General features: G+C 44.1%; 2 protein-coding genes across 5 annotated transcripts in view; both read right to left on the reverse strand.

Annotated features, from left to right (window-relative positions):
- Positions 1 to 566: 566 nt before the first annotated feature.
- Positions 567 to 35,158, reverse strand: AGK (acylglycerol kinase). Of its 3 annotated transcripts, none has more exons than XM_083462066.1 (16): positions 34,850 to 35,150; positions 32,585 to 32,762; positions 22,943 to 22,982; positions 19,319 to 19,398; positions 16,127 to 16,202; positions 14,147 to 14,239; positions 13,637 to 13,669; positions 10,670 to 10,764; positions 9,939 to 10,008; positions 9,154 to 9,233; positions 8,378 to 8,435; positions 6,675 to 6,822; positions 6,240 to 6,337; positions 4,535 to 4,605; positions 2,355 to 2,439; positions 567 to 936 (listed from the first exon to the last, which is right to left on the reverse strand). In XM_083462066.1, exons 2-16 carry the CDS (start codon positions 32,692 to 32,694, stop codon positions 802 to 804), a joined length of 1,272 nt encoding a protein of 423 aa, XP_083318192.1. In that variant the 5' UTR covers positions 32,695 to 32,762; positions 34,850 to 35,150; the 3' UTR covers positions 567 to 801. The 3 variants fall into 3 exon arrangements, with proteins under 3 accessions (XP_083318192.1, XP_083318193.1, XP_083318191.1); XM_083462067.1 differs by lacking the exon at positions 22,943 to 22,982 and adding an exon at positions 22,710 to 22,882 and having other exon boundaries at positions 34,850 to 35,092; XM_083462065.1 differs by lacking the exon at positions 22,943 to 22,982 and having other exon boundaries at positions 34,850 to 35,158.
- A 32,627-nt stretch (positions 35,159 to 67,785) lies between these two features.
- Positions 67,786 to 72,089, reverse strand: part of TMEM178B (transmembrane protein 178B) — a 272,947-nt gene continuing 268,643 nt past the window's right edge. For both annotated transcript variants that reach the window (XM_083462082.1, XM_083462083.1), the window contains one exon: positions 67,786 to 71,098. In XM_083462082.1, the coding sequence (XP_083318208.1) occupies positions 70,848 to 71,098 (251 nt within the window). In that variant the 3' untranslated portion in view covers positions 67,786 to 70,847. The remainder of the gene's footprint in view (positions 71,099 to 72,089) is intronic.

A 72,089-nucleotide genomic window follows, 5' to 3' on the forward strand; every position in this document is an offset into this window, starting at 1 on the left:
TCAACTTGGGTTAGACTTATCTGTGGAGGAATGATACTTCCAACAGCAATTCGCCATGAGGTCTGTGTTCTACCTGCATTATCGGAGGCATCTTAGTTTTATATTTAATTGTAGGAGTGGAAACCACCTCTGCTATAAGCTGGAGAGCTGCTACTCATCGTAACTTGGCATAATAGCACCGTGACCATAGGCAATGCATGTGGCCACACACACTCATTTTAGATGCATCTTTCCATCACTACAGCTTCTCTCTAAGAAAAGTGCATAGTCAACCTGGATTGTGTGCATTTTAAGTATTCAGACTAACCCCCCTCCCTCCCACACTTCATTTCCTTTGTTAAGTGTGTCACCTCCTTGGGGAAAAAAGATGTGCATAATGCCAAACACCCGAAACAGCGCTTCTGCTGAAAATAGCAATTCTGAGAGTAGGGGAAAGCCATTCTTCCCTTAAGAAATGGCCAAATGAGACCCAAATAAATATGTATGGATTTCTACCCTAACACTTCCAAGGCAGGGAATTTAGAACTCTGAGATCCTGCTACTTGCACACAAAGCACTGGTCAGTCTGCAAAAAAACAAACAGTCTTTCATTGTACTCGAGGAAAGGCATGCAAATTTTCCAGCTGCAGTTCTTTAAACTTAACCAATTTAACCCCCTTTTCAGAGACCCTTTCCATATGTGTCTTCTTTGGCACCTGACATGCCTGCAGGCCTTATCAGATGCAAACGCCAGCCTGCCAACCAGGAGCCAGAGAGCATCGTTTTGAAGTTCACACGGTTGGCTGGCGGCAGCAGCCTTTGCTAGGATGCGCCTTGAAGCATTTGCTCTTTTTTTCTGGCATCACAGAAAAAACGGAGTTTCCTGGGCAGCAGCTTCACTTCCACTGGCATCGCTTCGTACTCCTCACTGTCCACAGCCAAGAAGCCTTCCGTATCCTGCAGAGAAAGCAGGAAAGATGAAAGAGACATGCTGACAAAGGCTAGGTCTGAGCAGCTGGGGCTCTTTTCCTCCATGGTCACATAGCCAGACATACCAGAAAGAGCTGGTGTTCATCCTAGTTAGGGCTCCACTTCAAGTTGTTCTCTTTTGAAACACTTCACTGAGAAAGCACTGTTTATTTATTTTCTAAAATGGCTGTTATCACAGTTCGAGGGCGCATTCCAGACAGGTAAAGCTGTCAAGGCTATGCCCAGCAGAGGGGCATGGCCTAGGTGATGTCACATGACTGACAGGAGGGCTGCCTGGCTGGAGGGTGAGAGGCTAAATGGATTAGGGAACAGTCCTGGTCCCCCATGGCTGAGATTTCTCACCCCTGCTTCAACTATCTGCCAGACATGGTTGAGCCTCTCACTTAAGACAGCCTGCAAACTACCTCGCCTGCTTTCTGCCTGCTGACAATTCCAATTCCGTAAGCGTCAGGTCCAGCACAGGCAGAAGGCGTTTCCTCTATAGAGAAATTCATGCCTTCTCTTTATCTGTCAAATGCACCTCTCTGGCTACAGGGAAGATGTCCTGGTTCCACATTTCGGTACTTCTCAGTTTGCATAGCGACCACCCAAGGAGGCAGTTCCTGAAACTGCCACCTGAAAGTCTTCCCCCATTGGGTCCCTGCTATTAATGGTGGGCCTCCCATCACCACCTCCTAGAAATAGGTTGGACAGATTACTTCTGCTTAACCTCCTCTTCCCATTCCACCCCCTTGCTTTGTCCTAAGCTGCAGAACTGAAAGGTCCCTTTTCATCCATTAAAAGCTATAGTCAATTTTGGGATTCCAAACAACCTACCCATCAAATGTATAGCATGATTAGGGGGCAAAATCAATTTACAGGGTCTTGAATCTCCCCCTGCCCCCACTCCTTTTCTCTGTGTCCATCAAATGTGATTTTTAACTGGGGATTATGCTCGGACAGGTGGAATTTGCATCTTGGGAATTTCTATGAACCTGGCTTCCTACCCATAACTACAGGATTCTCTGAAAGCTGAAATATAGGCTGCTATTTTGGAAGGAACTGATTGCCCACAAAAACACTCCTCCTGTTGCCACACAGTGGCTTTGCCCTGGGAATAGAAAGGGACATTAAACTGGCCTACCTGAATGTAAAAGACACAAGAGGAGGTGAGGTGGGAATACAGCAAGGAAGACTGTCACATACGGATTTTTTAAATTAGGAAGGATGGGTGACGCTGGCTTTTGGGCATATCCCATCCCAATGAAGCAAGTTGGAATGTAATCATTCTGCCTTTATACAACAGAAGGAAACTTGCCTAATTCTAGGTGGGGGACAGGATCCTTCCACTACCTGTAAGGGAAAAATGAGGAAAGCATAGCTTTACTCTGTGTTTTATTTCTCACCTCTGGAAGCTGCAAGATACACCTGCTAGCCTGAAGGCACTGGCTTCCTTCTGGGCACAAGTGGGGATCCTCCATCTTTTGGCTTCTGTACAAAACAAAGGAAGAGAGCAACCAAGTCATCATTATAGCTATGCTTAAAGCACAAAGGGGCTGCAGAGAAGCCGGCAAGCAGATTGCCTTGCTAACCCGGAAAGGCACTGGACGACACAACTTCCTTCTTCTGCTATAGCCAAACAAACTAAATGAAACATTTTAAGAGACCAATGAACTTGTGTGGCAGAAGGAATTGATGGGGTAGCAGCAAGCCTCAACTAGGAAAAACCCTCCCCTTAAATGGGAATTGCGAGAAAAGCAATAGACATCTCTGAAAAACAAGTTACAAGCAGCATTAATTGAACCACCTGCTTTGAGCACATTATCTACAGTGGAGGTAGGGAATTTTGGGCTCCACAGGCCAGATCTTTATTATTATTGTTATTATTAAACATCTTTATCGAAAGTTCAAAAAGTACATATGTGCACCAGACATGGTGAGGCACAAACAAATGGGGGGGGGGGGGGGAGAAACAGAACCCATGCAGAAGGGAAAACAAAGGGGGGGGGAGCCCCAAACTGTATATTTTACAAAGTTGCTATTGTACTTCACCAGAAGAGTCTGATACACACATGTCCCTGAATCAGGAAGTGGTTTGCACGGAGTCCTGCCAAACTGAGCAGGATTTAACATCCTGCTGTTTGGGCTGCCTGTTGCTATTCACTGCTAGGAACATGAATGCCCCATCAGGGTTTATCACACCCACACACCCATCAGATTACATCACAAGTGGGTGGGTGGGTGGGCATGCTTTGGGGAAACCCCTCGCAAGCCAGCTCGAGACCACCTGGAGAGCCAAGATTTGCCCGCAAGATGGAGACCCTGCCCCCTGATTTACAGACCAGAGGAACTCCCGCAGGGTAATCCTCGCACAGCCCCCAAAAGAAGCCCAATCTCTGTTAAAGAAGAAAATACATTAAGATTAGACAAATCGGAAGAGAAAGCTATGGATCAAGTGCAGCAGTGAGGAACCATGGCTGATTCGGGGGCTCGCGAAGCCAACGGCCTTGTCAGGGAGCCTAAATTAAAATGGATTACAAATTCCTCGAGCTGCCTCATCCTTTTAATAGTAGGGACTGCAAACCTGAATAATTAATGCTTAGAAGTCAGTTCCATCAAGATCAATGCAACTTCCCTCCAAATCTATGCACCCAAGACTCAGAGTTCATCACCCTCAACCAGACTGCAAGGCGAAGGGATCCTCTCGTTTTACACACAGAGAAGAGAAGCGCAGGACAATGTTACTTGCTCAAAGCTACAAGCTCTTTGCTGTGCTCACTTTGAACCAAGGTTCAAGTCTAGTAAGGTGGGTCACTGCACCAGCTTGGATCGCCAGCTCCTTGAGTATAACCCCATGTGTGCATGCCAGGGTGAGGAATCAAGCTGGGGACCTATCAGAAGCAGATCTGCTTTAGTTTCAGAGAGGTGGCTGCATCATGAGCCTTTGGACAATGCCCTGCCTACTAGGTCATTGTGGCAACACCACACCATGTCCTGACAGTGCATACTGGGGTTTAGGATTCAAAGGAAGGATATGGATAGAAGCCTTCCCTCTTATTCATCCTCTTCACTGACTTAACAGTGTTCCCATCTGCTGCCCTTGTCTCGAGACTCTCCTAGTTTTTAGATATGCTTTTATGGTTTGCATTTTTATCGTTCAATTGCTTTGGGATGTTTTACGGAAAACCATTCACAAATGAAATAAATAGCGACAACAACAATGTAGGAAGTCGCCATGAGTCAACGCTGGAGCAATATGAAGAGATTCAAGGAAACAGGGAAAATGATCTGCAGCCTTGTAGTGGTCATGGAAACTATAAATTAGAGACTGTGATTTGCCACCAAGAACTATTGCTTTGGTGCCCTTGCTGACTGAAGCTGACACACAGCTGGGATCATTAGAAGGGTTTATTTATGCCAGGGGCACCAATTAGTTTTGTCTCCGCTCTAGATTTTAAGTCCATTCTCTCCAGTTTTGCCCTTAATGCACCTTACTATACAAACTACCAACTAGCCCAAAAGCACATTGATAAATATATTTTATGATAGCAATAAGGCATATCATTACAGGTTCTCTAGGACTCACCCTCTTTTAATGTATTCTCCTTTACTGATCGAATCTGGTTCAATGCAAATATTCATGAAGTCTTCTGTGCGCTAAAAGAAATGTTCAGAAATGGATGCGTTAAAACTAACAGCCACAGCATCTCATGTAAGCCCCACCATCTGCCTCTGAATGAATTCAGTAGCTTCTCCAATTCTCTGGGGGAAAACAGTATTTGGGAGCCAGGAGAATTCAAAGCAGAGTTACCTTTGTGAGCCATAGAAGGGCACTGCCAGGTCAAAAACTAGACAGAATGTGCATTAACATATTCTCATATTCTCTCTCTCTCTCTCTCTCTCTCTCTCACACACACACACACACACAGCTGCAATCTCCTACTCACTTACCTGAATGCAAGTCCCACTGAACTAAGTAGAGCTTACTCCTGAGTAGACATTTACAGTCTTGCAGTGCCAGGGCAACAAACTCACGTCTGCAGTTGAAGCAGAGTGTTCTTTGTAGAAGGAATAAAAATTAACCTCCAAACCTCCTCTTTTACATAATAGCACACAGAGTGACATCTTCTTACATCTTCATCCTTGAAGTTAAGGATTCTCAGATTGGCAAGTTCAGGTTCTGAACTTATTGTGGTGGCCTTGTAAGCAGGTTAGTAGGCAGGGTGGTACAGGTAAACCTATAGCTGAGTGCCCAGAGCTCAGAATGCACTCAGGAATTCCACCCAACCACAACGTCCTAAATAAAAAAGCAGTGCTCTGAGCCCAGAAGAGTCTCTTAGCAGCCCAGCTAGCTGCATCCTCGCTCCTTTGATCTACTACACACATACTGCCTAGCTGGCATTTCATTTAAAAACTGGGCATATCGGTAATTATCCTTCAATCTGTGGAGGGATGTTTAATTTAGCTCCTAGGTACTTGCTGTTATTCAGCACAAGGCATCTCAGTCTTTGCTCAGTAAAAAAATGGTACAGGGAAGACGTAAACAATAATCCTTACGCCTCTTGCTTTCAGGCTTATGTTCTGTGCTAAAGTCCTACAAGGGCGGTGCTGAACATACAAATAAATACAAGTCAAAAACTGAAAAGCTTGCGTAAACTATGCAAAGCAAGCACCCTTGAATGGTGCGCCTCAACTTGCATAATTATTTACCAGCCTTGCAAAATTATTCTATTTCTGTTAGTCATGAAGAAAAGATAAGAACTGCGTGGGGCCCTGGAGCCCAGCTAGCTTCCTGATCATGAGAAATTGTTACCTCCTTTGGCTTCAGAGATCCAGCAGGCTTTGTCCACACACTTTCAAGTCTATTTGTGAAGCAGTAAGGTCTAGGTGGTTTGTGACTCCTTAAAAGCAGAAAATCTCAAGAAATGGAATTCTGCACTAAACATTCCATGCTCCAAAGGACTTACTGCACGGGAAATGACACACACATTTTATGTGCAGAATGGCCACAGGTACTCATAAAGTACAAAAAGCATGTGTGTGTTTATGCTTCTCTCTCTCTCTCTCTTTGGCACGGCCCATTTTAAGAAGCGCACACACGGCCCACAGGGTGTGGGACTTAGAAAGAGGCACAGCAAAACAGATGCACACATCTCAGGTTGCCACCGTTTCGAATTCAGACCCGATATATTAGGCCTAAGCAGGCTGTTATCCCCTCAAGTTACAAAGCAACTACTTTTGTGAAGATGAAGGAAAGCTTAGCATTTTTTAATTTATTTCTCTACTCTTACTTTCAAGTCAAGATGTCTGTTCTGAGTAGTGACAGAGAATTCAATAGCGGACAGCTGCATTTCTCTCCAGGCCTCCGGGGTCACCTCCGTGGGGATTTCTGAAGTCCGAGAGGAAAGACACCATTAAACAGAAAGTTAGATAAGCGCTGTTGTATTAAGATCAGCAGAGGCCCAGATCCTTCTATTTCTTGTTACTTCACAAGGCCTTGTTCCATCTATATTTAATGCCGGCGGCTCAAAGGAACAACAGCCACAGAAAAGGAAGAAAGAAGTTCAGAGTTCACACAACAAAAAGAAAGCAACTCACTGGCATAATTGGAAAAGGTGACAGATCTCTCAAGGCCCTGCTGAAGGGCCACAGCAGGGAGAAAGGATTCTTCCAATGAACAGCTTTAATATAACTATCCATCTGAGAGAGAATGACTGACCGCTTACCTTTGGGGACAGGTGTCCAATAATGTGCCAGTCTCTTGTAAAGCCTGATGTATAAAGGAGGTCTAGGGGTCTTCTGCTCCGGCTCCTCAGGAGGCCTTGGAGTTGGGTCCAAATAGGAAAGGGAGGCTAGATGCTTCTGAGGCCACTCCTTGGAATTTCCAGAAAGAAAAAGCAAAATAACCATTTCTACCAGTGGTATGTGAGAGCTAGACCGACCATTCATTCAGCAGCAGGCAGACTTGGAATTATGGTTGCCACCAAACAGCCACAAGGCAGAAGAGGCAATCTAGGGGCTGCTTAACCCACCTGCTGCTTTCTCCTCCAGCCATTCTACTAGCCCATTTCCCTGTGATGAGGTGAACAAGTGTTTCTGTCAGTTGAGGGGGACGGGGTGGCTGGGGAAAGTGTGTGTGAGGAAAGAACTCTACTTCCCCCAAAGAAGGTTACTGTCCTGCCACAGAGAAGAAATTCTGGTCTAGCTGATCTAAATTGTGTCTTGCAAAGGCTGCACTCGACTGTCACACTAAACTGTGGTTTAACGTTATGTGGACGAGCTGCAGCAAGACAGAGCGAACTGTTGCACTCTTCCCTCCCATGTAGTCAGGAGAAGGAGGCCTTCTGAAGAGATTAACATCATGTTGAATAAACCCTGGCTTGTCCTGTTGAACCAACCAGGAATCCTGGTAAGGTTCAAAACAAGCCAAACCATTGTTATGAAGCTGCTTTATTTAATTTGTTCAAGAGTTCAAATCAACTCTGTTTCATTTGAACAGAGTTTGTTCAAAAACAGAATTCCTGGTTTATATAAAACAAATCACTCAGAAAGGTGGGGGGGGGGAAGAGGTGAGACTGACGCTTTTGTTTGGGCTCACTGCAGCTTGTCCACATACCACTAAACCATGGTTTAGTATTACGTGCAAACTCAGATAGTACATATGTTATGATGTGTCAGGGCATTTCACAGGAGAGTTATATGTTTATTATCTGCTAAGGAATCCAAAAAAGGGTGTGAACAGGGGGGAAATGCAGCTACTTTAATGTATGTCAAATCCTTCAGTACCTGAGAACTAGAGCAATTAACCTTTCTGCTCATTTTGCGACAGAAGGTAGGCTGAATGCAAGAGGCAGATTATCAACAGTCCTGTGGGCTCTATTTATAGGCACCACTTACGTCAATTGAATAAATCTCAGGGTGAATCATTAGCATAACAAAAACCATGAGAAAGGACTGCACTAGAGGAAGGCAGCCGAGCAACCTCAGCTGCATGAGAGGCTGTTTACCCTTCCATAATGCAGTTAATATTCCCTAGTAATTTCTAGCACTGCAGTATTATTTCAGCTGCATTCCACTAGTAGATTTTTAAAAAGCCAATTGTCTCTGCCACCCTTTTCTGTCAAAATATGAATAACCAAAGCTTGGTCGGTTTTGAGTTATGTTACAAAAAGTCAACACTGCCTTAAATATGACCTGTAAGCACTCCAAACTACGTTATATGCCACATACAGTAAGATCCCATGAAGCTGCCTCACACAGAGTCAGACCCTCTAGCTCACAGCTGTCTGGGTGTGACTCTCCAGCAAATTCTTTTGTTTTGGACTAAACCTGGGGACTTCATGCACTCAAAAATGTGATCCACCACTGTGTGCATCACAGATCTTCCCACCGTGATAGCCTTGTGTGACCCATATTGAAATCCCTTTACCTTCAATGTATTAAAGAAGTGGGCTGCTTTGATTTTCAGAGGCCCAAGATACCAGTACCTAGAAGAGAATAAAATGAACCGAAAAAGCAAAATAAAACTGGGGGAACGGGGAAAGCAGTCCTCTTTTCCAATGCAGTATCTACGAAAGCTGTTTCTTACAACCTAATCTTTGGACATTAGATGCCCAAGCAATGCACAGCAAAGTGTAGCTGGCACCTGGTTGTGTGCTAATGTACTCAGTGGGCTTCTCTAGATGACCTGTTTCTTCAGCATTCATCCTGTTTTGCTTATGCAAAGAGGTCAGACTATGCCTGGTATTTATTCAGCACTTGTTCCGATTTGTTTGCGGGGGGCAGTTCTACAAAACTGAGCATTCATCCCCGTTTGCTTGTGGGGTATTTCCTCATCTTCCTGTTAGTCATTTGTTCATCCCACACTTTCCTTGTCACTTTCCTCACTGCAAACAGTCAGGGTTTTTTTAATAGAAAAGTGGATTGATTGCACAAAGCACTTTAATCCATTTTAATTGCACAAACGTAAATTTCTGGTATGTGCTTCAATCTGTTGCGAAAAATAGTGACAGTTTAGAGGCATCCCATGTCTTTCTCTGGAACCTGGTCCAGGGATTCAGAGGCAATCAGCAGCTGTCTAACACTTCACAGCCTGATCTGGTCCCAGTGGGCTCCTTGCTTGCATATTGTTGGAGATAGTGGAGAAACTGTCTGGAAGTACAAGATAGGGGCAAAGAGAAAACAAAGCAATAGTGGTCAACATACTTGCTGACTTTTGCTCCCGCATCTCTGTAAGACCCCCATCTTAAACCAGTTACAGCAAAGACGGGCTGGTCTTTGTTCCCCTATAAAGGAAAAACAAACAATCACTAACAAAAGTCAAATGTTATAAATTGCAGTAATCTGTGGTGATCTTGCCAACAATGGATCAGTGGTCCGAGAACAAAAATACCAACCCCTATATTCGAGCAACACATAAAAGAAAGGAATTGCAAATTAATTCCTCAGTGTAGAGTGCTTGTCTGCAATGTTATTTTAGCCATGAGTCATTTAATTTTGTGGCTATCAGAAGACCAAAGCAAGAATGACAAGTAGTTATCATTTAAATGAAAGGGAAATCTTCACAAGATGATGGTGATGATTAATCTGCTGAATTTCAATCCCTTCATTGCTCTCAAGGAAGCCCAGGGCAGCAGACAACAAAGCGGTAAAAACAGCGCAATTAAATACAAAACGCATTTCACACATTTAAAAACAATTAAGAACATAAAAAATAGAATGGCTTAAAAACATTATAGGAGCAAATCCCCCTCTTCTCCTTCCCAGTTGCCTTCATACATAGCTCAGTTGATAGAGCATAAGGCTCTCAATGTCAGGGCCACGGGTTCAAGTCCCTGCCTTGCACTAGGTGCGCTGTTCTTTAAGGAATGATTTTATATTGTTGCATGCTCTTTAAAAACATAATGGGGTCAGAAAAGCACACGGCAAAAGACAGATGAAGAAAAATATCCCTCCCAGAAAGAGGAGGACCTAAGAAAAAAGATGGCTACCTTAATCTGCAAAACGTCAAGTGGAATAGTCTCTCCTTTCAGTATGGACAATGTGGCGTCAGTAATATGCCTGAAGAAGAAGTCAAAAGGAAGATGTTATTCAGTAGCAGAGGGCATGCTTCCCTTGCAGAGCATCCTAGGCTTGAGCTCAGGTAAGGACCATTAGGTCCAGTCGTGGCCGACTCTGGGGTTGCGGTGCTCATCTCGCTTTATTGGCTGAGGGAGCCGGCGTACAGCTTCCAGGTCATGTGGCCAGCATGACTAAGCCGCTTCTGGCGAACCAGAGCAGTGCACGGAAACGACGTTTACCTTCCTGCAGTATTATTATTATTATTATTATTATTATTATTATTATTATTATTAATTTGTGCCCCATCCATCTGGCTGGGTTTCCCCAGCCACTCTGGGCGGCTTCCAACAAAGATTAAAAATACACTAAAATGTCAGATCTATGGATGAAGGGCAGTATACAAATTAAATAAATAATAATAAGTCTGAACTTCTACAGAAAGTACCATTTTAGGTACATTAAGGTCATGATATAGATCTTTTCTCATTTTTGAAGGTGACCATGTATAACATAATCTTGAAGTGCCTAAAATGGTCCCTTTTGGGGGGACAGACGGACCAGATTTGCAGCCCTTCCTTCCTTCAATATACACCAGTCTCCTCCTCCTCCCTGCCATCCTTCTTTTCACACTGATTCTCGTATGATACACACACACACTTACTGGACTTGGTTTGCACTCTCAGGATAAAGCGTGTGACTTAAGGTGCTGGTCTTTCCAAGGGGAATGAATCCGATGGGAATCTTACTGAAAGCTGCCTGGGAACAAGGGCAAAACAAATTTGCATCAGCGCCAGCTGAATCCAGCTCCCTTTCTGTGCAGAAGACAGCTGCGCCCGATTTCACTCCCCACCCCCCACCCCAGGCAGGCTCTTCCTGAAAGGGAGGCAGTAATAGAGAATGACTCGTAACATCAGCCTCTCCGGACAGCCCCTCCGAATGCCAACTGGCTACAAAGCAGCCTTCTGTAGTCATTAGCCGCATTGTTACACACGCAGAGCCTGGCACGTCCTCTCCAAGCAATGTATAGATTCTGTCAGCAACCTGCCATCTCCTAAAAGACTGAAGGTGGCACCCGAAGCGTGGCTGCGCTCAGGCTGCATTCCATCTCCAAGCAAAGCGCGGCCGAGACAGGAAATTCGGTAATGCAGAGTGTCTTTCTCCGCGAAGGGGAATATTAAAATAAGGCGCCCTGGCAATCAAGTCGGGAGGTTATTATTACACACCAATCAAGCAGCCCTTTTCCAAACAGACAGATTGACAGTCTTTATCTTTGACTCTGCAAATTGGGGGAGCAGGCAACAGAATGAGGTGATCTGCTAATAAGGGAGGGTCACATGCTGGGTTGCGGCTCGGACGCGACTGGAAGGTCCAAACACAGCTCTGTCTCTAGACATGCTGCCTGGCTGGAAGTCACTGCCTGCATTGTTCTCCCAGGCAACGCCCGGCTGCTAAGGCCACGTTACTATAGAGTACACATGTATGTGCACACACATGAAAACCAAGAGCTATGCTCCTTCAAGTACGCCAGCAAATCAATGTTAATGACTGTGCAACCACGACACCTTGGCTCTCTGCAGAAGACTGCAGCTTGCAGCACAGTGATTCAGCAAATCCAACTCATTTTCTGAAGCGCTCCATCTGCTTCCATGCCTTTCTGTTGCAGCCTCTCTTACAACCAGTCTCCTTCCTCATCTCATTATCTCTTCTGTCCCCTTATACTTCAGAGCAGATGGCCCAGTGTCAAACGAACAGAGAGACACAGCGATTTTGCCTACAGTGCTAACCACAGCCCGCCAAGAGGTGTTAGCTACCTGGAGATTGCGGTGCTGGCGAGTGCCGGGCCTTTTTTGGGTCACAGACTTGCACCAGCAGAACAGGTGCACAATATTCAGGGAGTTTGGGGTTACTGTGAGCTATGACGGGGTGCACCGTTCTAGCGTGCAAAGTGAAAGGGGGATAAGAAAGAAAATTCAAGGGAAGTGTTTTGTCATGGGAGGTAGCAAAACTTCATTTCCCCCGAGCCAACATGCAATCTAGAAGCTGCATGGAAATGAAAGGGTGAGGTCAAGCATGCTGGAACTAGACAAAATCTTCAAACAAAAGCATAACTTGATCTCTACTGTCCTCTTAGTCTGAACTAGAACTGTACTACAATGAAACAGAGAAGCTGCTCTTTAGTTATGCGCCATCAATAGCTGGGAAGATGAACTTTTTTTAAAAAAAGAATATAACATTGCTCATGGCTTGGCTTGACGAATAACCTGGCCAATGGCTGTAGAGTGTGATCTCTGTTTGCTTGCCCATTATTCTCCCTAGCTGGTTAAGGGATCCAGTTATTATCTCTTGCCTGGGAAAGCAGGCTGGCGGAGGGGGCTGCCATCTCCTGAAACTCGCTCTGTCCAGTCGAGAGAATCAAGTTCATGGAGTTTATTGTGCGCTCCAACCGTTAGCTAAAAGGGTCCGTCACTGTACAGAGAGAGGAGGCATCTGATGACTACTGCCTCTGGGGCAACCATAAATGGACAGCAATAGGGAAAGACAGCAACCCTTCCTCACTGATAGGAAACAGAGACTGACATGAAAAGGCCAAGACTACACAGCACTGTAGCTCAGATCCACTGCTCCTTTACCCAGGAATTGCTCCGTTTCCAGGAGATGGGGGAGGAGAGGAATGGTCCTCCATTAAGCAGCAAAGCTGTCACAGCATATTATTACTTTTTCCTGGTTTCTTTTTTCAAGTGTAGAGATTTGAAAGCTTACAATTTCTCAAAGGAAGAAAGGTAATTCTTTGCACCGAAGCTGAAATATAAATTTTCTCTCTCCATAAGCAGGCAAAAGCTCTGTACAGCAGGCACAATTCTAGTTGCTAACAGCCTCCTGGGATCTCAGAGAGAATCATTAAATTGTACTTTCTGTCTTTCTCTTTTTTCCTTTTGGTCAGGTACTGATAAGACATTGTGGAATACAATTCTGTTAACAAGCAGCCTGATACGCTTTATGCAATGCACCCCTGCTGGTGTATGGATTTCACCCAAAGCTTGCTTCCAAAGGGAATGCAAACAGTCACTGGTTCCACTTTCACTTTACCTTACTACTGGCCCAGAGGAACACTTGTTTTGCAAATCTGGACAAATGCCTGTTCGAAAGTTTTGCATTCAAAATTACCCTGCTGTGCTTACCAGGAACTCCACAAAACTGGGGCAAGAAGCTACTTCCAAGACAAAGGCCTAATTAATTCTCAATAAGCCAACAAACCTGCAGCAAGGCTGTACCATTTCATATTGTATGTGGGGACTGCATGACTGATTGCTCTTGCTCCATATGAAACAAGTCTCTCTACACAGAAAGCCAGCATCTCGGTGAGAAGAATTTTGGGCCTAGCCTTCCTGTCAACATGCTACTATTCTAAAAATTGTTTTTTGTATGGAGGAGCGTTCCATCACACGAAGCCCCCACATGCATTCTGGGGTGCTACACCCCAGACACAGACTGACTTCCCTGGGCCCAAGACAGACAGATGAAACTGCAAGCCACAAGCAGGGTCAGCCTAACCAAAAAGACAAGACAATGAGACTATAGAATGCTTTGGATTTTCCTGTTAAAAAGGCAACAGAAGAAAACACCTTACCTCATCCATCCTTCGGAGAAGGCCAGTTATGACCTGAAAGAAAAAAACTTTTTTTAGCTACCATCGGTAAAATGAACCAGAACTTGCCTTCCTTCTTCAAATGAACAGATGACACACTACCAAACATTGATGTATCCTACAATTTTTGCTCCAGTTACCTACTTATTACATTTACATATCACCCTTTCCTCCAGGGCACTCAAGGGAAGTGTGCATGGTTCTCCCTGCTCACAATAACCCTGGGAGGTAGGTTAAGGCTGAGAGACAGTGACTGGCCCAAGGCCACCCAGTGAGCTTCCGGGCTGAATGGGGATTTGAATCCTGGGCTCCCAGGTCCCAGACTGACATTCTAACTGCTACACCACATGATGCTTCGAATGGTTTAGTGGGAATCAGGATGAGAGGAAGCTTGGGGGGGGGGGAGCTTGGAGTGCATGAAGGTGGAGGAAAAGCTTCTCCTATCGAGAATCCTCCCCCATGGGGAGAAATGTAGAAGAATTCTTGCAGTACCTCTTGCAATGTTCCATCCCCTCCTGCAACGATTATCATGTCCGTGTTTTCCATCAGCTCCAACAACTTCTTCGCTTGCCCTTCATAATCTGTCTGTGATAAATACAGAGAGGCCAGAAACATGTTGGGTGGTATTAATACTCAGATCGGACCCGGTGAAAAGCAAGGACTTGGGTCCACTAATTTCAGTGGGTCTCATGATTGTGACTAACATTGGGTATTGGCTGCCCAAAAAGAAAACCTTTCATCTCCATATGAACACGCGTACATCTAATACTCAGCACAACAGCACACATCTTCTCATTTATGAATTTCAAAGTTTTGCATCACCCTTCTTAAAGCCCCCCCCCCCAAATACAGGATGTAACACAGAGAAATCCCTACAATATATATGCTCAACTAAGATAAATATAACCCATGCTGTTTCTAAATTAGAAGTGCCAAGCTCAAAACATGTAATCACTTTTTCCGTTCAAAGAAGTTGGCTGTTTTTGCAGGACTAATTGATGGTTTTTGACGTCTCTTCAAATGGGTAGATTCTGAGAACCATGCCTTCTTATTCAGCCAACAATCTCTGCTAGATCATTTCTAAAAGCAAACAGCACCACCTATTGAACTAACCCACACTACATCCTGAGGCAATGGAGGGGGGGATTTGCAACCGTCTCCCATCCACGTATTGAGAGACAACATCCTACTTGACTCATGAACCCTTCCTATTTACAAGATAACCACATGGAATGATAAAATATTTTGTGATCCAATGGGGAGGGTCCCTAGCTCAATGGCTGAACATATGCTATGCACACACACACAAAACCCCACTCAGTAAAAGTGCAATGCATATTGATGGGATTAGATAAATCATCTCTAGCTACTTGCATACCAAAACAGGGGGGAAAGTTGCTGCTTGAAACTCTGGAGGGCTATTATCTGTTTGAGTAGACAGCCTTGAAATAGATGGACTAATGTGACTCAGTATAAGGGCAGCTTCAAATGCTCACTACTGAAATTCCTAGGAATGTGCCCATTAGCCCTGCCTACCTGATCCCAGGGTTAGGCATTTCCTGAGCAGAATGCCCTCTTGCCTCTGAGTGGAGAAAGGACATACTTCTGCTAGCACAATATAATCTCAAAACAGTTCAGTCTTCCCTTCCTTAGGAAGGCTCTCTTGTCTTTTTATGTTCTCATCAGAGATGCTGAGTTTTTTTTCTTATCCGAGAGGCCATTAAAGGTGTTTAAAAAAGGACTGCTCAATCTCAAGTGCCCTGTGGCAATTTTATGAGCTCTCGTGCATGAGAATGAACTTTTCTCAGGCAGAGTCATCAACTCTTCTCTTTGCCTACAGGCCTTGGTGGCTCTCTCGCCAAAATCTTGTATATATTCTCCATCGCCCTTGAGTCAATGAAATGAAAGCAAGATAACAACATTCCAAAAAAACCCAAACCAAAACACAAAACATGGCACTGGTTTTTGTTGTTGTTGTTTAGTCGTTTAGTCGTGTCCGACTCTTTGTGACCCCATGGACCAGAGCACGCCAGGCACTCCTGTCTTCCTCTGCCTCCCGCAGTTTGGCCAAACTCATGCTGGTAGCTTTGAGAACACTGTCCAACCATCTGCCGTCCCCTTCTCCTTGTTCCCTCCATCAGGGTCTTTTCCAGGGAGTCTTCTGTTCTCATGAGGTGGCCAAAGTATTGGAGCCTCAGCTTCAGGATCTGTCCTTCCAGTGAGCACTCAGGGCTGATTTCCTTAAGAATGGATAGCTTTGATCTTCTTGCAGTCCATGGGACTCTCAAGAGTCTCCTCCATCACCAGCACTGGTTTTAAAATAAGAAAAAATGCAACTCCTCCCCAACTTGAGCACTTAGACTCTTTATCTTTCATTTCACCTCTAGTGACAGATGGATTCTGGCCAATATATACCGGGAAGAGGAAATAGTCGCTAGGAGAAGAAAACACAAGTCCATTCTCTGCCTTTACCTTAACCACAGTCACATCCAGACCAGACAAGTGAAGAATTGGGGCTGCGTTCTTTTCAAAAAGACTCCTGGCTTTGCTAGAAAATTAAAAGAAGTGTGAGGTCACTTTATGGTAGTCCACCCCCACCCCCCCACGTAAAAAATACCCTCAATTGTTGACTAAAACCGAAATCATGTTCATAACAGCAACAGGCTATTCTGCAGATCCTTGGCAAAAAGCGGTCATGGGATGGGGGCACCTTTATTTCATCAGTATAAAGGTGGATATTTGACTGGAGTGAGGTTTTGTATGCAGAATGAGTCATTCATACACAGTTCTCAGTCGCAAGATACCTGGGAAACAATGATAACTGAATACGTGATGACAGAATCAAAGAGCAAATTAGTGGAAGTGAGGGGGTAGAAGGAGGAACACTGGGCAGTGCTGGAGTCAGATAAATCTATGCATTTTATTTATCACATGACATTATTATCCCACCCGTCTTCCAAGGACCGCTCCTAATTTAATTCAAGCAAACGCCCCTGTGAGATGAGAGGTAGGTAACACAGAGATGGCAACTGCCCCAAAATCATCCAGTGAGCTTCACGGATGAGCAGGGATTTGAACCCGGGTCTTCCAGGTCCTACTCCAACACGTCAACTGCTACCCCACAGTGATTCTCAATGGTTTTATGAGGCGATACAAGTCACTGCCCTGTGTTTGTAAGTGAATTTGTGAATTCACTGCTACTAGCTTGTGTTTCCAGGGACATTTTTAGGGGGCATCAGCATAGGACTTTCTCTTTTTCCAAAATAGAAGCTATTTACTAGCAAACAGTAAGTTCCGAAGAAAGTCCTTCTGAACTCTAGAATTATTCAAGGATGGAAAACCTGTGCCATCACCACACTTTACATTTTTGCTCCTCTTTTCCTCCAAGGTGCTCCCAAGCCCCTACTTCATCTCTGCAACAACTCTGTGAGGTAGACAAGTCTGAGAGATGGTGACAGGCCTAAGCTCAGCCAGTAAGCTTCATGGCTATGTCCCGTCATCCCAAGTCCAATGCTCATCTTGCCACTTTTCTATTATGGCTTTAGAAACTTTAAGTATTTCCTCCCAACAACCCTGCCTGCCACCCCAAATAATAAGCCCTCAAGCAATTAATGTATTATTACCCAACTAATGAGATATAGAATACTTGCCCTCGGTTGGTAAGATGCAAATTCTACTTTTAAAAGAGAAATATCACTTGCTTTTTTATTATTATTCAGCAACATTAATACAAAAACTTCACCTGACCTTGTTTTGGTAATGCTCTCGTGCATTTTAATGCCTGCTGATGCATAATAAATAACCATGGTATTAATTATGAATTATCCTGCAAAAATTATTTTGAGCACCCAGGGAAAAGAAAACAAGACTTTAAGTAAGGGACATCTTCCAAACAATGTGTCGTTTGTAAGACTTACCCCCTATCAAAAATAAGCCTAAGCTAGAATTTGCAGTTTAGGTCAATGAGACAATCTTTTTAAGCGGGGTGGCTTGGCCTCCTAAGCAAAAAATCCCTTCCTCGTCCTAAAATGAGTAACAGTGCCCTGAAAGGACTAGGTGAGCAGCCTGGGAGTCATTTTGGACTCTCAGTTGTCCGTGGAGGCGCAAATCAATTCTGTGTCCAAGGCAGCTATCTACCAGCTCCACCTGGTACGCCAGCTGAGATCCTACCTGCCCACCGACTGTCTTGCCAGAGTGGTGCATGCTCTGGTTATCTCCCGCTTGGACTACTGCAATGCGCTGTACATGGGGCTACCTTTGAAGGTGACTTGGAAACTGCAACTAATCCAGAATGCGGCAGCTAGACTGGTGACTGGGAGCGGCCGCCAGGACCATATAATACTGGTCCTGAAAGACCTACAATGACTCCCAGTTGGTTTCCAAGCACAATACAAAGTGTTGGTGCTGACCTTTAAAGCCCTAAATGGCCTTAGTCCAGTATACCTGAAGGAGCATCCCCACTCCCATTGTTCAACCCGGACACTGAGGTCCAGCTCCGAGGGCCTTCTGGCCATTTTCTCACTGCGAGACATGAAACTACAGGGAGGGCCTTCTTGGTACTGGTGCCTGTCCTGTGGATTGCCCTCCCATCAGATGTCAAACAGATAAACAACTATGGCTTTTAGAAGACATCTGAAGGATGCCCTGTACAGGGAAGCTTGTACTGCTTGAGGTTTTATTGTGTTCTTAATATTTTATTGGGAGCTGCCCAAAGTGGCTGGGGCAACCAAGTCAGATGGGCAACATATAAATAATAAAATGATGGTGAAGATGCCAGCCACCGGGAGCCACAGTCATTGACAAAAAAAGCCCCAATGTGTTTAAAACCAATACGCCTGCTAAATCTTTGACATTGAAATAGCTTTTGCACATGACGGCCATTTGCTACCGCTATACAAGAAAATAGGCACAGCGTGGCTTCAGGGGCACTAAATCAGCATGCACAACATCTGAGCATGCCCCTCTATTTGCGAACATCTTAATCTCATTCATAGAGTGGAAATGCTGATAACATTAATGCGGAATATGGAGTGGGATAGGGGAGTGAGAAGAACTATATGATTTGGGGTTTATGTTAACTTTAGCAAGCAGGCCCATTTTAACTGTGGTTTCTCAATCAGCTGAAGAAGTTCGATAACATTAGGTTCAGGGGAGGTTAGGAAGTAAGGCTTTGGTTCCCATGAATGACTTGCCCTGATGAAAGCAAAACCAAAGTACAGTGGTGCCCCGCAAGACGAATGCCTCGCAAGACGGAAAACTCGCTAGACGAAAGAGTTTACCGTTTTGGAGGTGCTTCGCAAAACGAATCTCCTATGGGCTTGCTTCGCAAGACGACAATGTCTTGCAAGTTCCTGCTGGTTTTTTTTTCCTTCCCCCCCCCTTTTCTAAGCCCCTAAGCCGCTTATCAGCTGATCCGATCAGCAGATAAGCCGCTAAAAGCAGCTAAAAGCTGCTAATAGCGCTAAGCTGCTTATCAGCTGATCCGATCAGCAGATAAGCAGCTAAAAGCCTCTAATAGCGCTAATCCGCTAATACTTCAATGGGCTTGCTTCGCAAGACGAAAAAAACCGCTAGACGAAGAGAATCACAGAACGGATTCTTTTCGTCTTGCGAGGCACCACTGTATATGAAAAGGTGCCAGGTGGCTGGGAAAGGGAATCTTACCCTTTGCAAGCTGCAGGGTTGAGAAACACGGTTGCTTTCTTGATCTGCATGCTGGAAGGAAGAATTTGGTTGCCAAACACCTAATAATGGAGAGAAAGCTTCTCGTTATTAAAGAATAAAAATCCATCTCTTTTTGGTGCTGAACAATTCTGGGTTATTTCAGGGATTACAGGGCCCCTCTCCCACCCCACACAAATGGCTTCAGTGAGGGGGGAGCAAAGACTGCTTTACTGAGCTCCGTCCCAGCCAGCAGCCAGCAAAAGGCCACCTAGATGCCTAATTTAGCCTTATGTTCTGCAAACTCTAGTCAGCTTACATTGACAACTTGCAAGGGAACGGCAAAGGTACATCTGCATGCAGTTAGTTCCACTGAAAACAATGTGAGCCCTATACACTGACAGCTTGCTCTGCCTCTTTGTCCCACTTTGATGCAAGCTGCGTGACAAGTATAGGCCCCAGGCAAATATCATAATAATAATAATCAATGAATTTATTCTCAACACTTTGGGTGAAGAGATATAAAGCGAGGCAGCTGAAGCAATTGTTTTAAGAGAGCTCTGTAGATTTTCAAAGAAGCAATTCATAGCAATTATCAGCATCACTGAGGCTATTAGAGTAGAGGATTAAAAAATTTGTTAGAATTTAATGCTCAACTCTGTTCTATTTATTTTACCGCGGTGGAAACGAGAAGGCAGAAGGCATGCGAGAAACAGTGATTCATGGGGGCAAAGGACAGAGGAAATCAAACTGGCATGTTATCTAAGGAACAGATGGGAAAAGTCAGTGATTAATTCTATTACTTTTGCATTCTTGGGGGAAATCATGGAAAAAGAGTGTCTGCATTCATAATTCTGAGGTCTGTTACAGCTGTTAGAAACATCTAATTATTTACTTGATGGGGGAGTGATATATTTGCTTGCTCTGAACAAACAACCTGTCTCTTCTACAAATTATACTGTTGGCAGACTTGCTTTTTATGCAGGCTCTGCTCTCATGCTTTCGAGTTTTAAAGAGGGAGACTAAAAAAACAAACCACTTCAAGACCCTTTGTAATCATTTACTAACCCAAAACACTGGCTGCAGGGTAGGCGCTTGTAAACTGATTTTATTTCCTGTTTGATCATTCCATCCTTCGCACTACTCCCCCCCTGCAACCCGGCCCACAAATACACTAAAACAACAATGCAGACAATAACTGAATATTCCCTAAACCTGTTTGATGCAAAGGTAAGTGAAATAACAGACACATTCGAACACCATGATAAGCCAGGGTTAAGCTTGGTTTCCCCGTGATGTCCACATCTGGGATCCTGGTTTATTAAGAAGCACGGATTCATAATCAAACATCAAACCATGGTTTAAGGCTGGCTGGCATGAAGAAAAACCCAGCTGGATCAGGCCAAGGGCTAATCGAGGCCAGCATCCTGTTCTCACAGTTGCCAACCAGATGCCAATGGGAAGCAGAACATCATCATCGCCATCATCATTTATTAAATCTGTATACCACCTTCCAACTAAATATCCCAAGGCAGAAAAATACAAAATAAGAATACAAAATGCAGCTCAAACTGTCTTGCCCTGGTAAGCAACCTGGCTGTCGAATTCTGCACCGAGTTTCTGAACCATCTTCAAAGGCAGCCCTACATATAATGCATTGCAGTAATGTAACCTAGAGGTTACCTGAGCAGAGACAACAGACGTTAGGCTATCCCTGTCCAGATAGGGGAGCAGCTAGGCCACCAGCCGAAGATGATGGAAGGCACTCCATAGCCACCAAGGCCACCTTAGCCTCAAGTGACAGCAAGGGATCTAGAAGTATCACCAAGCTGCGTATCTGCTCCTTCAGAGGAATCGTAACCCCATCAAGAGCAGGTAGTCTCCCATCCATCCGGACTAAGGAACCACCTACTTAGAATGCCTGAGTCTTATTTAGATTGAGCTTCAGTTTGTCAGTGCTCATTCAGTCCATTACCAGGGCAAGACAATGGTCCAGCACATCTATTGCCTCACCTGCAGATGTTAAGGAGAAGCAGAGTTAAGTGCAACAGTGCCCTCCCCATCTGTGACTGCCAGCAACTGGTATTCAGAGACACACTGGTTCTGACAATAGATATAGAACATAGCCACCATGGCTAGAACACAAGCGATCCCGGCTTGTGAGGGAGCAGAACAAGATTCCAGGTTTGGACACGGCAGGAAGTCAAGCTTCACTATGGCTTGGTGGTTTGTTTCTGTTGCTCAAGCCAGGGGAGAAGCAAAGTGGGAGCAATCAAGCAACGTGCACTCATTCCGACTAAGCCAGTGACCCTGGTTTATTGAGATCTGCAAGCACAGCCAGTATGACCGTGGTGCTACATCTGTGACGCCACCTTTCAAGTGTTATTCGCACGACTGCAACATCAAGCGTGGATTTGCATGCGCAAAGCAGGCCTCCGTTGCTCCTTGCCATAAAAACTATTTCACCCCTTTGAATTTCACATCCCAATAAACTCCCCCGAAGTATAAGTTTCATTTTCAGACCACAAAGAAGGGCAGTTTCCATGTTACAGTGCTGCAATATACTACTGGGAACATAATAAGGAGTATTTTAAAAGTTTTAAAAATAAGGAGTATTTTAAAAGTTTGTGTTTGCCAAAATGAATATGCACATCTATTTGGATGAGCATATCCAGTTCAGCAAAATACAAGAGACACAAATTTCAGACAGAATCCGAAGTATTTTATTTCCCAATGGCCAATGAGATGGCCATAAATCTTTGGCCAGAGAAACTACAAATAAAAAACGGGGGGAGGGTACTCCACATAAAAGGCACAATTGGGTGTTTATGAAAATTTATAACGAGGAGGGGAAAACATGATTTCAAGTATCTGTTTGCTTTTTCTTTTTTTAAAAAAAAACTGCACTTTTGCATAAATATCATAAGGCAGTAATAGATTAAGAACACAGTATTACAATAAAAGTATCAAATACATCACTAAGAGCTGGTTGGCAAAGAATCTTAGGTTTGAAAGGCCTGTCTAAATAATATAGTTTTTAGAAGACGTCTAAATGAGCAGGATGCTTCTGCCGAACCTCTGACATATTAAAGGCTTGTTCCCTCAGGGCCAGCCGAACTTCAAGAGCGTTTGGGACTACAAAGAGTGCCCTCCAATAATAATAAAATCAATTTGGTTTTTCCTGCTTCGTTGGAACGTTTTGGTCCTGCCTTTTTGTATAGGTACCAGAGTACCAGGTCCAATCAGAATAAGAAAAGCTACATGCTAGTTGCTCTCCATTCTGCCAGTTGATGAAATGCGATTTCAATCTCCAGAATTTTCAGTCCTGTCACTGCTGGCCCACAAGTTTACCTAACAAAAGCAATACAGGTAATCAAGTTTCCCAAACTCTTACTGAATATATTCCACTTTCGTGATGCTCATGAATAATTTGTGATGGCACTGAACTGAGGCGCAATTAGGTGCAAAGGGGGGAAGTGTCTTCTGGTATTTGAGCAGAAGAATACAGAGAGTCCCTTTGGCAGGCTAGTCACGTAGAGGAGACCTGCTGGGAGAATCTCCAGAATCCTGCACAAGAGAGATAAGGAGAGGATTTTAATCTAATTTGATCTTGTTAAATGGTATTACCTGGGCTTCTTGGCACGCAGCTCTCCTTAGCAGGTTATCGCTATCAGGAGGAGGAAGAAGAAAAAGAACAGTGTTTTAGATAGCACAAGTTGAGGGGAGGGATAAATAGATGGAAACACACATTTAAAAATACCTACTTCTACTGCTTTGGCACACAAAACACAGACCAAACTTTCCAAAGGGGCTACTTGTCAAAAACACATAACTATTTAAATGTCAACGTTTTGACGCCACCTTAGCTTTCGTCACTTCTTGGACCATGTCTTCATTACCAAAGAGCCAGATTCCACCCGCAATGAGATTATTTAATTGACCAAACTGAACCGCACCATTGTATAAACAGCAAGTTACTGACCAAAATTCCTCCAGTCTAACTTGTGAGTGGAATTAACCAACTGCCCAGCCTGCTAGCACATCAGTGGCCAAATTATTCCTTTTTCTGACAGAAGCACCATGTTAGCTGCAGCACTACCAATGAAGTGCATATAGTCATCAAATTACCAAGAACGTACACCTGCACTTGCCAATATCCTTCCCTCCCTGCTTGTCTCCCCATCCTGTTTGCTGTTTTCCCTCATTGTCTAAATTGTATGTTCCTTGCCTTGGTGGCAAGGACCTGACTATTTTTTGAGTTGCCATAATATAAAATGTGCCCACTCTGCAAGTCTCAGGAATAAGTGAAAAAAACACCTGACATGGCAAGATGGTGTCATGGCAGGGAATCAGTAAAGACCTCTGGCCCTGCCCACATGGGGTCCCCAGAAGGTTGCCTACAAGAGAATACAGTGGTACCTCAGGTTACGTACGCTTCAGGTTACATACGCTTCAGGTTACACACTCTGCTAACCCAGAAATAGAGCTTCAGGTTAAGAACTTTGCTTCAGGATAAGAACAGAAACATGCGCACAACCGCCCGAAGCATGGGGCGCCCTCCGGAGGGCTCCTCGTGCTTCAGGCTGCCGCCCCAAGCCTCGCGTGCTTGGTGGGACCTCCCGCCGGGCGCGCGAGGCTTGCGCACACCCGCCCGAAGCACGGAGCAGCCTCCGGAGGGCGCCCCGTGCTTCGGGCTGCAGGCTGCTGCCCGCAAGCTTTGTGAGCCCGCGGGACCTCCCGCCGGGCTTGCAAAGCTTGCGGATAGCTTCCTGAAGCCTGGAGAGCGAGAGGGGTCGGTGCGCACCGATGCCTCTCGCTCTCCAGGCTTCAGCGAAAGCCTGCATTCGCCCCATAGGACGCACACACACTTCCCCTTCATTTTTGGAGGGGGAAAAGTGCGTCCTATGGGGCAAAAAATACGGTAAACGTATTAAACAAATAAATGGAAACTCGCTGCTTCTCTTTGCTCCACTTAGCCATCTTTTCCAAAGATAACTCTCCGTGTAGTCATTAAAATGGGGCTTGAAGTGCTATGTAGTTCAAGGGTGAAGAACGACGATAGGAAAGTCAACTTTTGGAAGCACCTCTCTCTGTGGAAGTGGCATCCCTGTTCTGATTTGTGCAGCCTGAAGCGTTCTGGGTTTGCGGCTTTCATCTCTCAAGGATTAAGGGCCAAGCTGGTAAAAGCCCAAGAGGTGCCTGCCTGCCTGCCTGCAGCTCAGAGTGGCTGGGGTCAGGGAGGAGGAGGCCAGAGGGCAAATGGGCACTCACTTGGTTTACAGCAGGGCAGTGCTCTCCTTGGCTCCTGGTGCCAAAAGGGGCAGGCAGCACTCCTTTCAATTCCGCTCTGATGATATGCTGCACATTTTTGTTTAATACGCAGCAATTTACGGGGCTCATTCCAGCACAACTCGCTCGCAGACTCCCCCCCCTTTCTCTACTTATTCCACTTTTTAAAGCCATGTAACTCGTTCTGCCTTACCAGCATTTACTGCCACGGTAGCTTTTCTCACGTTACAGAAAATTGATTTTAGATGAAGAATCAATCTGGAGAAATTCAAACTAAGGAGCGAGAGAAACTCTGTCAATAGGAAACCTTTAGTGAAAATAATGGGACAAACAGAAATAAGCTTCCTAAGCGAGAGAACGCATAAATAATATATTACTCCAATTCATGCCTAATTGGAATATTTATCAAAGTTTTCCTTAGAGGCAGTAGCGCTCCCCTTAACATAATGTTTGCTCTTCACATTCAAAGGAATAAATCATGTGTGTTAAGCAACAGGAACATTTTTTCTTTCTTTTTTTACAAGAATGGCAGGCTATTGACTAATTGCAGTAATTTTTACTAAGTACTACTTAAAAACCAACTCTAGTGCCGAAATGAATTGGACAGCCCTACTCCATCTTATCTACCCATGTACAGAGAGGCACCGCAAACAAACATGTATTTATTATAAGGGCAAAATTCTCAGCACCTCTCCCCACCCCCAGCATGTGATAGCTTTGAAGCAAACACGAGAGAGACCATTCTTATTATAAGATTCCCCATCGAACCTGCTAAGTATCTGATCAGCTAGCAAAGCCTAAGGAAAGTAAGTCTTGGCTGATGATGCGCAGTGGTAGGGCAACAGGAATGCAATGAATGCATCCACGTCAACTGTTTTCATGGACTTCCTGCTATAATCGTTTGGTGTTCCTCAATGTCAGGAGAAAGAGAAGCTTTACAGAGGATGCTGAAGTTGGACTAGCACCAGTCTCAAGGTTAGAAGTCACAGCACTGACCTTTGAGACAAGGTTGTGAAGAATGGGTGGGCTCAGGGATGTTAATTATTTTAACTTCGCCTTGCAGGTCAGCAAGTGGCAAGCACAGCCTGCTGAAAGCTAGGGCTCTTGAGTCCCATTTATTTCCATTAGTCTTACTAAATAAGTCACCTAGAGTACGTACACACACACACACACAATCACCTGATTTATCTGGATTGTGTCCAAATTACACCAATCCATATGAAATGAAATCCATGAAGGGAAATAGGATTGTACATACAAAACATTGCAAAAGGGTTCTCTGCCTTTGGAAACTCCAGTTGCAATTGTGTAGTTCTGGTCCAGATCCAGAGATCCAAAACCTCAACCATCAGCTTTGGGTGCCACATCTTATAAAGACCATAATAATAGCCTTGTTGGATTCCAGGATCCTGTTCTATACTGTGGCCGGTCGACCAGATGTCTATGGGAAGCTCGGAAACAGGACATGAAGACAATCCCCATCCATGCAGGAAGGAAGGGGTAGGTCCATAAATGCTCCTGCTTGCATGGATTTTGCACTTCCAGCCAATCTAGTCAATTCATTTACTATTATTTTATTTATTGATATATTAGCCACTCTTCAGCCCAGCTCTCATAGCAGCATATAGACATAAAAAGCAATCCCACATACGATAACTACATCAGTAGCAAATTGGAGTAGTTAGGGTAAGTCCATCATAAAAATAAACACAATTAAAGCATGAGCTTAACAGATCTGGGCAAATAAGGTTTTCCCTTGGCATCCAAGAGAGAACCAGGACAGTGTCTGGAGAATCTTCTCTATTATATACTAAGAGGAATGGCATCTAATGCAATAAGCTCCCAATTAGCAGCAAAGTGAGGGCAGCTAACATGATTGTGAATTTACCAGCTGGCTGAGCTATCATCACCTCGAAAAGCCAATGGGCTTCTGCTATCACAATGACAATAATCACAGGTAAAGTGTGAAGCAATTACAGCCACAGCTTTTCTTCAGGGCTTGCAATCGCTGCTACACATAGGGCAAAAAACAAATTCAAAGCTCAGCTATTTCCAGCTAATGAAATGCTGCTTCTCTGCTATCCAATTTCACAATTATTTTCCAAATAACTAGGCAGGCTTGGTGAGCCGGTAAAATTGGCAGAGATAAATCAGGAGGATTCCTCTGTTTACTTAGGTAACCAAACCAGAATCAATACAGATCCAATTCCTCTTTCAGCTGCCCAGGATAGACCACAATCACCAAGGCAGAGCAGAAAAAGAAATACTTCAGTAGACTTCTTCTGGGCATATTTTTCGGTGGAACCTAAAGCTGCCCAATGCTTAATAAAGAGTTGGCCCCTTTGTAAGATGAATGGTGCCTAAACCTTTTAAAATCCAGTGTGATTCCAAATGAAACAGCCACACTCTGCTGTGCACTGGACAGAAGAACAAATAGCAGAGGCTGTGGGTGATCAGAAACAGAAAAGTTGGTTCACAAGTCTATTGTTTCAAGCCATTCCTTCCCCCAAATGGTTGGACGTCCAAGGCAGCCTAAACATGGCAAGTATCCTCTGAGTAAGAGACCTTTGGTGCCACCACACAACTGCTTTTATTTAGAAATGTAGGACTCAGGCAGGTATTAAAGGGTACAGAAGCAAGCATAAAAATAGGCATTGCTGACCCCAACTCTGAGTCCTGAAATCTAACAGCTACTAGAAGGTTACTAGCCAGTCTGCGAGACTGTGCACACAGAAATAGGTGGTTTCAGTCCCACTTAGGCACATTCCTTTATAGCAGGCAATTGCCCTTTATCAGGCAATCACCCATCAACAATGATGCTAGATTATTCCAAAGTAAAAAGTCAGCTCATTATCACTATTATGCCAGTAAATCTGCATGTAGGGTGGTTTCTTGATTACATGTACGCGCTCTCTCTCCCCCCCCTCTCTCTGTGTGTGTGTGTGTGAGAGAGAGAGAGAGAGAGAGAGAGAGAGAGAGATTTTCTCTGTAGATTGGATTTCCTGGCAATTTCTAGATTCCAGATGTTCTAGATTGTCCCACCCTCAATATAAATAAAGGTAAAAGGAACCCTGACCATTAGGTCCAGTCATGACCGACTCTGGGGTTGTGGCGCTCATCTCACTTTATTGGCCGAGGGAGCTGGCGGGTCATGTGGCCAGCATGACTAAGCCGCGTCTCGCAAAGCAGAGCAGCGCATGGAAACGCTGTTTACCTTCCTGCCAGAGTGGTACATATTTATCTACTTGCACTTTGATGTGCTTTCAAACTACTAGGTTGGCAGGAGCAGGGACCGAGCAACGGGAGCTCACCCCGTCCGGGGATTCGAACCGCCGACCTTCTGATCGGCAAGCCCTAGGCTCTGTGGTTTAACCCACAGCATCACCCGCGTCCCTTCTCAATATACATACCATCCAGCAAAACACCAACCAATTATTACAAACATGCCTGAATCTCAAGGCAATCAGGCTGCCTTTCTTTGGGACCCCTGATGCTGTGACAACATTTTCTACAGCATAATCAATACATAATCAAATGCATGGTACATTTTTGTTGTCCAACCTAGATGCAGATACACTAGAACAGCATGCATTTTTCTTGTGACTAGTAGGCTGTCTTTAGCAAACTGCTGCCCAGTATTACTAAGGGATTGCAAAAGCATCGTAACCGACACTCTTTTAATTTGGCAATTCCCAAACTATAAACTAGGGTGTGCTTATAAAAGTAAAGGTTCCTGCCACTTTCCAATCAGTCACCTGTCAGGTCAAGCAATTCTGTTGTACTGCTGCATGAGGAATAATTCAGTCATACTTGGTGCTGTGATGCACTCGTTGCCTCACTTTGAATGCCTGCGATTCCTCCAGCGTGCCTTCAATTTTTATTTAGAAAAGTGTGCCACTACTGTATGCGATTCAGGAGACCCATGCTGAGCATCTCCTGTGATTTAAAAAATAATCAGACGTCACCCAGAGAGGGGCCAAAGAGGACTGGGATCACGGCACTGGGATGTAACCCTTTTGCATCAGACCGTAGTCCTCCATTAAAATCCTCTCCCCAGTGAAGCTGCTATTTGCCCCATGAGGAAAACTTGCAGGTATCATGGGGCAAACAGCAGCTCCAGGAATTTTCATTTTTGAATTGTATAAGACAGCAGGCACCGTATGCCTGTAATGCTGCTCAAAATAATAAGACCTTCAAATTCCGCAGCCAAAGCCCAGGGTTTTGCTATTCAAGAATAAGTAAGAGCTAATTGGAGCCGGTTTTGGCACCAGATCTCTGCACTCCCCCCAGAAGAAGTCCTCCTCAGTGGCAAATGAACAAGCAATGCCTGAGACAGCTAATTCCAGGAAGTCAAAGGCTAATCTGAAGAAATGTTGAGCTAAAGCAGCACCCTTTGCATCAGAAGCTCCAACTATGTCAGGAAAAAAAGGGACAAGATTTCACTAAACCTTTAATCTGCTATAAAAGGACACTATATAAGTCTAGTCAAGAGTGCCTCAAGCATAGTAATTCAGCCTCCAGTATCAGCAACGACCAAAACACAGTTGCTAGGCTATGTACATATAGTCTACTCTACCTTGTTGAGCAAGATTCAAAAAGCTTAATATTTCAGATGTACGGTTCTACATTTCTCTCTGTATTATATTTGCACTAGGCCATCATCGTGCAGCACCCCACTGGAAAGACTGGGTGCGCTGCATCACAATCCTGGATTTGCATAAAGTCTGGGTGGGGTAGGGGAACAAAAAAAGGTAGGTTGAATAAGGTAAAAAAAAAGAGCCTGTGACATGGAAGCCAGAAGGGACAGACACAGAACTATTATATTTTAATATTTTGTTGGAAGTCGCCCAGAGTGGCTGGGGAAACCCAGCCAGATGGGCGGGGTATAAATAATAATAAAAAATTAGTAGTATTATTATGATGAAAGGAGAAAAGTAGTGGCAAGGTAATGGGAGAGGTTGGAATACCCCAGGAAGGGATGAACATTGGGGGGTCTTTAAACAGAAAAGAAAAAAATGTTTAACAAGGAGAAATAGTGGAGTTTGGGTACAACACAAAGTCAAAAGCCTTTCTCAACTACCTTCTCACTCTACCCAAACCTTGCTTAAACCTCCGCTTTTTCCTCTGTCTCTCCATGCAGTGGGTGAGGAGGGTCCTAGCTCATTAACATGTATAGTGTGGGTGGCTGGGTGTGTTTTCTTGGTTCATTTCAGTTTGTAAAAGCAGCAACCGCCTTATTTCATTCAGAAAGTTAGGAGCGTAAGTATTATTACAAGAAAATGCAAGAAATTCCTTTCCAATTACTGTTCCCATTTCTGCTTTCTCTGGAAGAAATATTCATCGTAAGGTCCTAAACCACTGTACCCATTTCTAAAAACGTGTAGCAAGAAGCTTTAATTTTAATCCCTGTTTGCACATTTAATATAGTTTCAGGGAAATGCAAATATAGCCAAATTAATTTAAACCATTGTTGACTTGCAAACCACATCTGCTCTGTTGTTTGATCACTTTTCAAGAAACTGGTGCCAATTAAGCCCTCCTGTTTTCCAATCTCTTCTACAGCGAGTCCTGCCAGAATCTACATGGAAGACTTAAGAAACCAGATCTTCTTTGTCTCTCTCTCTTTTCTCTTTCCCCCCTCTTTGTGAGCATCTGCCTTTCACCTAGATGTAAAGTATTCATATTTTCTTACTGCATTTTTTCCAGCGTATGTTTGAACCTGAAGTGGTTTGGCTTGGTTGATTTCAGTGGGGTTTGGGTGTGTGATAAGGGCATAAACTGTGTGTTTTGGGGAACAGGGCAGGCAGCAAAAGCCATTCCCAGCACCAATACCCCATTTCCTACCTGATCCATCCCAGTCTTCCTCATTGAGTGGCAGGGTCCAAACAGAGCTTCTAAGAGATTACATTAAGCCTCCCTGTGATTGGAAAAGCTGCAATGCCAGAGTTCTTGATCCCAGAGAGGCTTCCAAGCACAATCAGTCAAAAGCGTTTTGGAGGCCCCATTCAGACTACAGTGGTACCTCAGGTTACATACGCTTCAGGTTACAGACTCCACTAACCCAGAAATAATGCTTCAGGTTAAGAACTTTGCTTCAGGATAAGAACAGAAATAGTGTTCTGGCGGCGCGGTGGCAGCAGGAGGCCCCATTAGCTAAAGTGGTGCTTCAGGTTAAGAACAGTTTCAGGTTAAGAACGGACCTCCGGAACGAATTAAGTACTTAACCCGAGGTACCACTGTAGTTCAATGCAGGGAGATTGGAGAGATCAGCTGAGGCCAACATACTTTATGCCAGGGGCTGCCATGATGGGCTTCATGCAACACCTCAGCCTCCCCCTCCTCGCTTTCTTCCATTGGTCATGCAGTGACCATGCAGTGGTTAGGATGGTGAGTTTTTGCTCCCTTGGAACTGAAGGCAAAGTTAGATAACTGATGCTCTTCTTCACTTTCTCTTTCAGCTCTACATGCTTTTAAAAGCTGATTAATTCCACTGGAACGAGATCCTTTGGAAAAGTGAGTATGTCCGAATGCTTTCTCTCTCTGTTTCTCCAGGGAGTGGGGTGGCCCCGATCCAGTCGAGGGGAGAGAAGTTATGAGAGGTGGTGACACCCAAAGTAAAGGAAAAGGGGCCCCTGACCATTAGGTCCCGTCGCTGACAACTCTGGGGTTGCAGCACTCATCTCGCTTTATTGGCTGAGGGAGCCGGCGTACAGGTTCCAGGTCATGTGGCCAGCATGAATAAGCCACTTCTGGTGAACCAGAGCAGCGCACGGAAACGCTGTTTACCTTCCCGCCTGAGAGGTACCTATTTATCTACTTGCACTTTGACGTGCTTTCGAACTGCTAGGTTGGCAGGAGCAGGGATCGAGCAACGGGAGCTCACCCCGTCACAGAGATTCGAACTGCCGACCTTCTGATCGGTAAGCCCTAGGCTCTGCGGTTTAGACCACAGCGCCACCTGCGTGACACCCATAGAACTCCCTAAAAAATCCAAATGGGCCCACAGTTCTAAAATGGTTGACAACCCTTATACTAAACCATGGTTTAGAGTTTTGTGTGAACCAACCCCTTATAATCTAATATCATAGTAAACTACCACTGCAAGTTTGAAGCAAACCAGCAGAACCACTTAGTAGCATTTTAAAACACATTATGTTGTAGACTTACATAGCATAGCATGTTTAGCAGCAGATAAAAAGTGTGCCATTAAACTGTCTGAGCTTTTGTTTTTATTATTATTTGCAAACCTGAAAAAAATTATGCCGTTAAAGCATCCAGGGGGAAACTGTTCAATCCTGTCCATGACAGTTTCATTTAATCTAAAACACATCTATCAATTTCATTATAGCAATTTGCCATATCAGTACCAAAGAAATGAATATGAAATAATTGTGTATCTCACAACTTATAGATGCACAAAACCAGTCTGTGGCCCCCCGCTGATCAAGTGCTAAAACTATTTTACAACTAATTTTCAAATTTATGCACATATAAATTTCCTCTTCCTTAAAATTGCAAACTTGTGGAGTGCCTCCCAACGGTCTTTGTTTTTAGTGCACTGCAGTAGCAAGAAAATTCACATCTTATCAAATAAGAGGCACAGGGGTGCTTAACCCATTTGCAAACCAAAATTTCCCCTGATCTCTTCACACAAGGGACATTCAATGTACCATCCCCACCACTGGAAGAAAAACTGTCTGGAAGTGTTTTTGATCAGGAAAGCAGCCCATAACTGGAAAGGCTATGGTAAGGCAAAGCAAAAATAATCAGGAGAACAGTATATATGTGTCACTTATATTTTGCCCTGGACTCTAGTTTAGGAAAAAACCAACAAAGAACAAACCCAAACCCTACCAAAAATTCCAATATTATTTTAAAGATTAAGCGTTCAATCCAGGTAGTTGAATTTAGTTCCCCTTGAAAACAACAGAACTCAAGTTAAACTGCCTTAGCTTGGATCCAATCCAATGAAATAATTACCAGTGTTTTCCATACAGCCAGTTTCCTCCCCAGGTGAGCAGGCAGGCCCCAGCAGTGGTCTTCTTCCAGTGATTTCTGAGTGTGTGAAACATTTTGATAACCTTGGCCATGTTTATGTTTTACTCTGCAGCAGACCTTACAGGGGACTCCGATGCAAAGAAACAGCATGGAAGAGCATCTGTGTGGTAAACCGTAAATAAAAGATGAATATCACCTGAGACAAGGAAATGGTTGCAACGTTCACTAAACACTAAACATCTATTTCTTTCCTGTTAATAAAATACTGGCAGGAAATATTAAAGGATGAGAAAAATGCCTCCCTGAGTTTAACTTGATGCTACTTCTACACTTTGGAACTGCCAATTACATGTCAGATAAGTGCCGTCTCTATTGTCTCCAATACTGAAAACCTGGCTTTTTTCAACAAGCCTTTTAACTGTGGATCTTTGTCCCAGTTTATATCTGTACTGGATTTGAATTTATTAAAAAATATTTAAAAATATGGAATCCTGTGTGTATGTGTGTGTGTGTGTGTGTGTTCCTCAAACACTGAGGCTCCATTTAGCTATCAAATTTAGTGTTAACAAACATGCTTCTCCACAATAGAGATTGCCACCTTTCATTTTCAAAGATTCTAGCAGTTCAGGCTAAACGACTCGGAAATATACATATACACATACATAAAAGAACCTTTTGGCACCATATCTAAATTTGCCTGAGCCAAGTGGCTTTCCCTTGAAACAGGAAACGTTTTGTTTGTTTGTTTCAAATTAGTATCAACAAGAGAGGGCATGTGAACAGAATGTTCCTCCCTTGGAGGCTACTGGTTTTCTTTAAAACACACACACATTATGGAAAGTTAAATTATTGACACTCCCCCCCCCAAAAAAAATATATATTTATGTATTATTATTATTATTATTATTATGTTTAGAGACATCACATTTCCTCTAGCTTTCTGACATGCAATGTATTTTACAGTTGGGCCCCTGTGGCAACTAGCAATGAGGCTGAAATTATGGTCAGGCAGCAATTCCATCTGCAGATTTTCTGCCCTGCATTTTTTGAACTCTGATCATTGCACCCTAGGAACAAGGAAAGCTGCTTTTATACCAACATGCTTAACATGGTCTATGCCAGTGGGTGGGCAACCTGTAGCTCTCCATCTGTTGTTGGGACTTTCATCTGCCCCGACCATGGGTGATGCTGCCTGAGGCTGGACTAGTTGACCCTCATGCTTTCCTTCCAACTCCACGATTCCATGATGACGCAGATTGCCGTCCACAAAGGCTTGCACCACAATAAACCGCCTCGTCTTTAAGGTTCTGCAGAAATAGTCACGGACACAGCACTTCTGCCCTGCCTATCTGGCAGCGTTGCTGCTGCCAAGATCATTTTTTGTTTTGTTTGTGGTTTTCATTTCATTAATTATACTTTCCAAGTTTATACATTTCACTAATTTTAACAATCATTTTGACATTTCAAAACTTGACTCCCTCCCCCCCTTTCTGCAGTTCCTTAAATTTGTTTTAAATATCTTCTGCATATCCAAATAAACTTAATTTACTCCTTCATTCATCTTCTTTAAATATAAAACTCGTATAAAACTGCAGGTTATTACAATAATCCTGCCAATGCTTTTATTTGTTTATAATTTTCTGTACATATTCAATAAACCATTTTAACATTCGTTTGTAACAAAATAATGTTAACTTGATTTCTTATTCTTCCGGTAAGTTTCCCCATTTCTGCATATTCCAAAATGCCAAGATCATTTTTTGAAAGAAAAGGGGACACCCAGGGCTGGATTTTATGTTAGCCGCTCTGAGCCCGGACATGGCCGGGGAGGGCGGGATACAAATAAAAAAATATTATTATTATTATTTAGGTTTGATCAGGCCCATAGCTATTGGAAGTAATGGGGCCCTTTATATGTCCAGCTGTCAACAACAAATTGCCGCCGTTTTTGTGTTGAATATATATGTGATATATGGTAATCTGTGGACCTAATAGGTATCTAAAGCCATTTGCCACTGTTGCTGTATGTAGGATTTATTTTCTTTTTTATCTCAAATTTTGGAAATGTGCATCTTTTTTTGTTTCCTTTAAATTTTTTGGTCGCCCCAATACAGTGGGGCCCTAAACTATAGCTTGTTTAGCTGAAACGTAAATCCACCCACCCCCAAACGCCCCGAGCTCTTCGGAGGAAAGGCAGGACACGAGGGAAACGCGGGTCCTCGGCTGACTTGAAACGTGCGGCCTCACCTGACGCGTGGAGCCGCCTCTCGTCGCCTGCCGGCTAGCCTGCCTCCGCTCCGCGGCCCCCGCGCTCCCTTGTGGCTCCTCCTTCTCCGCCAGGGCCGAGGCTGCCGCAAGCAAAGAGAAGCAGGAGGTCTCCGTCTCCCTCTCGCAGCCTCTCCCGGGCAGAAGCCTCCCGCTTCCGGGCGCTGCGCGGCTCCTTTCCCGCCGCCTCCCGCGGAAACAGTGAGCCACCTCGCCTTGGTTCCGCGCGGGCCGCTTCCCCGAGAGAAAAGGCGCTGTCCCGAACGGAGGCGGCGCGGAGAGAGGACTGTTCATAAGTGCAGTCCGCGCGCACGCAAACACCCAGCCACCCACCCCCGACGAGAAATGCCCTGGGAACCTCTTTTGCTGCCCACGTCGGGATCCTGTCACTGGTAGATCCGTGGGTGGTTCGGGGTTGATCGCAGGCTCCCGATGGTTTCATTCATTCATTCATTCATTCATTTGTGTGTGCAGTGCCGGATTTACGTATAGGTTAAACAAGCTATAGCTTGGGGGCCCCAAATTTTTTTAAAGGAAATTTAAAAGGGTGGGGGGACTGGATGTACATTTTCTAAAATAAAATAAAATAAAACCTACATACAGCAACAGTGTTTTGTGTTGTGTAGGCTCCTCTGGTGTAAGTAATGGGCCCGCCTGCTAGCCTGCTCCCTAAAATACTTAATTGTATTTCAGTTCAACAATTATTAGGTCCATAAGTTACCATATAGCATATATTCAACACAAACAGCTACAATTTGTTGCTGACAAAGGACTGCTGGACATATAAAGGGCCCCATTACCTTCAGTAGCTTAGGGCCTCATCAAACCTAAATCCAGCCCTGTGTGTGTGTGTGTGTGGAATTTTCTGTTTTACAATTTAAAATATACTTTAACATCCTTAAAATATCAATGACTTCCTTCTTCTCTTTCCACGAACATACCATAAGTCCCTGCATATTTTACAAAAAATAAACCATTCAGTATTCCCTTATTGCATCGATCCAAACTTATTTACACTTTTGAATTTCTCTCAATGCCAACGTTTTCAGCTGTACACAATAGTTTCCTGTATATTCAATGAACGTTTTCCAATCTTTTCCGATGGTTTCACAAGAGCAGCAGCAACAACTGCAAAAAGGCTTGCCCGTCCTCACCTGGGATGAAGGAGGCTAACCTGTGTGAAAAGAAAGGACGAGGAGATCAGCTCAGTTCCGGTTCCGCAAAACAAAACTCCTAGGTTCAGAATGGGTTCAGAGGCAACCTTGTATTCTAGGGCTGTATGTCTTTCGCACCTGGCTCTGGCTGGGTGTTGTTAAAAGTTTTATGTATAAAGCAAAATGGATCCCACAATCCTAAAGGTTTCCTACCCCTGATCTACACTATCATGTTATTACTATCCTTACTCCTGCTGCTGCTAATAAATTTATATGCGTATTTCATTACAGTATTTGTGTTCCCATCTTTCCTCAGGGTGGTTTGCAACAAATATTAAAGCAAGAGCCTGCTGGATCAGGCCAGCAGCCCATCTAGTCCTGCATCCTTTAAAGACCTTTAAAGCCCTATGTGGCCTAGGACCCACGTACCTGCCTCTCCTGGTATGCCCCGCGGAGGACCTTAAGATCCACAAATAATAACATTTTAGAGGTCCCAGGTCGCAAGGTGGTTAGATTGGTCTCAACTAGGGCCAGGGCCTTTTCAGTACTGACCCCGGCTTGGTGGAACGCTCTGTCCCAAGAGACTAGGGCCCTGCGGGACTTGACATCTTTCCGAAGGGCCTGCAAGACAGAGCTGTTCCACCAGGCCTTTGGCCAAGGCACATTCTGACCCTTATGTTTCCCTCCCCTTATGGTCTTGATTTATCGGCTACTTTTAAAATGAGGCTGCATTTTAATCTGTATTTTAAATTGGGGTTTTTCCCCCCCCTATCATGTTTTTTACTGTGCTTTTATTGGTGTTAGCCGCCCTGAGCCTGGCTCTGGCCGGGGAGGGTGGGGTATAAATAAAAATTATTATTTATTATTATTCCCTTCTCCCAGTGGTCAAGCTTTAGGAAACCCGCAAGCGGGACCTTAGCAGAAGGCCTCTCCCCACCCTTGCCGTTCCCATCAACTCGTATTCAGAATCATGGCCACCTCTGACCGTGGAGGCAGAGCAAAGCCATCGTGGTTAGTAGCCATTGGTAGCCTTCTCCTCCATGTTTTCATCCAGTCCTCTTTTAAAACCACTGAAATGGGTGTTGCCTCCTGTGAGAGCCAGTTCTGTAGTTTACCTACGCACTGCATGAAGGAGGACTTTCTTTTTTGTGCCCTGAATCCGTCAGGGATGAGGGATGTCAGAGGAGGGCAACCAAAATGGTCAAAGGCCTGGAAACGATGCCTTATGAGGAACGGTTAAGGGAGCTGGGCATGTTTAGCCTGGAGAAGAGGAGGTTAAGGGGTGATATGATAGCCATGTTCAAATATATAAAAGGATGTCACATAGAGGAGGGAGAAAGGTTGTTTTCTGCTGCTCCAGAGAAGCGGACACGGAGCAATGGATCCAAACTACAAGAAAGAAGATTCCACCTAAGCTTTAGGAAGAACTTCCTGACAGCAAGAGCTGTTCGACAGTGGAATTTGCTGCCAAGGCGTGTGGTGGAGTCTCCTTCTTTGGAGGTCTTTAAGCAGAGGCTTGACAACCATATGTCAGGAGTGCTCTGATGGTGTTTCCTGCTTGGCAGGGGGTTAGACTCGATGGCCCTTGTGGTCTCTTCCAACTCTATGATTCTATGATGCTCAACAAACTCAGGGGGTCGGGATGGATGGTAAATAGACAGGTCATCTGTGAAACATGACCTTCCAAATAGAACGATCATAGAAGACAGCTCCTCGGCTGGTGCATCTCGGATGACTTCAATGTCTTAATATTTTTTACAGCAGATAAGACACTCGTCCAAACCTACCAGGTGCACTGCATCCATTCAAACTAATGAACAGCTGCAACAGACTTCATTATTGTCTTATTACCCATCCAGGCTTATATGACCCAATGTAGCGTTTCTTGTTGAATCCCTCGTGGCAAAACTACTTTGGCTTATTTTTAGTTGTTGGGTTTTGGGGGTTGTTGTGTGTGTGTGTGTGTGTTTTTGCTCTGGACATCTGGTCACCCTAGAGGCAAAACCTACCTGCTGTATCTCTCCATGTTCCAGATACTTCTTTCCAAACTTGTTCTGCTGTTTTTGTTTCAGATATTGAGTAGGAGTGATTAGCGAAGCAGCATGGGACCAGGAAACATAAAAAGAGAGTTGTTCAAAGGACCCCTCTGATTTCTGTGCTGCAGTCTTATTTAAAGGCCAAGGGAAATTACCTTGCATATGTGATTCTTTTGAGAATCTAGTTTGGAAATTGCTGGAAATAAGTATTTTGTTATCAGCTGGTGACAAGAGGTTAAATAAGTGGAAGTGGGAGAGGGTCAGTCTTTGGAGCCTACATGGACTCATGCTTCATCGTGGAAATACAATTTAGGATAATTTTCCCCCGTTAATTTTTTTTAGAGACTTACAGAGGAATTATTACTATAAGGGTAACTTTTATTAACAATTGAGAATCTAAATCCTCCTTTATCATGAGTGTATATGCTCCTTATGATCTCTGTTTTGTTTTGCTTTAATCATTCCTTTTTCCTGTCTTCTTTTAAAATGTATTTGTATTTTATAATGTATTATAGTCTAGGGGAAATGGTTTTTATATCACTTGACTATGCTGAATGTATGAAGTGGCCTTAACTGTGTGTTGGGGGTATGGTCTAAACTGTGTACAGTACAGTGGTACCTCAGGTTACAGACGCTTCAGGTTACATACTCCGCTAACCCAGAAATGGTGCTTCAGGTTAAGAACTTTGCTTCAGGTTGAGAACAGAAATCGTGCTCAGCAGCAGCAGCAGGAGGCCCCATTAGCTAAAGTGGTGCTTCAGGTTAAGAACAGTTTCAGGTTAAGTACGGACCTCCGGAACGAATTAAGTACTTAACCCGAGGTACCACTGTACTTCATTGAACTTGGCCTAGCACAGCTAAAGAATCTCATCTTTCGTGTCTCACTTGGCCTATCAACCACTGCAGATTTTTAGTTGCTTAAATTACTTTTTAAACCAGTCAATTTCAATTTCAGCAGAGCTGCATTACTGTTAAAAAAAAACAACCAACCCCAATCCTTGATCATTCCCAGGATAATGAAGGCATGTGAGGGATCCCTCCCCCATTCATCTTAAAATGTACATTAATCTTGAATATGTCAGTGAAAATGTTGCAGTAAGACATGCCCAATCTCAAAATGTGTTTTGTTTTGTTTTTCTAAGCAAAGCAGCCAAGTGTTCCTTCAGTCTCTCAGCTCCATCAATTAAACGTGCTTTTTGTCGATTAAAATTTGCTCCTGATTAATCAGCTAAAGCTTGGGTTGACTAATTTGCCAATTAAGCCTCCGAAAACTTGCAGGCTTTGGTGTTAATTATAATGATTTGCTGGCTGGTGTGAAAGATGCAGTTTCTGTTTGGTCCTAGCAGAAAAAAGCCCCCCGAGCTCTTTTGCCTCGTTGAGTCTCTCCTGGTAAGGTGGACCTACCTGCCGCTAGATGGCTCTCTAGCTCAGGCTGTCATGGAAGGCTTGGCTCCTCCTGGTCTTGCTAAGGATGCTCATTTGGTTGAGCAGAACTACCTTTGCAATGGTGTCGGCTGCTGCACACAGCTGGATTCCAACCACCCAAAGACACACAAGAACTCTTGAATTCTCGCTTGGCCTTTCTTGTATACAGCGTCTTCTCTTCTCCTCCAGATATTGTTGATTTGTATGTGTGGCCGTGTTGCATTGTTATTCCCTCCTTCCTCGCTGACCATTTCTAAATCCTAATGCCAGGGGAAGTGGCAGCGTAAGGTCACACCCGCACCAAATATTTATAGCACATGGCTTGCCACCAAGAATCCTGGGAACTGTATTTTGTAAAGGGCGCTGTGAAGGATGAGCTACAGGAATGTGGAACCTGGCACCTGTGTGTCAAATGTGGGCCCCTTCTAAGTCAAGCCAGGGTGGGGATTCTTTTTTAGCCTAGCAGGCCAGATTGGTATCTTTGCCCACCTTGCCCAGGCCAAGTTTGACCCAAGGACCTCAGGTGACCTTTGTTATCAGAGAAATTCCTGCAACACCTTTATTTGCCCAGGGGACTTCAGAAACACCTTTCAGAGTGCAGCCCAGCGCCTTGAAAGAGGCTTCTAAAGAGCCAGCAGTCACCTGCTGGTTATTAGATCTTCGGTGTGTTACGGAAATTACGGGGGGTGGGGGACATCTTTAAATTGCAAAATGTTACAAATATTATTCAGAAATGTATCCCTTTGACTTGACAGCTCAGGGAAGTTACCTAGCTTTAAAAATCATATAAAATCAACTCCTTTGCCAGTTTCCTTCATTCCACCGCCAATTTGCTTAATTGGACAAGGACTTGGAAACCACTTGGTCCCGCCATAATCCCTCAAGTGGGAGGTCATGTATTCACAGGACTCATAGGTGTCAATCGCTGGGCATAGGCACTCCTCCGGACTTGCCCAGGTGGCAGACTATGCAAACCAAAGTTCTCTTGTCCTCTTGTAATAGGTGCTTAGAATGTACTTCCCAATACATATCCTGTATTGCCTTTTGCCCCAACACATGCCTCCTATGTTAATCATATATAAGCCTCCCCTTTTCTGATGTAGCCATGATACTTAATGAACTGTATGCTGGGATAAGACGGAAACTTTTGAAAGTCCTTGTCACCTCATTCTTGGGGTTCAAAATTCCTCTTTGAACCTGTTGCGCAATAAACTTTGGTCTACAGCTATTTGCTCCGGTTGGTGGCTGGACTTCTTCCTTTATTCCGCAGGGACTTGCAGGCTGTGCCTGATGAGCTGGGTGACTAAGCAGCCTCACACCTAGATTTTTCCATAACAGGTGCCTGGGAAAAAACCTTTAGTTTAAGGCAAGTTTTTACCTGCCTCACCCTTGATGCCCTGTACGTGATGCCAGGTGTGGAGCAGATGGGAATGAATACACCAGAATGGCCTTGTGGGGAAAATGGGAGGCCTGGCAAGCTTAAATGGTTCCCCGTCCATCCTCTAATCTTTTCTTTCTGGCCTGTGTATGGCAACATGCCATATTGCATACCCTCCAACATTTCTCAGATGCAAACTGGGACATTTTCATCTGAGGAATACAAGCTGTTTCTGGCTGGGGGAAAAGCGGGGTTCGGGGCAGGGAATATATGCATGTGTGCACTCTGTACATACTTTTTTTAAAAAGTAACAAATGATAATTTAATTTTAAAAGGTAATTAAATTTTCGAGGGATCAGGGCACCCAAATGTTTAAGAAATTTGGAGGCAAATTGCAAATCTATAAGTTGTCTGAGTTTTATTTTGTACAGCCGGGGATGTTAATTTAAACACAGCTTTTCACATTTCTGACAATTGGTTTGCAGTCCTGCCAATAAATTGTATGTATTCATATGTTCCATAGTTTTAGGCATTGCTGTTTCACGGCTGGTTGTTATAATTGCTGCACCATCTGCAAATAGGTAGATAAAACGAGCAGCGCCTTGTATGGTTATGTCATGTATTTCTGGAGCTGTTCTGTTTGCCTTCGCCAGGGGCTGCATGGCGAAGGCAAACGAGTGGGAATAAGGGGCACCCCTGTTTTGGTCCCCTATTTAGAGTAAAAAATAGTTGCTGTTCTGCCTGTATAAAGTCTTTGCAATATGATGACAAAACAGACACCCAGATTCATTTTTTAAGACTGATAAGGCAGCCCATCAAAAGCTTTGCTTGCATCCAGTGACAAAATTCTAAAGGAAAGTGGGGGGTTTCCCTTCCATAATAGATAGTATTTAGAACCCTCCTAATAGTATCTATTCTATTTGGTTTTTGTATTGACGTTCTGTTATTCCCTCGTATGTGTCTCCATGTGTCTCGGATAACTTCACCTTTCCCCCCTGTAATTTAACAGTACACGTAGAATGGGAATTCGTTTGGTTTCATTTATTTCTTACAGAAACTGCCCACAAATCTCTTTCCCTGGAGATTTTCCTAGTTTTAAATTTTTAATTGGTTTATCAATTTCTTCTGTTGTAAAGGGTTGATTTAAATAGTCCATTTGCTCAACATCCAATTGTACTCCTATTTTATCCAGATATGGGTCGATTGCCTCATTATTCAAACTAATAGGTTTGAATAATGAGCATATATGTTTTCAAATGAATTTTAAAATTGATTAGTATTGCCTTACCTTGGTAGATTCCTCCCCTTGGGGTTTTAAAGAACAATTGGTGCCTTTTTACATTTTTGTTTAATTTTATTGCTAATAATTTGGATTTTTTTTACCGTCAAATTCATAAAAATATTGATTTACAAGGAGTCTTCTATTTTATTTACGTCTGAAGAATCCAATTTTGATTTTTTCTGATTGGAATTTTATATACCCTGTTACTAGCTGTCCCCTTGTGCTGTAGTTCTTAAAAAAATTATTTCTCCAAATAAAATATTCTCCTGAATCTGTCTGAGATTTGTTTCTATTCTGCTGCCTTCACTAATAAAAGTGGCCCTTAGCATTGCTTTTTAGAGTGTCCCATGATGAATGTGGGGAACACGAGCCCCCTCATTTTCAAAAAACATTTTTATTTTTTCTGTCATTTTTGCTGACATTAGTTTATTTTGTAATAGCAAAGGGCTCAAGCACCAGGACAGGTTTGTAGTTCAGAGTGGTACCAATAGGCACTTACGACTCCAAGCGCTGAGGGTTTTCTGTTGGAACACCAGGAGTGTGAAATCAAAAGGTGGGCAATTCTTGTATAAATTTTGTGTTTCTCTGAGTAATAGGTGACATCCCTTTGAATGGGGTTTAGTGCCCTCCAGGTGTCAATGGGTTTATATTGGAGGATATGGATAGCTCAGTTGGTTAGAGCATGGTGTTGTTTACACCAAGGTTGCAGGTTTGATCCCTGTACGGGATAGCTGCACATTCCTGCATTCCAGGGGGTTGGACTAGATCAGGAATAGGCAAACTCGGCCCTCCAGATGTTTTGGGACTACAACTCCCATCATCCCTAGCTAACAAGACCAGTGGTCATCACCCTGACCATTGACAATGCTGCCTGGGGCTAACTGAAGTTGTACTTCCAAAACTAGATGTACTTCAAAAATCTAGAGGGCACCAGCTTCAAATATGCTGTCTAAACAGGGCTAGTATTTTAATGTAATTTTTATTAAATTTTCTGTTTTACATTTTTGAATACTCATTTAAACATCAATGACTTCCCTTCTTCTCTCTCCACGGTTCATTTTGCATATCACAAATCCCTGCATATTTTACATAAACTAAACCATTCAGTATTCCATTATCACATCCATCAAAACTTATTCACAGTGTTGAATTTATCATAATGCTGCAAATGTTTTCAAGTGCACACAGTTTCCCCCCATATATTCAATACATATTTTCCAATCTTCTCTAAACATATGTTCTTCTTGTTCTTTTATTCTATATACGTTAAGTCTGCAAGCTGTGCGTATTCCGTCAGCTTAAGTTGCCATTCTTCTTTAGCTGGGACCTCGCTCCTTTTCCATTTTGGGGCTAACAAAAAACGGGCTAGTATGAAGTGGAACTGTTACAGGGTCTTCTGGTTATTTACTGTGAAGTCTTTCCTACTGGATGGACAACTTCAGGGGTACCTACCGACATAGCTCAGTCGGTAGAGCATGGGACTCTTAATATCAGGGTCATGGGTTCCAGCACCACATTGGGCAAAAGATTCCTGCATGGCAGGGGATTGGACTAGATGACCCTCAGAGGTCCCTGTCAGGAGCTCGTCCTACACTCAAGTAGGACCCTGGTAAAGACACATGCCCGACTGGCATGTTCCCTCCCTCCTGGTCGATCGTTTGGGAGCTTCAAAAGCTTTCTTCTGCCCAAACATCACAGCGACCAATGCCAACCGACACCGGCACACTTAGGGATCCGCAGAGTTTGCACAACTTGCATGACAGACTTCAGCAACTCAGCATTTTGGCTAATCTACTTTATTTACATATAAACACACACGGAGCACTGCAACATGGCTCCCTCTCTCTCTAGCATCAGACAGCAAAGAGAAAGAACAAAGCACAATAGTCCCACTTCACAGAACACAGTAACACAAACATCCTGTCTCCATCACTTCCCACTCTGTGGAGTCAAAACATACACCGTCATGTGAAAGACCATAATCCCATGACTGCAATCACGGAGTAGGAATTCTAACAGTCCCTTCCAGCTTTACAGTTCTATGATTCTATGTGTACTATCTCCAGCTGTTGCATAATATTGACATAAGAGGAATCCCTCCTCCTGACTCATACTCTGGCTGCCTAACTGCAAAGAAATGTAGATGTGTGAGGCCTTCCTGGCTCTTGGCTCCTTATGTTGCACTCCAAAGCATGATCTTTGATTACTGGTAACGCAGTCAGCCTTCCTAGCTATGTAACATTACCTTCGCCCATTTGGCAATTCATCCACAATGTATAATTCATGTCTGCCATTAACATAGCTGTGACTTCATCCCCCTATCGAAATGCATTAATCGGAGCTTCTGCAAAGTACCAACATTTCATTAGCAACTGGTTCGTTGCCCATCAAGATAAAGACATAGCAATTGATGGACTCATTCAGGTAGACGTTGCAAAATTTACTCACTCCTCTACGAATGTCATGGGTATTATCCCTTCTTGTTCTCTGCTTAGCGGTATAAACTGTGAAGTGTTCAGAACCAAAATCCCCCAAGGTCCAGGAACTGGAAGAGGCTATAGCAAAAGTTGCAGACAAATTTGTCGTGAAAGCAAGGAGTGAAAGATAAGCTCGTACGACAAACGATGGGCAGCAAAGGAACAGCTGAGCTGAGCTAGACCCAGAGGAAAATAAGAGAGGGAATGAATGCAAGGACAAAGAGGGGCAACGCAGGTGTTCACACATTACACTCAACAAGCACACAACCTGTGTACGCAAACAGTTGAGCTGTACACTCGCTCAGTTAGTCACATGTGTTAGAGAGCATCTGTTTTGCGTGCAGAAGGTCCCGGGTTCAAATCCTTCCTATCTCCATGGAAGAGACTCATGTCTGAATTCCTGAGAGCTGCTCCTAATCAGGGCAGACAAAACTGTGCTACGTGGAATAATGGTTTGAATCAGTACAAAACAGCATCCTATGCTCCTGTTCAACAAACGCACAGGCTGTGTCCATGTGTAGACTGTTAGGATATTTCCGTTCCACCTTAAAAGGGAGCAGGATGTTTGTGTCACAGCCTGCGTATTTCCTGTTCACAGGATGTTTATGTTTGCTGTTGCTTTCGTTTTCACTCTCTGTCGGAGACACTGAAGCAGGCAGGCAGTCATGTCTTTCTCTGTTCTGATCAACGCTGAATAAAGCTTGTAAATAATGCTCTCCTGAGTACAACTTTTGGCTGTGCTTTATCTGCTGATAAGAGTTTGCATGAGCTCTGGAATGTGGCAAGATATTTTCTAGAAACTCATGTCGCTAATCGATGATACTGCGTGCCTACGGGAGATCGATGGATCGTCCGGCAAACGGCTTGGGGCCATGATGGACTTTATCTCCCTGGCAGTATCCCAACATAGACAACAGCTGAACTGCGCAAATAAAGTGTTCACTGTTTCACACAAACCCTTGCACATGCATAGAGACAGCTTGTACATGTGTTCAATGTAACACGTGAACAAGCCTAGCTGTCATGGGGACCCTCCATGAGTCCACCTCCTCGTTGCAGCATGAATCTGACCTTTGAAGAGTTTTGTAAGTAAACCATATTGAAGCTTACTAAACACATGGTCTGTTTTTGTGATAGAGAAGTGGGGTACTTTTGGGTTCCCTAGAAAGGACACCTTTTAAAGTTTTTACCGTCTATATTTCCACGCTTCTCTTTGCTGCATATTTTGCCATGTCAAATCTCTCCTGGGGTTCTCTCACCAAAGAGTACTTGCTCCAAACTTGGTTCTTGGCTTCCATGATTTCCAATAGCAAGCACCCAAAAATGCCAGCCGTGATTTGTCCCACCGACTCAGAGGTGAGTTAGCAGCTTGGAAACCAGACCCTTAACTGCCAGCTGTTGTCAACATCAGCACGGTTAGGAAGATGCTGCCGTTCATCTTGGCGATAGGCTTAGTCCGATTTTTAACCAGACCATCAATGTCTTCTCCTTCCATATTTAGCGATTCCACAGACAGGGGTTGTTATTGTGTCTTAAACAGGAAGCTTTCTTTGGATGGCACTTAATTAACGAGGCGCCTGCCATTGTTTCTCACGGCCTGTGTAACCTTAGGAATTGCAACAGCAGTGCTCATTAGGAGGGCAAAAGAACGATAACAAGAAAATAGCAGATTAAATCCATGACAAACCTCCACAGGGGTTTAATCCGGCCCTGAGTTTTCAGGCCTTTTTCAGAGCAGGAACAACAATGGTATCTACCGGAGTGCACCAGGGTAATTGATAGAATCTCCTTGTATTGCCAAGGTAATAATGAGGCTTTCAAGTTTTGCAGTGGGTTGTGAGATATCATTTACACCTTGCAGTGTTAAACTATGGAACCTGCTTCTGCAGGAGGGCACTGATAGCTGCCAACTTGGACAGCTTTAAAAGAGGAGTAGACCAATTCATTGATGTAAAGGCTGTCAGTGGCTACTAAGTGTGCTAATTAAGGTCCATATAGTTAAAGCTATGGTTTTCCCAGTAGTGATGTACAGAAGTGAGAGCTGGACCATAAAAAAGGCTGATCGCTGAAGAATTGATGCTTTTGAATTATGGTGCTGGAGGAGACTCTTGAGAGTCCCATGGACTGCAAGAAGATCAAACCTTTCCATTCTGAAGGAAATCAGCCCTGAGTGCTCACTGGAAGGACAGATCATGAAGCTGAGGCTCCAATACTTTGGCCACCTCATGAGAAGAGAAGACTCCCTGGAAAAGACCCTGATGTTGGGAAAGATGGAGGGCACAAGGAGAAGGGGACAACAGAGGACGAGATGGTTGGCTGGTGTTCTCGAAGCTACCAGCATGAGTTTGACCAAACTGCGGGAGGCAGTGGAGGACAGAAGTGCCTGGCGTGCTCTGGTCCATGGGGTCACGAAGAAGGGGACAACTAAACGACTAAACAACAACAACAACAATTATGCTCCACCTCCAGTATCAGAAAGGAGGCAGTAACACATCTGAATTCCAGTTGCTGGAAACCATTGGAGGGGAGAGTGTTCTTGTGGGTTTCCCACAAGTATCCTGGTGGCCGCAGGATGTGGGCCTAGATGGGCCATTAGCCTGACCCAGCAGGCACTTACATTCTTATATTAGCACAGATGAAGTCAAACTGTTTGATAATGAGAACAATGTTAATAACACCTTGTGAACAAGATTTTTCAGGGAGCATTGCAAGTCGTCAACCACGACAAGTGCGTTTTGCATCTCGGCAAGGATCTTTGCCTGCTTAGAGATTGACCAGGCAAGGTGCATGTTCAAAACGGGGGTGGGTGGGTGGGTGGCTGAGCTTTATTTGATGCTCAGATTTCATATATTTGTAGAAAAACCAAGTAGCGCTAACCCACGCCGAATATTCTAAAAGGCAATATTCTTTATCTCAGCGGTAAACGGAATGTTGGCAGACAGCAATATTTCTTCCAAATGAAAAGTGCCTGAAAATACATTCGTTCCATATAGTATTTGAAAAGGCGTTTTCTTCAATATAAAAAAATATTTTGCAATGTGCCATGTACCATTTATTGCTATTATCTTTTTTTTTGTGCGCGCAGAAAAAACATTTTCTAATCGATATTTTTCTACTCAGCTTTTAAAAGCAAGTTGAGTTTATATTCCCTTTTTCACTGTTGCCATTTTCCAGAAAGATTCCCTTACTTCCTCCCCACCCCCTTTTTCTACGGATTAATTTATAAACTCTTCACAATTGTTTCATCTGGCCTGGGGTCATGTCTGTTCTTTTAACTAGAGTGTTCTGAAGCAGGCACCCTATATGAGCAAGTGGGTTAGTGTTCTCTCTATCCCCCTTCACTCTTCCGTGTGTGTGTGTGTGTGTGTATATATACAGTGGTACCTCTGGTTGCGAACGAGATCCGTTCCGGAGGCCCCTTTGCAACCTGAAAAGAATGCGGGTGCGCGGATCATGATTTGCCGCTTCTATGCATGCACGTGACATCATTTTGCGCATCTGCGCATCTGCGCATCTGCGCATGCGCGAGCGGCGAAACCCAGAAGTAACCCTTTCCGGTACTTCCGGGTTGCCGTGGGACGCAACCTGAAAATGTGCAACCTGAAGCAAACATAACATGAAGTATGACTGTATATATATGTGTGTGTATGAATGAAGCAAATGTGAAGATAGCAAAGAAATGGACATTGCCTTGAATTCTGAACGTTGCTGAAGCGCAGAGCCTTTCTCCTCCTTTATTCCTCTAAAGTTTGGAAAGATTGCTATTCTGCTTGGACATGTCATGTGATGCTCATACATACAGATTGGTCTAAAATCTGCGATGCAGCCTATTGCACACATACCCCCCCCCCTTCAAAACGTCTTCCCTCTTTAGTAGCCTACGGGTGGGGCAGTAAAAGTGGCTACGATTCATGGTGGCTACATATTGCTTCCAATATTGCAGGCAGCATGCCTCTGACAACCAGGTCCCGGAGAATCAGCAGTGGGAGAGGGATATTGCGCTTGCAGGCTTCCCATGGGCATCTATCTCAGACCCTCCAAGTGTCCCTATTTCCCAGGGATGGTACCAGATTTGCAGAAGCCAACCTGGTTTCTGATTGGATCCCAGAATGTCCTGCTTTTCCTTAGGACGTCCCTGTTTTCATTGGAGAAATGTTGGAGGGTATGGAGTTATGTGACCTCCTGAGCCCAGGAGATAAGGAACTATGCAACTTTTAGAAGGCATCTGAAGGCAGCCCAGTCAGATGGGTAGGGTATAAATAATAATAATAATAATAATAATAATAATAATAATAATAAGGGATGTCCCTATTTTCATCAGAGGAATGTATGCTATCTGGTTGGTCACTGTGAGAATCAAATGCTGGACCAGATCACTGGAGCCAGTGTGGTGTAGTGGTTAAGAGCGGTAGACTCGTAATCTGGTGAACAGGGTTCGCTTCCCCGCTCCTCCACATGCAGCTGCTGGGTGACCTTGGGCTAGTCACACTTCTCTGAAGTCTCTCAGCCCCACTCACCTCACAGAGTGTTTGTTGTGGGGGAGGAAGGGAAAGGAGATTGTTAGCCGCTTTGAGACTCCTTTGGGTAGTGATAAAATGGGATATCAAATCCAAACTCCTCCTCCTCCTCCTCCTCCTCCTCCTCCTCCTCCTCCTCCTCCTCCTCTTCTTCTTCTCCTCCTCCTTCTTCTTCTTCTTCTTCTTCTTCTTCTTCTTCTTCTTCTTCTTCTTCTTCTTCTTCTTCTTCTTCTTCTTTGCCAGATCCCACTGGTGATGTTTACATTCATGCTTTCGGGGGGGGGCGCATATTTGTTGGGCCCCAGTATATCTCTTAGGTTGGGCAACAATACAGCACTAGCTAAACTCTTTTTTCTCTTGCACCACACTACCCCTTTTCTCTGAGTTCTTTGAACCAGCTCCTAACTCCGGGATGTGGTCCTGTGATCAGATCATGAAACCCAAAAGGTATGCTCACACGGTCCCCCAAAACATGCATTTTGCGGCCCCACACAAGATTACGGCCCCAAAAGGGCTTTTTCAGGGAAAAGTTCTTTTTTCGGGGCAAGATCTCAGTGCAAAATCACACAACATCACAGCACCCAAAATAGCCACTGCGCTATTGCACGAGAAAACAGGATGTCAGGGGTTTTTTCCGGGACACTCGCAGGGCATGTAGCTTCCCAGGGACAGCATCCTATCAAAGCTACAATAAACAGTCTGTTTTGAAAAACCGGTATCAAGGAGATGGGTACCATACTTTTTTCCTGCCACCAGGGATGGGCTGATCTGTCAATGAGGAGGAGGAAGAGCAACAGGAAGGAGAGAGAAAGCCTGACAAATACCCAAGGGAGGTTGTGCTAACCTTCGGAGACAGCACGCTTGAAGACTCAGGAATAGAAGGTGACCATGGCAACTGTCAATAGTTGAGCTCATGCAAAAATGTCAGGGCTGAGTGATGGTCAGGGAGGAATCATAGCTCAATGGTAGATTGTTAGCTTTGCATGCAGGAGGTCTCAGGCTCAATCCCCAGAATCTTTAGCTTAAAAGAGCAGGAAGCAGGAGGTGAGAAAACCCTCTGCTTGAGATTGTGGAGAGCGGCTGCCAGTCAGAGTTAACAATATTGAGTTTGATAGTCTCACTTGGTCTCAAGGCAGCTTCCTGCAGATATGTGTATATGAGGAAAAATGCACACTTAAAATGCTTTTTTTTTTAATGTGGCAGGAAACTCTGGGACACATTTACAGTGGAGTTGGAGACAGGGCAGAAAACGGCCCTTCTAAATCTGGATTTCTGCTATGAGCATTAATGTTCCTTATAGTCTCCCATAGGTACTTTGACTGAGTAGCTCTTTGCAGACCAAGCAACCACTGGGCACATTGCAAATGCAGGAACATCACCAGGCCGGGCAGTTATGCAGCACCTGCGGTTGCCAAACCAAAAGTTCGGCTTTTGCCTGCTTGTAAAGTACACCGTTCTTGACTATTTCATAGAATCATAGAATTGTAGAGTTGGAAGGGACCCTGAGGGACACCTAGTCCACCCCCTTGCAATGCAGGAATCTCAACAAAAGCATCCATGACAGATGGCCGTCCAAGCTCTGCTTAAAAGCCTCCAAGGAAGGAGAGTCCACCACCCTCAGAGAGAGACTGTTGGACAGCTCCTACCATCAGAAATCTCTTCCTAATGTTTAGTTGGAATCTCCTTTCTTGTAACTTGAAGCCATTGGTTCAGGTCCTAGCCTCTGGAGCAGGAGAAAACAAGCTTGCTCCATTCTCCATGTGACAGCCCTTTAGATGCAGTGGTACCTCAGGTTAAGAACTTAATTTGTTCCAGAGGTCTGTTCTTAACGTGAAACTGTTCTTAACCCGAGGTACCACTGTATTTGAAGATGACTATTATACAGTGGTACCTCGGGTTACAGACGCTTCAGGTTACAGACTCTTCAGGTGACAGACGCCGCTAACCCAGAAATAGTACCTTGGGTTAAGAACTTTACCTCAGGATGAGAAGAGAAATCGCATGGCGGCAGCGTAGCGGAAGCGGGATGCCCCATTAGCTAAAGTGGTACATCAGGTTAAGAACAGTTTCAGGTTAAGAACGGACCTCCAGAATGAATTAAGTTCTTAACCCAAAGTACCACTCTATATCATTTCAGTCTCCCCTTTTCCAGGGTAAACACCCTCAACTCCCTCAGCCGTTCTCATAAGGCTTGGTTTCCAGACCCTTGACCGTCTTGGTCACCCTCTTCTGCACACATTCCAGCTTGTCAATATCCTCCTTAAATTGTGGTGCTCAGAACTGGACACTGTGTTCTAGGTGAGGTTACTGGCGGAAGAAGTGGGGTCCAGTCACCCTGGGCGGTCACCCTGGGTGTCATCTCTGAGGGGGAGTGACATCGCTGCCCTGCCCCCCTGGGACGCTCGCCACTCACCATAGGCGGCTAGCCCCACCCCCAGGTGCACAGCATGTGCACCGCTCCGGGTGCCGGAGCAGCTAACTCTGCCTCGGGGGGGGGGGGGTCCTGACCCAGATTGAATGGACACTATATTTCTACATCAGCCTAGGAGAAACTGAGTCCCAAGTGTGGCAGTGGACTCTCGCAACCCCCCCAGCCACAATCAGGAAGCTGCGGTGTAGAGGGTTTTCCTTGCTTATTCACATGGTTGTGTGAAAAGGACGTCAGACACTGTTATTGCACAAGCATACTCTGCACTCTCTCACATGGTGTGTGTGTGTGTGTGTGTGTGTGTGAGAGAGAGAGAGAGAGAGAGAGAGAGAGAAGTCTACCTTTAACGGAGGAGCCATCCGCGGATGGGATTGGCTGCTCTGTCTGAGACGAATTTGGCTGTTACTACCTGTTCACAGCAATCTCATTGGTCGTCCTAAGGAGCGCCTGCTCTCCCACTGGACAAGCAGAATACCAGGCACATTTTAATGCTCATTCCATTCTTCCCCGCTGTGAGATAGCAGGGTGTTGTCAGCGTCAGAACAGGCAGAAGGAGTTGCTTGGCTACCGGGAAAAGGAGCTTTTGTTTTCTCTCACAGCTTGCCACATTTAACTCCAAGCGTGTCCATGTGTGCAACAGGGTGTGTGTGTGTGTGTGTGTGTGTGTGTGTGTTTGTCTGCCATCTAAAACAACTTGCTTTCTTTCATCTCATTATTCAGCACATCCTGGCTCCACCCGTATACACACTTACCTGGGAGTAGGAATTGGGCTGAATGGAATATTCTGCATTTGCTTGCCTTTCAAAGAATTTTCAAATGCAAAATCCAATCCTTTCTTTGTTATGCTTGCGAATGGCCATCTAACTTGACCCAAACGCCTTAGCTGTGAAATTTGTGCTGCTGAATTTGGCGGTGGGGTTTGTTGATGTTGTTCCAGATGCACTGGGACTTACTTCTGAGTAGATATTTATCGGATTGTCCTGCTGATGGGATTTGTTGCATCAGACCACATTTCTAACATTTGTAGTCACATCAACAGCACACACTGTAGGTTACTCCTCACAGAGCTACAATTCCCAGCACCCTTAACAAACTACAATTACCAGAATTCCTTGGGGGAGGCCATGTGCTTTAAATGAATAAATATTATCTAAATTCTGCCATTTATTAATTTCTAAGATCCCTCAACCCTAGCAGTCATTGCAACCCTAAACTCTGTTACCTCAGATCTGTAAATCTACCTATCAATCTATTTTCAGTGCTGCCCTCAAACAGATAAACCTAAAGGCCTCCATATCTTCCAGGTTCTTGGTTAATTGATTCTTCTGCTGTTGAAAACCCTTTTTTGTTTTGTGCTTAACCTTTCCCCAAGACTGCCAAATAGAGCCTGCAGTTTTCCACCGGCAAGCAATTCCATCGATGCAATGCAAGCGAATGTAAATTATGCATCTGACAATTGATGGCTCTCTGATGTGGATGTGTACACCTTTCTTTTCATTTTATTCTAAACACTGATATTTCTGCCACAGGAAGCACTCCATCCCTAACAAGAGTGCTAGAGGGTTTGATCTCTGTCATTTACGCCGGTGCTCCTGTCATTAAATGCTTGACTGCTGACAAACGTTTGATGTAGGTTCAGGTGGAAGAGGCTGGCAAGAATGCAGCTTGGTGTAGCAGCCCATAATGATTCTGATACGTAATTCGGTTCCTTGGAAACACACACTGAACAGCTGAAGAGCAACAGCAAACAATTGGATCCATAAGGGAGACACAGAACATATTCAAATCTGGGCAGTCAACAAATTGCAAAATTTCAGTTGATTAACCATGTAAGTGTTAGGTGATTCGATCTGCATTTATTTACATGTTAATAAAACTTGACATCTGATGGGAAGGTTTTCCTCAGGGAAGGTGCAACTACTGAAAAAGGGCCCTCTGCCTGGTTCCCTGTAACTTCACTTCTTGCAATGAGGGAACCACCAGAAGGCCCTTGGAGCTGGACCTCTGTGTCCAGGCTGAATGATGCGGGTGGAGACTCTCCGTCAGGTATGCAGGGACAAAGCCCATTCAGGGCTTTAAAGGTCAGCACCGACACTTTGAATTGTGCTCGGAAATGTACTGGGAGCCAATGTAGAGCCTTTAGGACTGGTGTTATATGGTCCTGGTGTATTCTAGATTAGTTGTAGTTTCCAAATCACCTGGTTAGTTGGTTTTGATGTATGTATGTGGGGCTTATTGTCTGTCTGTCTGTCTGTCTGTCTGTCTGTCTGCCTGCCTGCCTGCCTGCCTGTAAGTCACTTTGTGTTGCCTGGGGCAAGATAAGATGAGAAATTTTTAATAATAATAATAATAATGCAAACTTGCACAACATCTTTATTCTTAGCTTTCACCTGTAAAATGGGAATAATATGTAGTGACTCAGGGTTTTTAGAAGGATAAAGGGGATAATCAAATGTTGCTACCCATCTTAAACTTTTGGGACAGGACACACTATATATATAAATGAAAACAACCAAGCACAAGTCTTTAAAACACACAACATGATTTCATTTTATTTAATTGTTTAATCAGTTTACATTCCACAATTGACAGTTTACTTTTTTCATTTCCCCCCATGAACAAATTGTTTACAACCAGATGAGATTGTAAATTGATGGAAATACAGAATTTTCTGCCAATTGAAAAAAGGAAAAAAATTGAAGGTGCATTTGGTAATGTGTTTATTCCATTCCCCCCCCGCCTCCCAGCAAAGTCCTGCGATACTTTGTGACCTTCACAATTTACTTTCTGTTTCTTTTTCCTTTTCCTCCCAGAAAAGTTCTACAAAATTCAAGTGTCCTTCGCAGCTCCAATATTATACCAGAACTCGGCAATTTCCCTTTTCATTCCCAGATGTTCCTCTATTGTTACAATGAACAAAGAGCCCCTGGGTTTTACAGGTGTGCGGAACCAGTAACCTGAAATAGAACAGCAGGTTGGCTTCTGTTGTCTCCAACTACCTTGGCTCACCTTTGCTATGTGAAGAAATAGATGCAGTAAAATGAACCCTTAGCTGTAAAAAGATCAAACAACACACATTTATTCACATCATATCAGAAGAAGAATCAAAATATACTAATTCAGGTTATTGGATTTTATTTCATTTTAGCACCAAAAGCCATTTTGGCCACTTTGCATCTCAGAAGCTGAAAAGAATGTGCTACATTCTGTCCTCATTCACATTAACTAATGGGGCTTAATCACGAAAAACACCACTCTGACTTCTGTGATGGATAGTGAGGCAAAAGACACAAGGCTGGATAGAAATGGTCTTAAGGAGTTCAACTAACTAGGAAAAAAATGTCTAGAAATGATCAACATTACCCTGATATTTAATATGCCATGGTTTAGCGTCTTCTAGCTCAGCTTCCCATTCAGTAATAATGAAGCACGATTTAATGTCAGAATTTGATCACAAATATTCCACTGTAGAGATGCACTTGCTACCAGCAAAGCCCAGTGCACCACACTGCTCATGTGCCTCTCATGTGCTTGGCAAATTGCCTGCTCTGACCTTCCAAGCAGGAGGTTATTGTGCCCCAGACTGGGGGTACCACACACACAGCTAGTGGGACTGTGCTTGCTTGTGTGGCTCACATGCTTTTCATTCACATCTGAATGACAGGAACACAAGCTATAGTCCTAAGAACATACATCCGGGTATCAATTCCGTTTTTCTGACTCATGTAAAGAGGTCACACACATCCTAAGGTGTGTTGAACTAAGGCCCTTTGTAAACACTGGGCAGTCGTCATCACTGAGCCACCAAGGTGCATAGTGGGAGAATCACTGCTTACCAGCACTCAAGCAACTAACACATGGTTGGTAATCTGTAATTCTGCCATGGGAGGTTTGCTGTGGGGATAACATTTCTGATAATGTTCAATGATCACAGTGTCTACAACATCATAACGACTGTGCAGGTCCTTCCCTTGTCTATCTTTGGACAGGCATCAAATTAAATGTCTTTATTTTCTGCTCGAGGTGGAATAGTGGGGCTGCTGAGGAGGAGAAGGATCTGGACTCCAATGAGTCTGCCTGTGGCAGCAACAGCAGCAGACGATGCGTTCCTTGGAGGCCAGATCTGCTGCCCCTGTGGATCCAACTGCCTGAGGCAGTTGCCTCACCTTGCCTCATAGGTGGGTCGGCCTGTGCTTAGCATCATTTCAGTACCCTCGGCCAACTATTCTCCAGAACAGTGTTCTTCAACCTTGGGTGCTCAGATGTTGTTGGATTACAACTTCCACCATCCCTAGCCTCCTTAGCCGATGGTCGGGGATAATGGGATTTGTAGTCTAGCGACACTTGCAAACCTAACATCGAAGAACACTGCTTGAGAACAAGTCAAATGGCACGAAGGTGAAACACTTTTGCAGGTAACTTTCTGTGGTAAATGAGAAATTTCAATGGACTCATTGGCCTGGTCCACACAGAAGAAGAGGGGAAATCGCCTCAGGACTGCACCACTTCAGACAGTAACAGATTTACAAGTCTGTATACGTTCAGATGTATATACATGCAGAGATGGTTGTTCCCACAAGGAAGCACTGGATTGTGTGATTCCCCCATATGCATTCAAAGATGGTGCAGTCCCCAAAAACAGTTTAACTATGTATGTGACCTGCTAGGTCATGGATTGATACACAAGCCTTCCAAGAAGTGGACTCTTTTCAGAAACAGGTGATGGTCTAATGTTAAATACTTTAGAAGCAATGGGGAAGTGTGGGTGTAAGCTTGGGACTTTAAAATGCGGAGGGCAGTCTTGAGAGAACAAACTGAGGGGAATGTGGAGACCTTGAACTGTGCTGCAGAATAGGAAGTATCACTTCAGACAATACATTCCCCTCAAAGCATACTGCCAGAAGGTACTTAGATTGTGAATTGATGAAAAAGAAACTGGTAAACTGGGTTTCAGAACCTCAAACACAGTGAACCTCAGAGGTCACTAGTGATGTTTTAATTCTGGATGCACTCTCTTCTCAACGATATAACTGATTACATCAGACCTGCATAACTCAAATCTCACCAAGTCTAGCTCATCTTACCAGCTGCATTACTGTGACTAAGGGCCAAGCCACATGTTTCCTAAATTGCCAAGACTGGGGCCAGAGGGAAAGTGGTAGGGATTTTTAATTTATTTATTACAAACTGCTCCATATGCCTCTTGATTTGCTTTACTGTGCATTCCCACAATAATTAAAGCTGCAATCCTATAGCCACTTACCTGGGAGTAAGCCCTATTGAATTCAGTGGGCCTTACTTTTGAGTAGACATGTATACGATTGCACTATTAACACAGGCAAGATTGTATAAAGTGTTCTATTGAAAAGCAAGTGTTACTGGCCCTGCTAAGTAGTGCTAATAATATAGTTGTTCTAGACAGGTATGTTTGACTCCTCGGTTTTATGTTTCATTCATTTTAAAACCTGTATATCATTTCTCATCAGACCATTAGTTTGGGAGTCCCTGGAACTGGCAGTGTAATATTCTTAAATCTGTACAATGAAGCAAAATTCTTAAACAGAGGAACAACAACGCTATCTGTTCTCACTGGCTGATGTATACCATGTCTTCCAAAAAAACCAACAACTTAGTTTTAAGGATGAATTGTTTAGCTTTAGTACAACACAGTTCTAATACCTCCAGATTGCGAGCAGTAATCCAGAACTAATAAATAATAATGTCCCATAAATCTGTACCCACTTTTGACTGCAGCGCCACAAATTCTGTATTAATGGTCACAGGTTGCTTAATATGAAAATGCCTGTAATTTTGTAAATGGCTGTACAGAATGTCAGGGTTAAAAACTGATGTCTCTTTCACACAAGGCAAATAATAACAGTTACAAACTCTGCATTCCCCCCCCAGTACACAGGTGACCCTCTTTAACATTTCTTGCCTTAAACAATGGGGAGTTGTGTGGCTGGCTTTTTAATACTAGTCTGTCAATAACAGACAGAGCTTGCACAAATCTGGCGCATAGGCTGGTTATGCTATCTTTCAAAGACTTCATAACTACTCGTAGCATCTCTGACTCGCTTTGTAGCAAGAGCTATGCATTTCCACAATTGTTCAGAAACAAGAATTTTGTCCTTGTTAACATGAATCTGATCAAATTTTCCCTGTTTCTTATTATCAAATGTCCTAGAAGACATATCAGCCAATGCCAGGATTTCATGGCTGAGAGCATAATAGATGATCAAATATTTGCAGATATACCCCCAACCCAACAGCCATTGGTTATGATGGCAAGCCTGTTGGCCAAATTCTTATGGCAACACTGACCAAACGTCTGTGATTGGTGGGGTAAAAAACAAAACAAAACCCCACTTCCTATATATAAACAAGACGTTTTTGCAAGCATTGACCAATGCTAACGCCTCCTGTTTTATTTGGCACACTGGTATTCCATTTTAGCCCTAGATGCATATACAACTCATCCCCAGTTTTTGTTACTTTTTTTTTGTAGCAGTGCAGCTCAAACACTTGTTTATAACAGACCCAATGCTACTTCTGTTGACTTTTCAGAGCAACAGTATTTCAAAAGAGGTGCAGTCCTTATCATTTTAAAAAGATTCACGACCTCCCTTTGATCCTCAGAACTCCAGTTCTGTTTGTTATGTTGACATACATAATGAAGAGCTTAAGTGTCTCTGCCGGATTCGGAATATAGTTTCCCACAATATTTATTAAACATTCACATAAATTTATGAAATAGCTCCTTCTCTGTTGGCTCAATGATGGTTTATACCAAGTGGGCAACTTCAGGATTATCAAAGTGATTAGCGGGACTATCATTTGTAGAAGATTTTTAGTATATCTGATATTTACATTTGCTATAGTAGAAAGGAGGTGATGATAAGACTGAATCATCAGTCTTGAACCCACTTACCTGGGAGTAAGCCTCATTGAACTCAATAGGACTTACATCTGAGTAGACAGGTAAAGGCCTGTGGACTTAGCGTAACTTTAACAGAACGGCATCTGGCTGAGCTGCACTAGTTGCAAATATTATCACCTCCTCACTGCAACTAAACATGGCAGATCTGGATACAAGGAAAAACCAAATTCTGAGCGCAGGCACCTCGTATTTTGCTTTTCAAAATATATTACACAGTTGCACAAGCTAGTTCATCTTACCCAGTCATGACCCAAAACTTCAGAAATTATTTTAAAATAAAAGTGATCATGATGGAACCCTTGGGACAGAAAACCTCTCAAGGGACAGAGAAGACCGGGGTTGCTCCTCCACACAGTGGAAGTTCTCAAGAGTTCACATTTCTGCAGAAACAGGATGGGTTCTGCCAGTTGTTATGTAAATGATACCATTCTGCTCCATTTTGCAAAAAGGGAAGCAGTTGCAGAATCCACAGGGCCTTGCATATGAAGAGAGACCATAGTTTGATAGGACCCGGCAGTACAGGATGGCAGAATAAGGGCCAGGTCACTATTATGCTCCGCTGAATTAAGTCACAACTAACTAGTTTCTAAGTCTGGCAAGATCAAGGGGGTAACTACACCACATTGGGTTGCTGTGTGTGTATATGTTGCACAACATGCATTTCAATCCCTTGCGAAAAGAAACTCCCTGCAACTAGAAAAGTAGCACATCAGCCTTTTCCCTGGTATGCTATTTTTCTGCATGCAAGGGAGGCAGTGGGGGCTGGTGTCCACTGAGACTGGTTGGGTGGAAAGCAGGCAGGAAGACAGTAAGCAGAGCCAGAGCCAATGATAAGCAAAGCCACCTGATGCTAAATTTGTACACATCCTCTTCCTCCCTGCTAGAACAACTCTGAGACTAAGGAGGAGGAAGCTGACTGGCAGTGCCAACCCCTGGACTACTTCTAAGTAGGCAGGGCTACTGGGGGCTGGCTAGGGATAGGCATATCTGTCAGTTTTAGTTTCTCTCAGTTTTTCATTTATCCAGTCACATTGCCATATAAGTTTGCCATTTTTCCTTTAAATAAAAAAATCCATTAAGTGTGGATTTCCCCCCTAATGTACAGATATTTGTATGTAGTTTTCCTAATATACACATTTTTGCAAATCCTGCCACCCCAAATAGAATGCATTTTCACTAAATGCATGCATTTTAATGCACTCTTTACTCTGGTATGTGCATTTTTATACACATTACTTAGAAACCTGCACAGCAAAATTTGAAGAAGCTCAAGTCTCAGAGGACGGCTGCATTTTAGTTTGCAGGTCGTGTGATTTTGGGAGGCTCACCTTTGAATGTATCAGATTTCTCCCCCATTCCTTGGGCATTCGCCCAAATGGGTCAGCTTCCATGGAAGGGAGGGGTTTCCTCTTCCCTATGAAGAAGCAAGCACACAAAGTCTTCTTATTTACAGCCTGAAGTTGGGCAAACCAGAAATAGATGTACCTCTTGATTCTGCCAGATGTATAAATCAGACCTTTATGCATCTTTGATTTCAATGGGCCTTAGAGCTGAATCTTATGAAGGGCTGCAAAGAGGTTGTTCTCCTGTAACTACCATCGTACATCAAGTAGGAATGCTGAAATCACATAGGATGGAAAACTAAGAAGCTGATTAGGGGATAGTATTCATGGTATTCTTCCCAGTGTGACGCCTTCCATCTGGTTTCTACATTATTTGAGGGGCAGGAGCTTTGGAGGCTAGCCCATTGGGGCAAATGGGGCACTGCCCCAGCAACTCCACCTGCCTGTCTTCTTACTTGCAACCAATTGGGGCAGCTCTGCCTGTCATCTGCTCTGACATCAGCTGCTGCTGTTCCCCTTGCCTGTCACCCTTACCAGTTCCGGGGGTGGGGGTGGGGGAGCCAGCCACCACCAGGTGTGAGATGGTGCTGTGGGAGGGCCCAGGAATGCATAAGAATATGGCTTTAAATGGCAATTAACTTCTGGACTGTGCCATATGGCTTCTGAAAGGAGCAGACGCACCCAGTCTTCTGCTAAAGGTGGAGGAGAATCGAACCGGTTTCAAAAGATATACCGAACTCCATTTGTTGTTGCTTAGTCAGGCAGCCTCGTAAGGTCACTTGCTGGAGAAATAAATGACGACAGAACCCTTTTGGTGAGCCAAGGTCAGAGCAGTTGATGAAGGCTAATAACCCAACAGGAGCAGCTGCTTAGAGCTGCTGGTAGGAATAGGATCGTAAAACAATTTGTTGGAAAGAACCACTTTGCCTCTCCTCACTTTCTCCCCAATAAACTTTTATGACATTGACTTTATTATGACACAGAGACCTTACAAGCCTTTCAGAGACAGGGATTTTTTCCCCCCTTTGACAGCAATACATGCAAACAGTTTGCTTAGAACCAGTGACTTCTACAGTAATAGGAACAACGACAGAGGCTCTTGATCTCCCTTGCCCTTCTGAAAAAGAGGGAGAATCAGCGAGGCAGTTTCAGGGGGTGGTCTCGAAAAAATTCCTTAGGAAATGATGCTGCATTTTTTAAAAACTCACTTTAAGAGTGAATCCCCCCTCCCCTCCAGTTCACAATTTATAGTTTGTACATCCCCCCCTTTTTTTCTTTTTTTACAGGCATCTGGATCCAAAAAACAGTCACACGTGAACGGTGCCGGTATGAAAATGGAGCTTATGGAACAGAAGCTCTTCCATTTATAGAAAACATTTTCGGGAGAAAGAGAGAGAGGAAGAGAGAGGGAGAGGGAGGGAGGGTGGTAGGAAGGAGATGTAGTGTGGGAGAAAGACTCACCTTTTTCTGCACTATATGAACAGGGGAAAGTCACAAGATGAGTCCAGAAAGATGAGAAAATGTCCGCAGGGACCCTCCTGCTGCACCATGCACTGTGCAAAAGCACCAGAGCTGCTGCTGGTAGCTGCCTATGTGTGTGAAGGCAATGCCTTTGCAATCAATGCCTGGTGCATTTGAGCCTCAGCATGCTCCTAATGGTGTGTGGTGGTGCTGCAGCTGCTGTGGTTGCAACCTATCAGGGCTCAAGTCTGCAGCAGGTCCTGAACTCAGCCATGACACTTATCAGAGGAGGAAGAAGCAGCAGCAGCAGGGAGATCAGCTTAGAGACACTCCAAAACCTCAATAGGCTAGAGCAGGAGACATGGCCAGGATGAACCTCAACAAGAGCTTCCAAGTCTGTTTTGCACCTTTGGTCTGAACAACAAAATGGCTTGGTTTGCTTCTGCTTCCTGGAGTCAGTTTACTTTGCCTTTGCCTCACTTCATTCCACCCAGCCTCTGCCACTGGCTCGCTACGTTTCCTGGACAGGAGGACCACTCTGCTCATTAATACTACTTACCTGGCAGGATCTGGCTCTGACACACCTGTAAATCCCTCCTCTATCTCTCTTATTAAATCTCATTTTCTAGTGGAGGCTGGTTTTAGGCCACCACCACCCTCCAGCAATGAGTACAAGTTTTGCCCAAGTTCATTTTCTGCAGGATTTTACTGCCCATGGCCCTGCTAGTCTGGTCTGTTGGCCTCAATTCAAGGCCAGCTTACTGAAAATGCCTGGAAGTATTGGAGTCGCTAAAGCAATTATTCCCTTGCCACAGCAGTATCGAACGCCTGTGCCAGTTCCTATGCCCAACTGACGCTAAGAAAGGATGGAGAAGGAGATGCCTCATCAACATGGTTGCCCAGTTGCCCAAAGACTATTTAAAGAAATACTATTCTTTAAATTTGCTATTGGGTAGTGGGCTGCTGGGCTTGACCCTACAGAGGGAAAACTGTACCTCTAAATCCCCCAGGGCTATAGGAAAGAAGCTGATCCTTTGTCTACTCAGGTCACATCCGCACCCAATCACGTGGTAAGCTGTATTTCCTGGGATTGAAGGCATGACTGCTAAAGTGGTATAAATGGGTTTAAACGTATGGTGTGGCTGTGATCTTAATCCTTCTGATCTTATCTAGGGCTGTGCCCCCCCCCAAAAAAAACATTGTTCATTAACTAACAAGAAAAGAAATTGCATTTGATAATGATCAAAGAGGAAGAGAAAAATTCAGATAATTCTCATGGATAGCAAAGTTTTTGAGGCACTTATCTCACTTTTGAGGTTGCTTGGGTGTGTGTTTTGAGTGCCTTTTAAAATTCATTCTGCAGGTTCCCCATCCTTGCATTAGAGGGTGGTGCCCAGTGGGACAAGGAATGTCTGCTGTCCATCAAGAGTCACAAGAGACTCCTGCTGTCTTTTCTTTATTTAGGTTGTAAAGAAGGCTGATTGCTGAAGAATTGATGCTTTTGAATTATGGTGCTGGAGGAGACTCTTGAGAGTCCCATGGACTGTAAGAAGATCAAACCTATCCATTCTTAAGGAAATCAGCCCTGAGTGCTCACTAGAAGGACAGATCCTGAAGCTGAGACTCCAATACTTTGGCCACCTCATGAGAAGAGAAGACTCCCTGGAAAAGACCCTGATGTTGGGAAAGATGGAGGGCACAAGGAGAAGGGGACGGCAGAGGACGAGATGGTTGGATGGTGTTTTCAAAGCTACCAGCATGAGTTTGACCAAACTGTGGGAGGCAGTGGAAGACAGGAGTGCCTGGCGTGCTCTGGTCCAGGGGGTCACGAAGAGTCGGACACGACTAAACGACTAAAGAACAACAAACTGCAGGGCCCTGAGATTTCATTAGGGCCATGGGGCTGGGGGAAGCACTGAACACCCCCCCCCCGCCCTGAACTGTTTCCTCGGCTTAAAGACTGCTACTGTCCATGGAAGAGAAACAAGATGGGTACCGTAGTTTTATTTGTAGCCCACCACATTTAGCAGGAGCTCCAAATGATGTGTTTTAAATTGGGGTTGACACGGTATCTCTAATAGGTTAATATCTCCCCAGTAATGCAGTTCTAGTCCAATTCAGTCTCCCCTGCCATATTCAGGTTTTTAAAAAAAGGCTTTGGAAGATCTGATATTTCTTTACTGCCATCATTGCATCCAGATGAAATTATGGCAACTGGGTTTCACAGGCAGTAGTGAGGGTTAGGGTGGGAGGGTGACTGCTGTCATTGTAAGAGTGGCTGGATTTGACTTCCTGCTGAAACCTGTGATTGATCAGTTAGTATTAATCAATCAAGTAGGTACAGATTGAAAGTATGGGTTGTTTTTTTAAAAAATTAGAGTCGTGCCGTATGGATTGGATCTCTGGGCAAGCTTGCCTTGGTGAAAACCATCAATGCACGTACAATAATGCAGGCAATTTCCAAATGATAAATCATCTGTCCGTAATGCTTAGTCCAGAGAAACTGTTGTCTTCATTAGAAGATGCTCAGCACCCACCCAGCCTCCTGGTCTGAAGTGCTGCAGTATTCCATCCAGTTAAAAGCCAGACCATCTAGGAAACCATCCTGCCTTGCATCTTGAATTAAGGCAGATGGGGCAGCCATTTTGACTCCAGGACAGAAATACTTCTGGCGCCACCCAGCAAAAGATCCATTTTGGGGAATCAGAAGTTCACCACAATTAAAAAATATTCTGACAGGTTGGGGGTTTTTTTGTCAGGCATTCTGTGCCTCAGTTTCAAACTAGTCTAGGTAGCCACAAATCCACTGGTATTCTTCACAAATTTACATATATATATATCTATTCACATATATACACAACAGGAGTTTGCTGGGTTTCATTTTGCCATTCTGTGATACTCCTGTTACAAGGAATGACCGCCTGGAACTGCCCTTAGCAGGGCACAACACTAGGTGGCGCCGTACTGCAACACTCCCAATGGGGCAGGAGCTGGAAGAATGGAAAATGCTTTGCCAGCATGGCTTTGAAACCCAAGTATCTTACTTCTTGCTCTTTTCAGGAGGTGCAGGAAGGACAGAAGCAACGCAGAGGCAAAGCTGAGGACCCCAAGGGCAGGTGTGAGACATGCCCAACTGGACAGCGTAGGCCACTGGGACTGGGGAGTTGATGTTAAATGGGAAATTCTAAAACCCACAGCTGGGCAGTTTTCCTTATGAACCATTCTGGCATCATTTGCTTTCAGCGGTAGCTGGTGCCTATGGTAGGGAGGAATGCAGGGAGCCTGACAGTAGGTGGAGCCAGAGCTGATGACGAGCAGAGACAATTGGCTGTAGTTTCCACCCTGTCCTCCTGAGTTCTGCAAGGGCAACACTGGGACTAAGGAGGAGAAAGCTGGCAGTGCAGTTCTCTGCACTGGTAGGAAGAAGTTGGGCAGGTTGGGGGAACAACTAAGGTTGGTGAGCCAGTGCCTTATTCATGCTAATGGACTTGCCTCCACTGTCAACTTTTAAGGTTATCAGAGAGACTAGAAGAAGAAGAAGAAGTGTGTTTGGATCTGATATCCCGCTTTCTCACTACCCGAAGGAGTCTCAAAGCGGCTAACAATCTCCTTTCCCTTCCTCCCCCACAACAAACACTCTGTGAGGTGAGTGGGGCTGAGAGACTTCAGAGAAGTGTGACTAGCCCAAGGTCACCCAGCAGCTGCATGTGGAGGAGCGGGGAAGCGAACCCGGTTCACCAGATTACGAGTCTACCGGTCCTAACCACTACACCACACTGGCTCTCAAGGTACTAGTGAAGAACTCAAGGACTAGTGAAGAAGGGAGTCCAGGGGGGTTATTTTTTTAAAGTCCATAGAAGTCCATTGGTTTTATGTTAGGAAAGTCAGGGCAGGACTTTGAGGCAGAGGTTCGGGGTCCCACTGCAGAATGAGCAAGAGGACCCCCAAATGGGCTGGCTTACCACAGTTTGAAATGTGAAGCAATGCAGACTAACAGCTAAAGCAGACCCTCCAAGTGTCCTTATTTTCCAGGGACACCCCTGATTTAGAGAAGCCGTCCCGGTTTCTGATTTGATCCCTGCTTTTCCTTAGGATATCCTTCTTTTCATTGGAGAAATGCTGGAGGGTAGGGAGTTATCTGTCCACCAAGTCACTGGAAGGCAATCCTGTATAAGGAAGGTTTTTTCCAATGCTTAATGTTTTTTTATGTTTTTATATATGTTGGAAGCTGCCCAGAGTGGCTGGGACAACCCAGTGAGATGTGTGGGGTATAAATAGTAAAATTATCCTTATGGAATGGGACGCCTCTATTATCACTGGAGAAATGTTGGAGGGTATGATAAAGGGAACCCCTACCCTGCAATAGTATTAAGTGCAGGGTTTAAAATTACTTAACTGCAGTACCGTATGTTTGATTCAGTTTAGCCAGCTATGTTTTTTTGGTGTGGTTTTATAGATTTTCAGCTGCCTTGGGTTTCTTGTTTTAAGGTAAAAAGGCAGAATAATGCCAGTATTGATAATATAGGAATGAGAACCCCTAGCATTTAGGGCAAAACCCCCAGCGTGTGTGGACCAGTCGTGGTTGGGAGGCATCTTAGTTTTCTACATGCACTGCCCAAATGACTAAAGCAAATGCTGGACACAGTAGCTGCTGGAGGTCAATGGATTTTGTGAGCTTTAAATGAGACTAACCAATGGTGGGTCATCCCAGACCATGAGTATCTACTTTCACATGTACATAAGCAGAGTGTAATTCTGCAGATTTAGTTAAGCAAAAAAGTAATGCTTTCCCTAGTTGGAAATGAAGTCAGAGTTCTGACTTCCCTGCAAAATGTCAATCTCATTTCAAAAGAGTTTTGCAAGGACTGGATTTCACCGTAGAACATGAACTATGCATATATATATATATATATATATATATATATATATATATATATATAGTGTTACATATTACAGATACCACATTTAGACCTTATAATAGAGTAATTTAAGTCACTGCAGCAAAAGAAATCCTCAACAGTCCCCTGGTTTTTACTATTTCATATCAGAAGAGAGAGCAGAAAATTTGTAGAAGATCAAATGACAAATCCACAAAGAAAGACACTAAAGCGATGGAAATTGCTCTGTAAAAATAGTAATGGTTCAAATTAGGTGTCTGAGCTTCCGCTCGGCTCCCGAGAGCTATAAATAATTCAGCTCATCCAAACGAGAGGCGTTCTGCAGGCGTGTGGTGGAGGATTCCAGCCTTTTCCCCATACACCCTGCATTGCCACACAACATTTGTCTGATGAAAGTGCAGCTTTACGCCACAAGCCAGATAAAACCGGCTTCGTCTTACTCTACCCTGTAGTTGTTATTGCTGGATCAATGAGACATTCTCACAAGAGGAAAACGTAGCAAAATTATGTGAAAAGAAAAGTTGCTGCTACCAAGCTTAACGTTCTCTAGATTTTTGAGGGCTGGGCCAAAAGATATCTTCCTGCCTGGGGGAAAGGAGAAGTTGGTGTCCACACCCAATTCCACGTACAGAAGCTGATCTGACTGGCAGGGGGCTCTGATTTCAGTACTGATGATGGGGCAGTTTCCTCTTGAGAGCAACAAGCTGGCTTAGGGCAGGGCTGGGGAACCTGCATACCCTCCAACATTTCTCTGATGAATATAGGGATGTCCTATTCCATCATCAAGGGACGCGGGTGGCGCTGTGGCTTAATCCACAGAGCCTAGGGCTTGCCGAGCAGAAGGTCGGCGGTTCAAATCCCCACAACGGGGTGAACTCCCATTGCTCGGTCCCTGCTTCTGCCAACCTAGCAGTTCAAAAGCACATCAAAGTGCAAGTAGATAAATAGGTACCACTTCGGCGGGAAGGTAAACGGTGTTTCCATGCATTCCATGCACAACTCCAGAGTTGGCCGCAACTGGACCTAATGGTCAGGGGTTCCTTTACCTATTCCATCATCATCATCATCATCATCATTTTATTATTTATACCCCACACATCTGACTGGGTTGTTCCAGCCACTTTGGGAGGCTTCCAACACAGGGGCAGAAAATAAGCTAACTCACTTGGACTTTTATTCACAAGTGAGTCCTCATGATTTTCACGGAACTCACTTTTTATAAAGAACAGCTCAGATGTGAGTGTTCATCGCTTGGGGAGGCTGAGTGTGGGAACGGGTCATTACAGATCAAACCTCACAGACAGAATGCTCATATTTCCTGATGGCATCTCAAATCATTACATTTGACAGGTCATGAATGATGGGAGTTAATGAAGTCATGGACTATGGGAGTTGTAGTCCAGCAACATCCAGAGGGTGCCATAGGATGAATATAAAAATGTCCACACTGGGAATGTTCTGTGCAATTCAATACCTACAATTGCTGTGCTCTGGTAATTGTAATATTTTATTATTCTGTGGGTTTTTAACTGTTTTGTTCTTCATGGTTCTAATTTGCCCTTAGGGGCTTTCATGTTTGTGTGTGTGTTGGGGGGGGGAGAGAATAGCAAAAACCTCATTTGTTGGAGGATGCAGTCTACGTACTCTGCAACATACTCAACCTATTCATTAATTCAGCAAATTTCAACAAAAGCCGCAGAAAACAAAACCTTTCCCCTCTCCGATTATGTGTCAAGAAATAACTGACCTCTGGTCAGCAGACAATAAACTCTTACATCAATAAATAGCACTATGTCCTTGATATTCTCTGCCTCAAAATGGACTGAATATCTAATAATAAGGTTTCGGGACTGACTTAGAGGAAGAGAAAGGCGGGGGGAGGGGGGAGAGAAGGATCTCAACATGATTGAAATTCCAGCACACCCATTAACACCCATTCCAAAATTAAGGAATAGAGTCATTTCATTCCCCTTCTCCTTCTTTAATCACTAGTCTGCTGATAACCTTTATAATTGTCCATCCTCACAGGTTTGTATTGGCACAAATTAATGAGCTGACAACTTGGGAGAGGGATATTAATTCAGCTGGGGTGGCAGCATTTTTTAATTGTGGAAAAGTAAACCAAATAAGAGTGGCAAGCAACCTTAGATGTATCTCTAAGACTGTGTAATCAATGGGAAGAAAATATGCAAGTTCTGCACCTACCACCTGAAACCCCAAAGTCCCACCAAGTCTTCTGCTATGTCATTTACACAGATGCGTTGATAGGCCTTGAGGAAGCTGACATCAGGAAGATGCTGCAATCTTTGTAAATTGGTTCAAAATACTTGAAAAAAGCTGGCTTGTGCATCTTTTTTACTGATTTTTTTTTAAAAAATGAACGTTCGCTAATGACTTTTTAACTCTAGTTGATATGAACTTAAATGATTGAAATGGGCTAGGTTTGCTCCTCCTTGCAGATCCATGCAGAGATGTTGCACTGAGTCAAAGCATGGGGACCCTCAGGTTCAGGGGCCAAATGTGGCCCTCCAGAGTTCTCTGCCTGGCCCTTTATTCTCTCCCTAGGCCCCCCTCTATTAGCCCCACATCCAACAGCTCCATGTCCTCCTCAGGCGGTGATGCTTGGCTGGAATGTATTATTGAACTGTGGTTGCCTGGATGGAGAAGTGTGAATATGTGTATCTCAGGTCTGTAGCTCCACCCACTTTTGCCTCTGGCCACACCCACTTTTGACATCTGACAACCTTACACTGGGATGTAGTGCTTGGAAGGTTGGCCAAGAAGGAATGAAACCCTTGAGATGAAAAAAGTTCCCCACCTCCACACTACATCTTTCTGTACAATTCATCATTCAATGGATGGCCCTAACCTAGCCGTACTTCTGCCTTTCTTTTCGCTAGTACACCACCTTGTATTGGGATCATTCAGATCTCAGGTCATCTCCCCCACTGCCTCTCCCATGTATCCTGTTGCTCCTTTTACTATGAAAATCATTCAGAAAATTATCCCAGATCTTTGGTATGGATGATGAGAGGGACCAAGCACAGAGAGAGAGAGAAAGGAAGGAAAGGAAGCAAAGGGGATGGAGGTAGTAAAGAAGAACAGGAGGAGAGGGAGGGAGGGAGGGAGGGAGGGAGGGAGGGAGGGAGGGAGGGAGGTGTCCAGTTGTAGAGTCACAACACACCAGACAACCTTTGAGCTTATGGGTAAATGGATTTTCATTCTCAGCCTCCAACCTCTTCCACCCCATATGCGTGGAGGAGAAGTTTTCTTGCAAGGAGATATCTGGTGACATAGGGTAGCTTCTGATGACAATGTATGAAGCATCTTATTTTGATGAACATGAACATAGCAAGAGGCACCACCCCTCAACATGACCAACACTCCTTCAGAATTCCCCACCTCTCCTCCACAACGGCTTCTTTACCCCCATTGTTTTTCATGGACAAAATGGCGGCAACAACAACAAAATCTCCGCCAAAGTTCCTCCTGCACAATCACCCCAAAGTTCAACCAACCACAAAGGCCTGTATCTCCCCTCACCCAATGCTACCCACAATGCCTTCCATCCAGCCCGTGGGTGGAAAATCTCCTGCTGTTCCATAGGCAAGGGGGAAACACTCGCAGAACAAAATCCGGCCCACGAGACTCAGAGAACAGACACATTTTCCTCATACATCCACAAGTCTTGATGCCTTGAGTCACAAACAGAGAGAGGATGAGTTGGCAGATGATCACATTGCAATGTTTGAATTGGTTTTCCTTTTTTAAAAAACGGAAAAAAACGAAAAAACAAAAGGAGAGGGGGAGTTATACACACATGTATCACAGCATTTTAGCGAGGTGTTCTCCTGTGTTTTTCCCGCTAGCAGTTCAGCTCTCTCTCTTACGCCTGGATGTAAGGCAGCTGGGAGTTGAAAGCAGCATCCATGGAGTGTCCTCAGTCGCAGTTGTGTTCCGCAAGGTTCTTGATAATTTGCCTTGTTGCTTAAAGTTTAGCAAGGAAAGGGAACCTTTTAAAAAAAGGTGTTCTCGTTCACCCCCTTTTATTGGTAAGTCAGACAAAATTAACAGGCAAGATTTTTGTTGTTGTTTAAAAAGAGAGAGTGTGCAGGAAAAAGGGAGGGATTCTGAAGATGGCCTTGAGGAGGTTACATTTTAGAGAGAGGTAACACAAATGTTTGATTTCTGTTTCCCCAATTTGCAACAGGCAAGATTGTGTGTGTGTGTGTGTGTGTGTGTGTGTGTGTGTGTGTGTGTGTGTTAGGTTCCTATACAAACTCAGTTATCACATATCCCAAGAAACATCCCTTTCCCAGGCCCTACTGTAACCCACCCCTAACCAGCAGTAGTCAGATGAAACAATATGTTCACTTGACTTTTGGAACTGGGATGCTGAAGATGTGTGTTTTTGTTTGATTTTAAAGAACTAGATGGAAGAGCAATGGTGCAGAAAAGCTATTTCCACCTCCAGGAGAAAGAACAAGAGCGATACAAAGTCTGTAGAGGAGACGTAGGCGCCATATTGGACTCCACTCTACATTGGCACTGGCATCCGTTTGAGATCTATATATGATATATGTTTATGTATATATATATATATTTATAATATGTATATTGGTAGGTTTGTTTGTGTCTGTTTTAGCACACTGTCCCATTCTCAGGTCTCGATTTGGGGCAGTTGGTCCTGGGGACAGGTTGAACAGAAGGGGCCAAGGTGCAGAAGAAGCCGGAGATCAGAGTGAGACCCAGGCCTCCCCATGCGCAAAACATGGACCAGCCGTAGCCATGGCTGATGTCATCTGGAAGTCCATACAGGTATCGGGGGTATCGGGAGAGCTCGAAGTTGATCCCAGCCACGCAGGTGCACAGCGAAATGATGCAGAAGGTTCCTGCAGAAGGAGAAGAAAAGGAGAAGAGGGAAAGGAAGGAAGGAAGGAAGGAAGGAAGGAAGGAAGGAAGGAAGGAAGGAAGGGGGAAGAGGAGGTTGGAGATGGGTTAGACTTATAAAAAGCAATCAGGTTAATTTGAAATGTCTTGGTTTGTTATTTTTCTCTCTTTATGTGTCTTCTACTCTGTTATTTTTTACCCCTTTTCCTGAACCTGCAATATAAAACAGATTTTTGTTGTTGTTGCTATACTCACCTGCTATGATCCCTGAAGATTACCATATACATTTTTTAAAAAATATTGGCTTAGTGATTGTTCTTTGTTTGTATTTGTTGTTTCTTCATTCCTTATTATGACACAACGGTTTGACTTGCTTGTGCCAATTACTGCTATTAAGCAATTGATTCAATGTTTAGGATGTATTAAAAATCTATAAAAATGTACCAAAAAAGTAAAGAGCAATCGGTTGTCCACCGTGTGAAAAAAGAAGGGAGTTGGGTGAAGCGGCTAGGGCAGGGGTCTGCAACCTTTAAGACAAAAGGAGCCACTTGGACCCGTTTCCGAAGAAAAAAAAAACTGGGAGCCGCAAAACTCGTCATTATAAAAATAACTTTTTTGTCACTTTTTTATTATTTCTTTGTTCGACCCCTCAGAATTACTCCTCCTCATAGAAATAAACGTTAAATTAACAAGTTACCTTTGTGTGTGTGTGTGTGTGTGTGTGTTCTTCACTCCCCTTCAAAACAGTGACCAGCGTACATGCCCCCTTTCAATGCAGTGACCAGCGTACATGCCCCTTACAATGTAGCGGGTGGGTGGGAAGGTGACGTCGGGACGGTGTGTGACTAACGCACGCACCGCCCCCATGCGACGTCACAGCCAGTACAGCGCCCGCCACAGTGGGGAGTGTCGGGGCGCACAATGTGCCTCCTCCCCTCGCTAGTATCCGCCCCGGAGCCGTGGCAAAGGTGTAAAAGAGCCACATGCTGCTCC

The sequence above is a fragment of the Podarcis liolepis genome (assembly GCF_965112155.1).
Source record: "Podarcis liolepis genome assembly, chromosome: 10".
NCBI lineage: Eukaryota > Metazoa > Chordata > Lepidosauria > Squamata > Lacertidae > Podarcis > Podarcis liolepis.

Coding starts and splice junctions, on each gene's coding strand:
- AGK (XM_083462065.1), bottom strand. CDS start 32,752: ATGCTGTTTCTTTGCATCGGAGTCCCCTGTAAGGTCTGCTGCAGAGTA. Junction 10,765..13,636: donor TTCTCCGAAGGATGGATGAG/GTAAGGTGTTTT, acceptor CCTTGTTCCCAG/GCAGCTTTCAGTAAGATTCC. Junction 937..2,354: donor GTATCTTGCAGCTTCCAGAG/GTGAGAAATAAA, acceptor CTTTCTCTGCAG/GATACGGAAGGCTTCTTGGC.